The sequence below is a fragment of the Lissotriton helveticus genome, chromosome 10, assembly GCF_964261635.1.
Source record: "Lissotriton helveticus chromosome 10, aLisHel1.1, whole genome shotgun sequence".
NCBI classification, from domain to species: Eukaryota; Metazoa; Chordata; class Amphibia; order Caudata; family Salamandridae; genus Lissotriton; species Lissotriton helveticus.
Genome location: NC_136071.1, coordinates 358,049,246 through 358,121,334, shown reverse-complemented (window position 1 = coordinate 358,121,334; position 72,089 = coordinate 358,049,246). Strand labels below are relative to the sequence as shown.

At 46.4% G+C, this 72,089-nt stretch overlaps 1 protein-coding gene across 1 annotated transcript; it reads left to right on the top strand.

The window, feature by feature from the left end:
* The first annotated feature begins 18,880 nt into the window (after positions 1 to 18,880).
* RARRES2 (retinoic acid receptor responder 2) lies at positions 18,881 to 62,205 on the top strand. Its single transcript, XM_078662584.1, has 5 exons — positions 18,881 to 19,306; positions 35,731 to 35,835; positions 55,477 to 55,575; positions 58,050 to 58,172; positions 61,973 to 62,205. Exons 1-4 carry the CDS (start codon positions 19,121 to 19,123, stop codon positions 58,152 to 58,154), a joined length of 495 nt encoding a protein of 164 aa, XP_078518710.1. The 5' UTR covers positions 18,881 to 19,120; the 3' UTR covers positions 58,155 to 58,172; positions 61,973 to 62,205.
* Positions 62,206 to 72,089: the final 9,884 nt, after the last annotated feature.

Genomic DNA, 72,089 nt, shown 5'->3' with positions numbered 1-72,089 from the left:
CTCGGATCTCGCAGGGGAGGGTGGTGCACCTTTGTGGTAATCAACCAGAAGTGTGGGGGGTCAACAGTGTCGTGCCCTGGACAAGGGCACTAGGACCCTGTGGCACAGGGCAGAGGCCAGGGGACACCGGACACCAGTTACGGTCAAGGGAGGGGACAGGGCATTTCTGGGCAGGACCTCGAGGCAAGAGGTCACAGTATATACTTGCTGTAGAATGGTAAATAAACATGTACCTGAAAAGCCCCCATTGTTTCCTGTGTCTGTTTGGGGACGTGGAACACGACATCTGGCGACGAAGGTTTGACGATCTCGACGCTGTGCTCATCGGAACATCATCGCGATTTTAAAACAGGAGCCCACCCTGGATCGCATTGTGCAGAGAAGAAGAAGCGCAACGACGCGGGAGCCCACCCCAACCGCTGCGGAAAGAAGACTGCGAACTCCGGTAAGCGCCGTGTACAGAGCGCGATTTGAAAAGAAATTGGCGCGAGCTCTCGCGAGAGTCTCGGCGGCCATTTTAAAGTCAGGCACGAGAACCAATAGCTGAGAAGGAAAAGTGGGCGGCCATTTTCAAGTCACGCAGCGCCCCGATTGGATAAGAAGTCTCGCGAGATCAACGGCGGCCATTTTGAGGTCAGGTGAAATTGACCAATAGGAGCGGACAACAGCGTGGCGGCCATTTTGAGGTCAGACGAAGTCGAAATAAGACGAAAAAGAGCGGATTAAAGAGGAAAAAGGATCAAATAAGCAGAAATAAAGGCAATAAAAGAACAAGAAAGTGATATTAAAGGAAGTAAAGTGCAAATTAAAAGGAAAAAGGACATAAAGAACAAATAAAGGGGAAATAGAGTAATAAAACAAAGAAAAGAGACAAAGAAGATAACAGAAGAAAACAAAGGTTGTCAAGGAAAAAGCAAAATTTTAACAAGGATAAATAAAGAAAAGAAGCAAGGACAAGGCAAGAAAGAGAACAAAGAAGAATGCCAGACACAAAACCAAGTGCACAATATAGAAGTCCGCTACCATTTAACCTATCTGAGCCACAAACAGGAACTAGATGGAAAAAAGGGATCAGACGCTTCGAGAGATACGTGGAGGCCACAGATGTGATAGATGCCAAACGGTTAGGTCTATTCCTGAACTTAGTAGGTGATGAAGTTGAAGACCTATTAGTGACACTGCCAAAAGAAGAGACCACCAACTATGACAAACTAATAAAATGCCTAACAAACAAATTTGATCCTCAAAGGAATGTGGATTTTGAACGATACACCTTCATGATTGCATTTCAACAACTGGATGAAACACTAGATGACTTCGCAACAAGACTGCGAAAGCTTGTAACACACTGTGAGTTTAACAAGTTCGATAATGAACAAGCAATCAGGCTGCGTATCATTGAGGGTTGCCATGACACTGAGTTCCGCACAAGGATCCTAAAGGAGCCAACATCACTAGAAAACATCCTGTCGTTGGCAAGAGCAGAGGCGAGAGCGACAGCACACACAAAGGAAATGGAGCGAGGAAAGGAATGACGAGTGGAGCAAGCGCACCGCATAACAAATAACAACCGCTCGGGTGGCTGGAAAAAGGACAGAAATGAATAAACGGCGAAGAAGCAACCGGAGGTAACGTGTTACAGGTGCGGGCTTGTGTGTGTAAAGGGAGTGTAAATGGATATACTCTCTGAACACAGTGAATAAAGGATTAAACGAACAGGAGGAAATTAACAGACAGGTGGCTCTCCTTAAGATCTAGATAAGTGGAATTTTGTCAGTTCTGGGAACTAGCGATCAGTTAAATTGCCCGTATATTGATTCAGTGGAAACTGTCTTGTTATGCATGACATACATGAGTTTTATGTATAACCACTAAATGTCACAATGATGAGGTACATGTTCATTTATGAAGGTTAACTGATCCCATATCCTGCAAATTGGGAATTGTCAGCAGCTAATACCATTTTTGTTAGTCACTGTGTGATCTCATTTTGCAATTTGTGGACTGTTAGAAGTTATTGTGTGGCATTGATAGATGTTTCTCATAAGCCACATGTTACCCTATATAATGCGAGCCTCCTAAGGAACTCATGAATACACAGGTCACTTTTCAATCTTGCACGACATATGAATGTGTTTGAGTTTAAATTTAATATGACTACTTGGACTTAATTTAGGCATGGGAATTGATGGAATACGGTTCATTACATTCCATTGTCTCTTAGTGTTTCAAAATGCATAACATGAATAGTTATTTAAGCAATCTGTATTACTAATGAATATGGTGGTCTGTAACCCCAACATATTTTTGGGCACATGAGAGATGAATTCAGTGGAACCCACGATGTTACTAATACTTCTGAGTTTTTTTTTTTATTTCAAAAAAGATTTTATTGAGAAAGAAGAGATATAAAGTATAAGGAATACTTCTGAGTTTTTTAAATAACATCCGATATGGCTCCTTCAATCAATTCGTAAATACCCAATCCAAAATGGCGGGACTGAAATTTCGAGCATTTATTGTAATTTATAAATAAGCTCGTAAATATGCTATTAATTTCGGCAAATTATTTGAGTGAGCGTAGAATGAATTTTGTGTTTTTGAATCTTCAGCCTCCTTGTTCAGGCACTTCATGGTATGAGATTCAAGCAGTCCGCTCTCTATATCTATGCATGGAGCCACTAACACGGCGTGCGTGCATCGGTTGCTGCAGAACGCTGATCACTTTGGAATAGACACGACTGAGTTCGGTGAGTCTCCCGGGATCTCTTTTGGAGGTTAAGTCATTCCCACAGTCCGTTTTAACTCAGGCTTACTCGCATTTTATCACTCTTTACAGCGGATTTATTCCTGCTTGCGAACCCTTGGGCTGAGCCACTTACGACTTCCCACACCACTAACTAACGGGTAAGAGACATGCCTATGCTCATTTTTTAGATGCTGGGATGAGGTTCTCAGTTTTTTAATATGGAATAGGGGTCATTGTGTAGCCCTTGAATCGCGGAACGACATCATGACGTTCCTTTTATAATTGTAGAAATAATACCAACATTAAAGTGGATTTGGTTCCTTTATTTGATTATAGGACCACCGATCAAACTTTTGGAAATTGAGTATGCAGAGACAGTAAGCCTGCTACATCAAGATAACATAGTTTCACATCCACGCCCTCTGGACAAGGTAATGACACGTCCAGATTCTTTTTGATTGGAGTATTATTTATGAATCAATAGAGAGTGAGTCAAATGACCACCCTATTATGTTCTTAGGTAGTATTCAGAAACCTTTGGATACAGAGTGAAGAATTCCACTTGGTCCTTCATTTCTACTGGGTAAGCAAAAAATGTTTTCCCTTGCCCTAGTTTATTGCGACATTACCTTTGGTCGCAATTTGAGTGCAACAGCCTGATGTATATATTTACTTCATTTCAGGGCTTACACTACTCTTTTGGTTGCCCAATATTTTAGTCCTGATGAAGACTCGCATGGCCACGGTCCAACTCACCTTTAGGCTCTAAGACGAGTCGAAACGTCGACGCTCCTTTCTTTGATTACCTGGACTGTGTAACACATTTTCTGGTGCAATATAATTTTGGAAGCAAGGTCTCCATTTAATGAAAATTGTGTATAGAATTTACATCACAGGCCAGGTCACTAAAAAATGATGTATTGGGTTGATCGATCTATTGTGAATATAAATTTGTAAATATATTTGTATGTCTTTCTTCTTTACTTTCTCTTAAACACTTGACATTTCTTCATCTTATGCATGCTCGCTTTGGGCAACCTCAAACTCTCCTATATAGAGATAGTTATGAATGCAATGAATTAAAATTGCTCCTGAATTTGTAATTATTGCTGTTGCATTTTGTGTTCTTTATTTCGGATGAGTTAAAATATATTGAATGTACAGGGTTGATCTGTGAGACATATCCCGTGACTAAGTGGAAAAATTGAATATGTATTGATCTATTTAATTCTAGTGAAAGTAATGGTTAAAGACCATTGTATTTGAATAGCGTTAAACACCCAGATCTTTGACTTTTTGGGTCATCCCATTTTTTGATAATGGTCACAGGCACAAGACGTTTCTCCAAATTAGATCTGTGTAAGGGATATCATCAACTAGAACTAGATCCTCAGTCCCGATATATCACGACGATCACCACCCACTTAGGTCTCTTTAGATACAAACGTCTGAGCTTTGGGATCTCATCTGCCGCGGAAATATTTCAAGAGACAATACGCCACGTAATAAGGCCAGTAAAAAACAGCTTGAATTACAGCGATGACATTCTGGTGTTTGGAAAGTCAGACGAGGAGCACGACAAAGCTCTGAGAGAAGTATGCTCTCACCTGGAGCAAGCAGGTCTGACACTGAATGAAGACAAATGTGAGCTAGAGCGTGGCGAACTAGTATTCTTTGGCCACATTTTCTCCAAGAAAGGAATGAGACCAGATCGTAGCAAAGTAAAAACACTGGAAAGAGCGAAGCAACCAAGTGATGTAGCAGAAGTGAGGTCATTCCTTGGTCTTGCTAGCTACTGTGCAAGATATATTCAAGACTTTGCCACTGTAAGCGCACCGCTAAGAGAACTGACAAAACAGGGACAAAGTTTCACGTGGACTGACAAATGCAGCAAAGCATTCAAAGAAATAAGACATGCTGTGACAGCAGTGGATCACCTAGCATATTTTGATCCGAGACTGTGCACCGAACTAACTGTGGATACGAGTCCAGTGGGACTAGGGGCAATACTGGCGCAACACCAACCAGGAAAAGACTCCCCAAGACACGAAGTGGCATATGGAAGCAAAAGCCTGTCAGATGTGGAAAAAGGATACTCCTAGCTGGAAAAAGAGAGCTTGGCGGTAGTGTGGGCATGTGAACCCTATCACATGTTCATCTACGGAAAACCATTTACAATCATAACAGATCACCAAGCACTGATAGCAATATACGGAAATCCAAATGCAAAGATACCACCTAGGCTAGAGAGGTGGGGGATAAGGCTCATGGATTACAACTTCAAGATAATCCACAAGCCAGGGAAGGAACACAATCCAGCTGACTACGAATCAAGGCACCCCCTGCCACAAGCTTCACAAGCAACAACGATGGCAGAGGAATACCTGAACTTCGCACTGAAACACAGCACACCGGCAACTATAACAATGGAAGAGCTAGAACAAGAAACAAAGCAAGACCCCACCATGCAAGCAACAATGAAAATAACAAAGCAGCAAAGGTGGAGACACGTGAACAGCAACAGCAATTGGGAACAAGGGGTAGAAAGAGAAGAATTGCTGGCATTCAAAAAGATAAGCGAAGAGCTCTCCGAAAGTGAAACCGGAATAGTGATAAGAGGTACTCGAATAGTAATACCGCGGGCACTAAGAAGAAGGACAGTAGAACTAGCACATGAGTCACATCGAGGGATTGTAGCAACCAAAATAATGCTGCGAGAAAAAGTGTGGTTTCCGGGACTAGACAACATGGTCGAAGAAACTGTAATGCATTGCCACATCTGCCAAATAACAGGGCCCTCATCAAAGCCGGAGCCACTGGAAATGTCCCAACTCCCAAAAGCAGTGTGGACAGAGCTGGCAGCTGACTTCTATGGCCCCCTGGAGACAGGAAATTACCTGCTGGTAATAATAGATGAATTTTCCAGGTTCCCAATCGTGAAACAAGTCGCGACAACATCGGCAAACGCAACACTGCCGGTCCTCGATGATATATTCGCAGCATGGGGCTCGCCACAGACACTGAAGACAGACAATGGTCCACCATTCTCTGACGAGGAGTTCAAAAGATTTATGGAATACCTTGGGATTCATCATCGACGAATAATACCTCTGAAGCCACAAGCAAATGGAATGGGAGAACGGTTCATGGGAACGATCAAAAAGGCGATACAGAGAGCAAAACTCACACAGATCTCGATTGGACAAGCACTCTGTCAGGTGCTGAGGGATTATCTGAACACCCCTCACAGCTCCACAGGCAGATGTCCTGCTGAACTGGTGTTGGGGCGCTCAAGCAGAACAAGATTGCCACAAATGAAAGAGGTGGAAAGAGTGGAGCAAAAGGACATTGCTGCAAGAGACCAAACAGCAAAAGCAAAAATGTAGGCTTATGCTGATCAGAGAAGACACGCGACAAACGCAAAAATAAAAGAAGGAGACACCGTGGTAGTAAAACAAAGACAAGTGAGAAAATCTGACAGTGCATTTTCAAGAGACCCATTGACGGTGACAGAGGTAAAGGGACCAATGATAAAGGAGTCATCAGGTCAATATCACATCACTCGAAATAGCTCGCATTTCAGAGAATTGAAAACTAAAGATGAGGAATCGCCAAAGCAAGGGCCGAAGGAAGATACGAAAAGGGAAGAATTACAAGCTGACATCGGAGAACAGCGACCAAGAAGAGAATGCAAGAAGACAAAAAGACTGATTGAGGAGATATAAAGAGAAGGAGGCCTGTGGAAAATTTCCTATCAGCTATCTCTCTCTCTCTCTCTCTCTCTCTCTCTCTCTCTCTCTCTCTCTCTCTCTCCCTCTCTCACTCTCTCTCTCTCTCTCTCTCTCTCTATCTCTCTCTCTCTCGCTCTCTCTCTCTGACCACAGGCAGCAGTTGGCGAAATGTTTGTTTGCAACAAAGGGGGAGATGTCGTGCCCTGGACAAGGGCCCTGGGACCCTGTGGCACAGGGCAGAGGCCAGGGGACACCGGACACCAGTTCCGGTCAAGGGAGGGGACAGGGCATTCCTGGGCAGGACCTCGAGGCAAGAGGTCACAGTATGTGCTTGCTGTAGAATGGTAAATAAACGTGTACCTGAAAAGCCCCCATCGTTTCCTGTGTCTGTTTGGGGACGTGGAACACGACAAACAGGGGAGAAGAACGAACATAGGTAGGATTGGATGGATGTTTTTTATTGATCTCAGATGTTTATAAGTCAGCAGTAAAGGGGGATAAGAGTGATGTACAGACATGTTGAGGATAAATCCTTTCCTCAAGATGTTACAGAAAGAGGTGATTGTGTTATGTATGGTTACACAGTTGTTATGGTTATAGAAAAAGATAATAGCTCACAATGTTTGATGCTTTATTATATGTACGGACCACACATATGCTGAACAACTTGTTGATGCCCTACTATATAACCAAATGTATGCTGTACGCTAATATTTACTAAAGAGCTATTAAACAAAAAAAAAACAGGCAAAGGAGTTGCAGAGAATCCTTTCCAGAATCCATTGCTTGAGGACAGTCCTTCATATTTGTCATTCCCAGCATCACACTAATTAAGACTAACCGCTTTGGGCAGACAAGTTGAGACTTCTCGGCATTGACGGTCAAGCCCACGTTGTGGAGGAGGGTCACAGTGTATTGAAGATGTTCCATCACCAGTATAGGAGACCCCACCTTTCCCAGCCATTCAAGTTGGGAAATTCATGTACGCCTGACCTCCTGAGACAATCTGCTACTACAGCACACACCTTGGCAAATATTAAGACAGTTTTCAACCAAATGACAGAACCACAACCTGATAGTGCTAAGACTCATGGTGAACTGTAGGTGACACCTATGAGCTGGGGCAACTGGTAGATGAAAGTAATCGCCCTGGTGATCCTGGAAAACCAACCAATGTCTCTCTTCGAAGGCCAAAGGAACTGGCTTGGGGACAGCATTTTGAACTTGTCTTGCCAAATTAATAAGTTCAAGAGGCAGAAGTCCAGGAATCGCCTCAGACCTCATCCTTAGGGGATGAAGAAGTACAGGCACTAAAATGCCAAGCACTTCCCCTCCATGGGCACCATTTCCATGTCCCATTTGTTCAGCAGAGAAGGAACCTCAATCAATCAATCAATCAATCATACCATTTGTATAGTGCGCTACTCACCCGGAAGGGTCTCAAGGCGCTTAGGGGAGGGGTCCACTACTGCTCGAACAACCAGGTCTTGAGTTGTTTCCTGAAGGCGAGATGGCCCTGTGTCAGCCGGAGGTGGATGGGGAGGGAGTTCCATGTCTTGGCTGCCAGGTAGGAGAAGGATCTTCATCCGGCGGTGGCTCTTCGGATGCGTGGAACGACGGCAAGGGCGAGGCTTGTAGAACGTAGCTGACGGGTGGGCGTGTAGAAGGTCAGGCGGCCGTTGAGGTACTTGGGGCCCAGGTCGTGGAGAGCTTTTGTGCGTGGGTAAGGAGCCTGAACGTGATCCTTTTGCTGACGGGGAGCCAGTGCAGGTCCCTCAGGTGGCCGGAGATGTGGCTGCGTCAGGGGATGTCCAGGATGAGTCGGGCGGAGGCGTTTTGTATGCGCTGGAGTCTTTTCTGTAGTTTGGCTGTGGTTCCCGCGTAGAGGGTGTTCCCGTAGTCCAGTCGGCTGGTGACGAGGGCCTGGGTGACCGTCTTCCTGGTTTCGGTCGGGATCCATCGGAAGATCTTCCGGAGCATACGCAGGGTGTTGAAGCACGATGAGGAGACGGCGTTGACTTGTCTGGTCATCGAGAGGGAAGAGTCCAGGATGAAGCCCAGGTTGCGTGCGTGGTCGGTTGGCTTGGGAGCGGTGCCCAGGGCGGGGGGCCACCAGGAGTCGTCCCAGGCGGAGGGCGATGGTCCCAGGATGAGGACTTCCGTCTTGTCTGAGTTCAGTTTCAGGCGGCTGTTCTTCATCCATTCGGCGACGCTTTTCATCCCTTCGTGCAGGCTCGTTCTGGCGGTGGTGGGGTCTCTGGTGAGGGAGAGGATCAGTTGGGTGTCGTCGGCGTAGGAGATGATGTTGAGGTTGTGCTGGCGTGCGATGGTTGCAAGAGGTCTCATGTAGACGTTGAAGAGGGTGGGGCTGAGTGATGATCCTTGTGGTACGCCGCAGATGACATCGGTGGCCTCGGATCGGAACGGGGGGAGGCGGACTCTCTGCGTTCTTCCGGTGAGGAACGAGCTGATCCACTCCAGAGCCTTCTCTTGGATCCCGATGTTGCTGAGGCGTTGGACTAGAGTGCGGTGGCAGACGGTGTCGAATGCTGCAGAGAGGTCCAGGAGGATGAGGGCCGCTGTTTCCCCGTTGTCGAGCAGGGTTCTGATGTCGTCGGTGGCAGCGAAGAGGGCGGTCTCGGTGCTGTGGTTGGCTCGGAAACCGGACTGCGAGGGGTCGAGGGATCCGTTTGTCTCGAGGAAGGCTGCTAGTTGTCTGTTGACGGTCTTCTCGATGACTTTGGCAGGAAAAGGGAGGAGCGAGATGGGACGGAAGTTCTTGAGGTCGGTGGGGTCCGCAGTTGGTTTCTTCAGTAGGGCTCCAAGATAGAGGTGTGAGCCAAAGAACACAAAATGGGAAAAGGAAGGTGGTTCAGAGGTGCAAACATGAAGGGGATGGCATAGCCCATATGAATGAGCTGTAGTGCCAAGCAAACCTATGGATCAACTTCTGATTGGTGGAAAAAATTTCAGACTCTCGGTCCACCACAAGCTGGTGTTATAGAAGGGAGTCAAAGATGTTTTGACGGAGAGGCTGTTGAAAGCTGAGGAACGTTATTGGTGGACCACTGATAAAAGCTCTTCGTTGGCATTGAAGAGGTGCAGAAAAACAGAAAGTGATAGCAGCATGCCAGTCGACGCCTTATATATCACAAGGTCATCGCACCGTGGGCTAGAAAGCAATTACTGGTGAAAATGTTTCCTGATTCAGGGCCTGATTTAGAGTTTGGCAGACGTGCAAGCGCCATTGGATATAATGCGCTTGTTACACAGCTGATGGGATATCCGTCAAGTTTGTGATGGAGAATCCCATCCACTGATCTCCAAATCAGGCCCTCAGTCTGGCACCTGGAGGATATTTTTAAGCTGAGGAATCGTCAGGGAGATACTTTCAGCAAAATGACTGGAAAGCTCAGGGAATCTATAAGAAACATGATAGAAAATTTTCCGAATGCTTGTTGGACTGTGCAAAAATGTGTTATACATTGATAGTGGGGGTGAATCTATCTGTAAATCCTGAACAGATTTGGACTGTGAACTACTTACTCATCAAATATCTTTTAATATGTTAGTGTTTGTTAACTGACCTGGCCTCAGCTCTGCTCACTGACCGTCTGGCCTGGCCTCAGCTCTCCTCACTGACTGTCTGAACTGGCCTCAGCTCTGCTCACTGACTGACCTGGCCTCAGCTCTGCTCACTGACTGGATTGGCCTCAGCTCTGCTCACTGACTGGACTGGCCTCGGCTCTGCTCACTGATTGGACTGGCCTCAGCTCTCCTCATTGACTGTCTGACCTGGCCTCAGCTCTGATCACTGACTGGCCTCAACTCTGCTCACTGACTGACCTGGCCTGAGCTCTGCTCACTGGCTGACCTGGCCTCAGCTCCGCTCACTGGCTGACCTGGCCTCAGCTCTGCTCACTGACTGTCCTGGCCTCGGCTCTGCTCACTGACTGTCTGACCTGGCCTCAGCTCTGCTCACTGGCTGACCTGGCCTCAGCTCTGCTCACTAACTGTCCTGGCCTCGGCTCTGCTCACTGACTGTCTGACCTGGCCTCAGCTCTGCTCACTGACTGTCCTGGCCTCGGCTCTGCTCACTAACTGACTGACCTGGCCTCAGCTCTGCTCACTGACTGCCTGACCTGGCCTCAGCTCTGCTCACTGACTGTCCTGGCCTCGGCTCTGCTCACTGACTGTCTGACCTGGCCTCAGCTCTGCTCACTGACTGTTCTGGCCTTGGCTCTGTTCAATGACTGACTAATTTGGCCTCAGCTCTGCTCACTGACTGCCTGACCTGGCCACAGCTCTGCTCAGTGAAAGGTCTGGCCTCATCTCTGCTCACTCACAGGCCTGGCCTCAGCTCTGCTCACTGACTGCCTGGCCTGGCCTCAGCTCTGCTCACTGACAGGCCTGGCCTCAGCTCTGCTCACTCACAGGCCTGGCCTCCTCTCCGCTCACTCACAGGCCTCAGCTCTGCTGACTGTCTGACCTGGCCTCAGCTCTGCTCACTGACTGACCTGGCCTCAGCTCTGCTCACTGACTGGACTGGCCTCAGCTTTCCTTACTGACTGTCTGACCTGGCCTCAGCTCTGATCACTGACTGGCCTCAGCTCTGCTCACTGACTGACCTGGCCTCAGCTCTGCTCACTGACTGTCCTGGCCTCGGCTCTGCTCACTGACTGTCTGACCTGGCCTCAGCTCTGCTCACTGACTGTCCTGGCCTCGGCTCTGCTCACTGACTGACTGACCTGGCATCAGCTCTGCTCACTGACTGCCTGACCTGGCCTCAGCTCTGCTCACTGACTGTCCTGGCCTCGGCTCTGCTCACTGACTGCCTGGCCTTCGCTCTGTTCACTGACTGACTGACCTGGCCTCAGCTCTGCTCACTGACTGCCTGACCTGGCCCCAGCTTGCTCACTGAAAGGTCTGGCCTCAGCTCTGCTCACTCACAGGCCTGGCCTCAGCTCTGCTCACTGACTGCCTGACCTGGCCTCAGCTCTGCTCACTGACAGGCCTGGCCTCAGCAATGCTCAATCACAGGCCTGGCCTCGGCTCTGCTCACTCACAGGCCTGGCCTCAGCTCTGCTGACTGTCTGACATGGCCTCAGCTCTCCTCACTGACTGTCTGACCTGGCCTTAGCTCTGCTCACTGACTGACCTGGCCTCAGCTCTGCTCACTGACTGGACCGGCCTCAGCTCTCCTCACTGACTGTCTGACCTGGCCTCAGCTCTGATCACTGAATGGCCTCAGCTCTGCTCACTGACTGACCTGGCCTCAGCTCTTCTCACTGATTGTCTGACCTGGCATCAGGTCTGCTCACTGACTGGCCTCAGCACTGCTCACTGGCTGACCTTGCCTCAGCTCTGCTCACTGATAGGCCTTGCCTCAACGCTGCTCACCCACTGTCTGACCAGGCCTCAGCTCTGCTCACTGACAGGCCTGGCCTCACCTCTGCTCACTGACAGGTCTGTCCTCGGTTCTGCTCACTGACAGGCCTGGCCTCAGCTCTGCTCACTCACAGGCCTGGCCTCATCTCTGCTCACTCACAGGCCTGGCCTCAGCTCTGCTCACTCACATGCCTGGCCTCAGATCGGCTGAATTTCTGACCTGGCCTCAGCTCTGCTCACTCACAGGCTTGGCCTCAGCTCTGCTCACTGACTGTCTGACCTCATCTCAGGTCTGTTCACTGAATGGCCTGGCATCAGCTATGCTCACTGACAGACCTGGCCTCCGCTCTGCTTACTCACAGGCCTGGCCTCAGCTCTGCTCACTCACAGGTCTGGCCTCAACTCTGCTGACTGTCTGACCGGGCCTCAGCTCTGCTCACTGACTGTCCTGGCCTCGGCTCTGCTCACTGACTGACTGACCTGGCATCAGCTCTGCTCACTGACTGCCTGACCTGGCCTCAGCTCTGCTCACTGACTGTCCTGGCCTCGGCTCTGCTCACTGACTGCCTGGCCTTCGCTCTGTTCACTGACTGACTGACCTGGCCTCAGCTCTGCTCACTGACTGCCTGACCTGGCCCCAGCTTGCTCACTGAAAGGTCTGGCCTCAGCTCTGCTCACTCACAGGCCTGGCCTCAGCTCTGCTCACTGACTGCCTGACCTGGCCTCAGCTCTGCTCACTGACAGGCCTGGCCTCAGCAATGCTCAATCACAGGCCTGGCCTCGGCTCTGCTCACTCACAGGCCTGGCCTCAGCTCTGCTGACTGTCTGACATGGCCTCAGCTCTCCTCACTGACTGTCTGACCTGGCCTTAGCTCTGCTCACTGACTGACCTGGCCTCAGCTCTGCTCACTGACTGGACCGGCCTCAGCTCTCCTCACTGACTGTCTGACCTGGCCTCAGCTCTGATCACTGAATGGCCTCAGCTCTGCTCACTGACTGACCTGGCCTCAGCTCTTCTCACTGATTGTCTGACCTGGCATCAGGTCTGCTCACTGACTGGCCTCAGCACTGCTCACTGGCTGACCTTGCCTCAGCTCTGCTCACTGACAGGCCTTGCCTCAACGCTGCTCACCCACTGTCTGACCAGGCCTCAGCTCTGCTCACTGACAGGCCTGGCCTCACCTCTGCTCACTGACAGGTCTGTCCTCGGTTCTGCTCACTGACAGGCCTGGCCTCAGCTCTGCTCACTCACAGGCCTGGCCTCATCTCTGCTCACTCACAGGCCTGGCCTCAGCTCTGCTCACTCACATGCCTGGCCTCAGATCGGCTGAATTTCTGACCTGGCCTCAGCTCTGCTCACTCACAGGCTTGGCCTCAGCTCTGCTCACTGACTGTCTGACCTCATCTCAGGTCTGTTCACTGAATGGCCTGGCATCAGCTATGCTCACTGACAGACCTGGCCTCCGCTCTGCTTACTCACAGGCCTGGCCTCAGCTCTGCTCACTCACAGGTCTGGCCTCAACTCTGCTGACTGTCTGACCGGGCCTCAGCTCTGCTCACTCACAGGCCTGACCTCAGCTCTGCTCACTGACTGTCTGACCTGGCCTCAGCTCTGCACACTGACTGTCTGACCTAGCCTCAGCTCTGCTCACTGACAGGCATGGCCTTAGCTCAGCTCTGCTCACTGACAGGCCTGGCCTCAGCTCTACTCACTCACAGGTCTGGCCTCAACTCTTCTCACTCACAGGCCTGGCCTCAGCTCTGCTCACTGACAGGCCTGGCCTCAGCTCTGCTCACTCACAGGTCTGGCCTCAACTCTGGTCACTCACAGGTCAGGCCTCAGCTCTGCTCACTGACTGCCTGACCTGGCCTCAGCTCTGTTGACTGTCTGACCTGGCCTCAGCTCTGCTCACTGACAGGCCTGGCCTCAGCTCTGCTCACTGACAGGCCTGGTCCCAGCTCTGCTGACTGTCTGACCTGGCCTCAGCTCTGCTCACTGAAAGGCCTGGCCTCAGCTCTGCTCACTGACAGGCCTGGTCCCAGCTCTGCTGACTGTCTGACCTGGCCTCAGCTCTGCTCACTGACTGGCCTGGCCTCGGCTCTGTCCACTGGCAGGCCTGGCCTCAGCTCTGCTCACTGACAGGCCTGGCCTCAGCTCTGCTCACTGACAGGCCTGGTACCAGCTCTGCTGACGGTCTGACCTGGCCTCAGCTCTGCTCACTGACTGGCCTGGCCTCAGCTCTGTTCACTGACAGGCCTGGCCTCAGCTCTGCTCACTGACTGGTCTGGTCCCAGCTCTGCTGACTGTCTGACCTGGCCTCAACTCTGCTCACTCACAGGTCAGGCCTCAGCTCTGCTCACTGACTGCCTGACCTGGCCTTAGCTCTGCTGACTGTCTGACCTGGCCTCAGCTCTGCTCACTGACAGGCCTGGCCTCAGCTCTGCTCACTGACAGGCCTGGCCTCAGCTCTGCTCACTGACAGGCCTGGTCCCAGCTCTGCTGACTGTCTGACCTGGCCTCAGCTCTGCTCACTGACTGGCCTGGCCTCAGCTCACTCACAGGCCTGGCCTCAGCTCTGCTCACTGACTGCCTGACCAGGCCTCAGCTCTGCTGACTGTCTGACCTGGCCTGAGCTCCGCCAGTGTTTCAGAGGCTAGCCCGGAGTGCCACGGTCCCTGACACCTCACGCAGCATCACTGTCGCACTTTATTGAGAAACGCCCATCTCTCACCATTAACAATTCAAAGAGTAAGTTCAGAGTGATGTCAGTATCTTAAGTCAGTGATATTTTAAAAGTGACTGCGAAAATCAAGCAATTTCTAAACATACAAACTCTAATTCCTGTCGAATGCCTCCTACCTACGAGCTCTTGACATTTCTGCCCCGTGTTACCCGGAACTGAAGTTTCAGCACGATGAAAGCAGGAGTGAGGCAGTGCATACGCTAACCCCTGTGACATGAAAGAGTTGGCTCACAGCCATGCCCTCAGGCCCTCAAAACTCCCCTATTTACTGCTGAGGGGTTGTATGCAGAGCAAGAAGGGGCCCTTCATCGATGTTAACAACATGCGAAGAAAGAACAGTGCTAGGGTTAACTTTTAATTATGTGCCTCTCAAATATGGGGATAATAAATGCGATCGCCCATTGCAAAATGAAGGACAATCAATAGCTTGTAACCTCAGCAACCTGGGAGGGAAATTGTGGTAAACAGTATTTATTTATTTTATCTATAAAAAAAAAATATATATCTATATATATAGATATATAGGTCCGGCTACGGATTTTCCCGGTACCCGCCCTGGGTGAAAGAGAAAGGAAACAGTTGACGTAATTTACCTCTCTTGGGCAATTTGCACTTCGCATTTTAGTCCCTGCCGTATTGACTCTTGACACTGGGGCTGTGGCAGTAAAGGGGACTCGAGGGGAGACCGGATGTGGGAGGATTCGGCAGATGGTGTCATCGTGCCTGCCAGCTATTGGGGACCGCCACAAACAACTTACCTTCCATCCCCGTTATTTTCACCGACCCACTTTGCTACCACATGGCATTTTGGGAGTTGTAGTTTCAAGATGTGAAAAAAACTGCAACAGGTGAATGCGATCATCAAGGGGGAGGAGCGGACCCGTTTGGAACTATTCTTAACTGCAGCAGGACATTCACGGTGATTCTTGGGTCCGGTGCAGGGCGCTGAAGAATGAATTGTCCGAAATGCATTCGCCACCACTGCAGCAAAGTCCTCGCCATTAAAGTCTCTTCAACCTGTCCCCCTGGGTTCCTGCTTCTTCCTTTCCAGGCAGAATTTACCTTCACATAATTCCTGCGTTGCCAGCGGCGCAGTACAGGATACCCCTGCCACGTCTTCGGGTCTGGGCTTCAACTGGCATGCCTCACGGCCATTCTACTTGTCCGGCTACGGATTTTCCCGGTACCCGCCCTGGGTGAAAGAGAAAGGAAGCAGTTGAGGTAATTTACCTCTCTTGGGCAATTTGCACTATGCATTTTAGTCCCTGCCGTATTGACTCTTGACACTGGGGCTGTGGCAGTAAAGGGGACTCGGGGGGAGACCGGATGTGGGAGGATTCGGCAGATGGTGTCATCGTGCCTGCCAGCTATTGGGGACCGCCACAAACAACTTACCTTCCATCCCCGTTATTTTCAACGACCCACTTTGCTACCACATGGCATTTTGGGAGTTGTAGTTTCAAGATGTGAAAAAAACTGCAACAGGTGAATGCGATCATCAAGGGGGAGGAGCGGACCCGTTTGTAACTATTCTTAACTGCAGCAGGACATTCACGGTGATTCTTGGGTCCGGTGCAGGGCGCTGAAGAAGGAAATGTCCGAAATGCATTCGCCGCCACTGGAGCAAAGTCCTCGCCATTAAAGTCCCTTCAACCTGTCCCTCTAGGTTCCTGCTTCTTCCTTTCCAGGCAGAATTTACCCATATATATATATATATATATATATATTACCTACTGGCGATAGCCAGTAGGTATATATAGTTAGGATTTTTTTCCTATGGGATTTTTGAAAATTCTATGTCGAATAACTTTGGCGTTTGAGGACAGAATTGGCTGACATTTTCAGGAAAATGGAACATTTTGTTTCTGAGCAGCCCCTGAAAATTTGGGGGGGTTTCATCAAGGGGGGGCCGAGAAAAAAGGGGGGTCCCAAAACGTGTTTTTCCCATGCAATTTTCCATAGGGCGGTTGGCCTCACTTTTAGCCTGAACGGCTGAATGGATTTACACCAAACTTGGCAAAATTGTAGGGACTGGTAGCCCGATGTGCCTTTGCTATGTCTCAAGATATAGGCTCCAGTGGTTTTTACGAAATTTAACTTTGAAAAATATATATTGGGCTACATTGGGCTATATATATGTTGGAGCCCAAATGTAGCCCAATGTAGCCCAATGTAGCCCAAAGATGGCCACCAGAGACAAAAAAAACAAATGTAGCCCAAATATCAGTCAGATGTAGCCCAACTATAGCCCAATGACAGAATGTCCCAGAGTGTTCTAAAGAAAAACTAGAGTGCTAACAGTCCTACTTATTACAAAGGTATGGCACACCTGAAGCCATCTTGATTGGAATAAAGTGGTAACTCTTAAAACATTTAATTTAAAAAGGAACAAAATGAGGGGGTTCATTTTGCCATAGAAAGTATGATTAGCGAATATATGACGAAATCCCGCATACCATCAGTCCGCAAAAAAAATCCCGCATGTACTATTAGGCCGCAAAATTAAAATAACGAAAACTTTTAGAACGAATATGCCTTTAGCATACACTAAACAACTAAACTACCCTAAACCCTAAAACACTACCCCCAGCATGACCCTACACTACACAAACAGTACAACACTACCCTAAACCCTAAAACACTACCCCCAGCACGACCCTACACTACGCAAACACTACAACACTACCCTAAACCCTAAAACACTACCCCCAGCATGACCCTACACTACGCAAACACTACAACACTACCCAAAACCCTAAAACACTACACCCCAGCATGACCCTACACTACGCAAACACTACAACACTACCCTAAACCCTAAAACACTACCCCCAGCATGACCCTACACTACGCAAACACTACAACACAACCCTAAACCCTAAAACACTACCCCCAGCATGACCCTACACTACGCAAACACTACAACACTACCCTAAACCCTAAAACACTACCCCCAGCATGACCCTACACTACGCAAACACTACAACACTACCCAAAACCCTAAAACACTACACCCCAGCATGACCCTACACTACGCAAACACTACAACACTACCCTAAACCCTAAAACACTACCCCCAGCATGACCCTACACTACGCAAACACTACAACACTACCCTAAACCCTAAAACACTACCCCCAGCATGACCCTACACTACGCAAACACTACAACACTACCCTAAACCCTAAAACACTACCCCCAGCATGACCCTACACTACGCAAACACTACAACACTACCCTAAACCCTAAAACACTACCCCCAGCATGACCCTACACAACGCAAACACTACAACACTACCCAAAACCCTAAAACACTACCCCCAGCATGACCCTACACTACGCAAACACTACAACACTACCCAAAACCCTAAAACACTACCCCCCAGCATGACCCTACACTACGCAAACACTACAACACTACCCAAAACCCTAAAACACTACCCCCAGCATGACCCTACACTACGCAAACACTACAACACTATCCTAAACCCTAAAACACTACGCCCAGCATGACCCTACACTACGCAAACACTACAACACTACCCTAAACCCTAAAACACTAGCCCCAGCATGACCCTACACTACGCAAACACTACAACACAACCCTAAACCCTAAAACACTACCCCCAGCATGACCCTACACTACGCAAACACTACAACACTACCCTAAACCCTAAAACACTACCCCCAGCATTGGTTTTATGTCAATAAAATGTCCAGCTAACTATATATGGTCTCTAACCTATGGTTTTTTCAGTGAATATATATATATATATATATATATATATATATATATATATATATATATATATATATATATATATATATATATATATATATATATATATATATATGTGTGTATATATGCTTCCCACGATGCTCACCACAGCACCAGTAGCCCCATAAAGATATTACATCCCAGATTCAAAGTACCGTAGTTATGCAAAGTCCCACAATTAGATTCCTCAAGTTCAAGACATAAGAGGGGAAATGTGTTTTCAAGTTAAATGAAGGATCCTCTAAAACCTGAGAGTATATTGCTGAGGACAGTGAGGTGTTTACGTTGTTGCTAAACCAAACGATAGTTATCTTGTACCCTCCTTCATTTTACAGAGCACAACAAATTTTCAGTCACGTCCTCGAAAAATCAAGTGGGACATTCGTCAAGGTTACATGAGGGCCTGTCACAGATTGTTATAGAGGCAGCGACTGGATAAGTTAATGGTTCACCACAATCAATATCAGGCTGGAGTCCGAGTCAAGCCCGTGCTTGAAATGGACAGAAGGAAGGGTCTGTCCTCAAACTGTCAGCGTCTGGGTCACTTTGTACGGTGGTGTCACAGCGGTCCTTCCAAGACTTGCCAATTCTCTGCTGCTAAAAGACTCAAAAAGCCAGCCAATACCAAAGCCTTCTATTTAGGCTGGAGAGCACATTCTTCTTTACAAAGTCTCTTTTCAGGGCAGCACCAGGAAAAGAATCCAACATCTCACACTGAGAAGATAAGCCAATGGGGAGGCCACTGGTGATCCTCTGGCTGAGCGCCATCATTGCCACCACCTCTGGTCAGGTGCGGCTGGAGGAGCTCTCAGAGCTGCAGCAGCGAGCCCTTGACCTCACGCTGGAGCAGTTCCACGAATCCAAGGATGTCATTAAGGGATTCAAGGTTCTCTCGTTGCAGGAGGCGACAGAGGAGGTAAGAGGTTCATGAATGGAATATTGGGGCATTTAATGCAGAGTCGTTGGGGGGATACGTTTGTGCCATGGAAGGGAGTGGCGGAGAGACTTTAGGTCTCATTATATTAACAAATGTACATAATTGTTGATGCCACATGAAAAACATTGCCCCATTTGCTCTTCCAATTTCATGCAGATGCAGCACAGCAGATTCTTGTTGGCTCCCTGCTCTCTGATTTCATATAGATATGATCAGATTACAATATTGCTCAGTCCAGAAATTAAATCAGTCCTGAAGAAGGCTTCTACGTTCTGAGCTCTTGCCACAGGCACACAAGTATGGGCTGAAACCTGCAAGTCAGACTCTCCCCCACCCTGCACACTTTCAGGAAGAGCCTCAAGACCTGGCTCTTAGGCTGACCCGGAGCTGCACCCCCACAGCGCCTTGAAGCCCTCACGGGCGAGGGGCGTGCTTCACAATTCCCTGATTGATTGAAGGATGTACCAGTGGCATGGGGCATACATCTATACACACACATGTATTTTAATTTTACCTACTATAATGCATATCGTTCAAGATTATGTAAGATATAAATATACAGTTCTATTTACTGAGGTGTTGGATATGAGAAGGTGAGAATGTCTACGGAGAAGGATGTGCAGGACAGCAAGAAGTCTGCGTAACTTGGCACGATTCTGTCCACGGCGCCTCAAATTATTCAGCAATGGTTTGTCAGAGCCAGAGTGGTCGTTGTATGTGAGATAAGCTAACCTGGTGTGTGAAGCTCTCTGTCCCAGCCTTTCTGAGACAAAGGCCTTTATGAGACGGTCTGGCTCTTGTCCTGATCCAAGGCTATTAGATGTAGGTCTCCCTTGTAAGGTGGGGCATACCTTTCAAATTTGTGAAGGACTTGCATGGCCGTATTTCCAGTGTTTAATTTGTGCTGGGGGCTGCAGGTGGCCGACACTGGCACTCATTCTTGGGAACATTCTCGTATATTTCATCATCCGCCTTTGGCTCACAGCAAGAGATAAAGACAGAAAAGGGAGAAAGTAGGAGGAAGATAAAAATATGAAAACAGTGACAGGAAGTGTAGGGTGTAGGGTGTAGGGTGGTGGAAGAAAGAAGCACGAGGTGAAATTAAGATTAGTCATCCTGGGTCAGCATGCAGCAGTGAGGAGACGGGCGACTAGGAACATTCTTGGGCCCGGCGGAAAACTAAGCACTGCTTCTAGCATCCCCTCTAAACTGAGGGGCAGATTTACAAGCTGCTTACGCCGCTTTTACGCCGCCGTTGCATCACTTTTGTGACGCAGCGGCGGCGCAAAAGATTCACCATGGTGCGGGGTATTTACAACGTGACGCATCTCCCAGATGCGTCTCGTTGTAAAGCCCTGCGCCAGAAGAGGCGTACCATCGCAGGGGGAGGCGTTCCGGCGCAGGAACGCCCCCCAAAAGTGGCTGAGTGAAATCTACAAGATTTCACTCAGTCACTTTTGGGCCCATGCTGCATCAAAACCCTGCGCCTGCTTGAAGTAGGCGTAAGGATTGACGCAGCATTGTTCACAATGGGGCCCCCTGGTCATTGCTGGAGCTGCGTCGCGCTTGCAACGCACCTCCAGCAATGCGCCGCTTTTACGGCACAGATGCGTAACGCATCTGTGCCGTTTTTGCCCCATGGTGCGCCGCATTGTAAATGCGGCGCATCATGGGTGGCAGAGCTGCGGCGCACAATTACTGGCGCATCCCTGCCGATATGCAGGGGTGCGCCAGTAATTGTAAATCTGCCCCTGACTGTTTTATGTCTTAAATGTAGTCGGTCTCTGCTTTGTATAACCTCTAAGAGTTTTGCAATATTTTGGAAAATGTGTTGACGCTCCCCTGAGCTGGAGCAATACGTCACCATAAATACAGGCTGTGCCTCTTTTTATTAATAAATGAAGTAGTGTATCCATAGGTAATGAGATACTATTTGTAACCAGAATCTGTCAGTCACTGCTATTTTTGATGTATCTTGTTTCTGGGTTATGTAGCATTGTTATGTTACAAGATTTTTACAGCACAGAGGGCGCCGTTAAATCGATTTTTTGGAGCTGGAAAAAGTATGTCCTACGTACAAACCCCACCAATGTAAAAATAAAAAAACTACCTAATCAAGTACACAGAATTTGTGTATAGCTGACAGGTTAAAACACACAGGCCTAGGGGTTGACCCAGTAAAAACACACACTGAGTAATTGCTGTGCTTGGTAAGCTGAATATGGGGTGCCCGTTTCAGGCAGGAAAGTAAAGCAACTCTAATTTATATCCGTGTATGTATGTTTGTATGTATAGGGTTATGTGAAATAGAATCACTGGGTGATCTTTGGGTTACACGGATGCGTTTACATCACAGGTTCCCTTTAGTAATCCGAATGAACTACGGTGGTGTTATCTGTCTTCTTTGATTTGAGTGGTGACCACCGCTCTCTGAGACACAGAGCATGTCCTCTTTCGTGTGATTGGTCTGGTTGTATGCTGCAGTAGTTGTAGAGAAGTTTGATTGAGGCTAACCACTTCCTGTCAGGGGTGATTTGTCCTTGACATTGGATCAGAGGGGTTTAGGAATTTCTGACAGCCTGCTTCTGTTTTCTTGTGTAAAGGGCTGATAGGTACTCTTTCAAGGTCTCGATTCTAGCTGTTTGTTGGAGACCTTTTTTTTCTCCAACATATATAGAGAGAGGGCTTTGGATCAGCTGTTTGCTAGTTCTTGCTACAGACAGCTTTGACTGTGTTTTGGCAAGACTTATTGTCTTCAATACATCACCTATATTTAAAGTGAGCTTTGTGTGAGTGGCTTTGTTGTCTATTTTACTTCCCTGCTCCTGATTCAATGGTTTTATTCCCTGTTAATGTGTTTGCCCAGACCAAGCGGATTTTGGTCTCACAGTGTCTTGAATGGTTAATGTATCTTGCACTGCTGACGTCAGACCTGGCTTTGCCCTGCACACAAGAGAACATTTTGTCACCCCCTTGCTCAACATCAATTTGCTCATCTTTGGCTACTAGCCACACTCTTGGCAGGCAGCAATCTTATTATGTTTTTTGACCATTTCAAGATGTCTGCTCATGAGTGCGCATGTTCAAGCATGCATGGGGGTATCTTTCAGTTTTATTTCTTTTATTTTTGTTGTGTTTTTCTTTGTAGGAAGGCAAAGGGATTTTATTGAGATGAAACTTGTAGCTCCAGAATTGGTTGAGGGTTTGATTTCCTTAGGCCAGAGGTCTTCAAACTTGGGGGCGGGCCCCCCTAGGGGGTCTCGAGTGATCCCAGGGGGGGGGCGCCAGGCTCTGCCCAAAAGAAGCATTATGCTCAAAGCAGTGTTTTGTTTTAAGCATGGAAGAAAACGAGCAGCTGTAGCCTCTCTGCAATGTGCCATCTCTAACAGCTTATTTCATGTATATCAGGCTGGGAGAAATTGTCAGAAGGGAAGGGACTCCAAATATTCTTCTACACCCCCACCCCCATTTCTATTAATCAGACTGTAGGTATTTTTACACGTAGTAGGGCCTGCCTGACCACAATAGTATGTTTGGCAATCATGTATTTGGTTGCATTTTTTAAAACACTAAGAGGATTTAATTGGAATGTTTAACTATGTATCCTGTTTAAATAAATTGAGACATATTTAAACAGTGCCAATTTAATGGAATTATTGTGAATCATTCTGAAGCAGAGGGGCCCGATCAATTCGATTTTTTCACTGGTGGGGCGCTGCGTTAAAAAGTTTGAAGACCACAGCCTTAGGCCAATGCACCTCCCCTTTTGTACTCTCCAATTAGGGTGACCAACTGGCATGGGTGCAAATTCAGGACAGTGAGTGTAAAAATTCAGGACAAAGGGTCAAAATTCAGTACAAAAATTCAGGACAGAAGGTCAAAATTCAGGACAAAAGGTGAGTTTTACAAACTCACCAAAGGAGGTTGCGCAATAGTATATAACTAAGTAAATAGACAACCACTTAAGTACAAGTGAAAATAAGTTAACATTAGGTTGAGACAATTGTGCACTTCATGTTTTTTCAGTATGTGAGCAGCTTTAAGCAAATGTGCAGGTCTTTTTGTGGTAACAAAACCGCCGCCCCCACCCCACCGTTCCTGCACCCAGAGAAAATGCCCAATGCACGGTCCAGCCAGTCTGGCCTTGCTACCACCCTCCAATGGCGCCCCTCATCTTCACACAGACCCTCTTTCATGTGTATTTAATTTCTTTAACAGTGCTACTCATACCAAGTATGTAGGGCAGAGTGTCTGAGTGAGTTACAATACACACATATTATATAGAGACAATCACTCATAAAAATGTGAAAGTCAATGTTTAGGAAGTGTTGCTTAAGATAATGGAGCTTACAATGTGTAATCATACTTTCATTCAGTCTTTCACCATTCATTCTGTCCTTCCATCTGTGTGCCCATCCATGTCAATATTCAACCATTTATAAACCTATCCATCACGTATCCTTCCATCCATCATTTCACTCATCCATCCCTCCATCCACCCTCTTACTCATCCATCCATCCATTATGCATCCATCCACCCTTTCACCCTAGCCATCCGTGCACTCAGTCATCCAGTCATTTATCTATCCAGCCATCCTTTCACTTACGCATTCATCCACCCAGTCACTCATCCTTCCACCCGTTCATTCATGCATTCACCCATCCTCCCTTTCTCTCCCCATTCCTTTTTCACTTAGCGATCCATCCTTCCATCCACCTACCCATCCATCTACTCATCCACTCATGAATCCATCCATTGAACCTATCACTCATCCATCCTTTCACTCATCCATCCATCCTTTTTCTCATCCATCCACCCTTTTACTCCTTCACTCATCTATCCATCCTTTTGTCCATCTACCCGCCCTTTCACTCACTCATCCAGCCTTACATCCACCCTTTCACTCATCTGTCCATCCATTCACCCTTTCACTTATCAATACATCAGTCCACCCTTTCACTTATCCATTCATCAATCCATCCATAATTTCACTCATCCATCTATTCACTCGCCCATCATCCACCCTTTCACTCATCCATCCGTCAATCATTTCACTCATTCATCCAGCCATCCATCCACCCATCCCTTCACTTACTTACTCACTCACCTTTTCACATTAATTGTGAGCTGAGCCTTTGTCTGCAGAGTTGCAGACAGAAGAGACCCATCACGAAGTCCACCCTTGCTGTAGTTCCTAAAGTAAGGGATGGGGTGGAACAGGGTTCACTATGCCCCTGCACATAGGCAATCTGAAAAAGTGGAAGGCATGAGTGATGCATGATGCACAGTGCCTGGACGTGGGGGGCGACTGTGACATGGTGTTGTTTCCAGAGCTTTAAGTGGGATGAAAAAACTAGGGGGGGTCTCTCCAAAAGGGTGTTTGATGTAATTAAGGGCGTGGATTAAAACACCTAAGCTAAAAATCTGTGCTTAGTATAATGTGCCGCCCAATTGGTATTTTTGTTGCTTCTGTCATTGCATCCAGATATATAATACAAGAAGTTACGTTACACCTAGAACAAGTAATGCACCTACAACAAGCCAGAACTATTGATTTTTTTATTTTTTTGATTTTTAGCATTTATAGAGCGCCAGGCTACACATAGAACAGTGAGTCCCCGCGCTAATTACTGATAAATTGGCTTTGTCAATGGTTGTTAGTTGCATAAAATAAAAACGCATCAACCATGGCTTCCTTGAATATACTATTGAAAATGTGTCAGTTCTAAATGATGAGACTCTGAAAGAACTATAATCCTTTCCTCTGAAATTCTTTCACTGCCTACCTTCAATTAACTGGATTCTCACATAGCAGCAGCATGGGCGTTTTTGCACTTCCAGGTAACAGAAAGCCCTGCCCTAGACCGAGGCTGGAGGAGGCCACCACATGCGGTGCCAGCCCAGACCGACCCATTATCATTCTGTATGTGGCAATCAACCACATACAGAATGACAATGGGCGGGGTGGGGCTGCTCTTGTGCTCAGAGGAGTGCGAGGCGCCCCATCAGGGAGCTGAGGCCTTTCACAGGGAAACAGCTCTGTTCCCTGAAAGGCCCAAAATTACGGACAGAAGGCGTCCGTAAAAGGGATCCTCACGGACAAAAGAAGTGAGGTTCAATTTACGGACGGTCCGTGAAATTTACGGGCGGTTGTTCACCCTAGCTCCAATATCAGATTCAAATTGAGCCCCCAGACGATGGCAAGGATACGGGAAAGAAAGCCCTGAAAGCATCAGCACAAGCTGCCATGAAGGCCCAAAGGTGAGAGCTCTGCCAGTTCATTCTGTCAACAGTGGTCTGGCTGAGGTGGATTGACTGCATACCTCTCACGCTCTTCAGGTGGCTGGCAAACCCCCCGCAGTTTTTTATTTTGAGGTGCTGTCCATTATTAGAGTTCATGAGGAAATTATCTGCCCTGAAAGAAAGTGGATCATTTGTAATCCTACTGTTCCTAGGGTCTGCAATATGACTCCCAAAACCCCTTATGATATGTTGCATATTCATCCTAGCATAATACCACCCCACAAAATGTGCTAACTAACATACAGCTAGTAAGTTGGAATATAGCTGGAATCAAAGCTAAATTGGCAGATGTAGATTGATGAGGATTCATTGACAAATGTAACATTTGTTTTTTCCAAGAGTCTTGGGCAGAAAATAAGGTCTATAAGCAGGGTTTTACTACATACAACATCGAAGCTATAGCTTCAACAGCAGGTAGGCCATTGGGAGGACTTACTGTATGGATTAAAACAACCCTCGATTGCTTAATCATGGCTATCAAGATCGATTCCATAGATCTTCTTGACCTTAAATTGATCCCGAAGTCAGGGACCCCATATGTTTTGGTCAACATCTATAACAGGTCATCTTCTTTTAATTAACCCTCCCAAGCCCTGAAATCTTTGGTCACACTTTTAGAAGTTCACAATATAGGACGATACGTGGTTATGGCAGGTGACCTTAATACCACACTTAAGCCTTATCCACCCATGTCACAGCAGACTAGGGTAGAGGACGAATGTTAGAGATGCCTCCACATTCTAACCTTAGCAAAAATGTCAGAATAAGTGTAGCTGCCCTGCAGGTAACAGGCATAGTTGTTGATGGCTTAAGACTGTGTAATGGCCGCTCTTTTTTCAGACTTTAGAGCCAAATCAACCTTTAAGAGAGGGCATTATAAAAGTAACATCCATTATATATTGCTAGATGTCATGGTTTGGCATGAGATGGCCGATATAGAGGTTTTTGAATACCAGGCCAGCGACTATGTTCCTCTGTCACTTAAATTGAAGGGGTCCCAAATTAGGGACGTGTCCTGCCTTTGATAGCAACATCTAATGCAACAGTCCTGAATAATAACAGGTGGAATGGGAAATGGTTGGAGATCTATGAATCTGAGAATATCCAGAAAGAGATTTATAGAATATTCAGTGCAGCACTAACAATATTTAAGGACCAGGACGTACCACCTCCTCAAAACTTGGCCGTTCACGAAGATTTGTTTTCAAGTTTGAAAACATTCTTTGAGAAAGAGGTTAAAACCAATAATAATGTTCCCAAAATGCATGAAGGGTTTGACCATCACTGCAGATTGGCAAAAATTGACTTGGTGAAAGCCCTAAAAAGTAATATAAGGCTGATATCATTAGTTCCAGGCAGAATTATGCCATGGTAATTAAGACAAGCAAGAAGACCCAGTGGGAAGCCGAGATTTGGGAGTACCTGCTGGAAGCAGCGAGAGGAAAGGACATTAGATTGTTTTGGCATCTGGTGACCCATAACGGACGTTGGGATTATTCCAGCCCTGAATATCATATCCCCGCGGGGGAGTGGGTCAAGCAATTTTACAGCTCCCTATGCAGAGCCAGCACCTGAGGAGAGTACCCACGGCCCTGGGACCTTTCTTACCACATTGGGAACAGGAAATGAGCCAGTGGACTTTACATTAGAAGATGCCCTGAATTTGCTTTACGCACAGAAAGAGGGAAAGCTCCTGATCTTGACAGTATTCCCTCTGATATGTTTGGCTCTGAACTTCTCATCTGGGGCAGAAATTATTCCTATTTTTAAAGAGAGAGACAGGCAAGCTCCAGGTAATTATCGCCCTATAAGTCTAATCAATAATATTCAAAAGATTTACAGTAAGCAACTTTAGAGAGAATTATGGGAAAGGATACGGTCTAACAATTTGGGATGTATGACGTTACAACGCATACTTTTACAACGCCTACCTTTACATCGCAAGTTTTACAACGCACACCATTACAACGCATAATGCTTTTGGGCGCTGGGTAGTGATTAGTTTAATTTACTATTCCAACTCCAGTCCCCGTGGATAGTAGGGAAGGTGTTGGATAGTACATTAAACCTATTCCCTATCCTAGAGCGACCCCCAGCACTATGCTTTGTAATAGTTTGCATTGTAAAAGTTGCGTTGTAATGGTAGTTCGTTGTAAAAGTTTCGTTGTAAAGGCTGTATACCAACAATTTGTTGCTGCACTTTCGAGCAGGTTTTAAAGCCAACACAAGTACGGTTGATCAGGTCCTTCGGTTCTTGACCATAAAGTGAAAAACAATCGATATTGATTGATGTTTGTTATTTGTCACATTTGTTAACTTACAAGCTGCTTTCGACCTTGTTCCCAGGGGTAAACCGTGAGGATCCCTGAGAAAACTGGGGTTCCCGCTGGTATATTGTGTTTAATCCAGCAATTATATATAGACAATTTTGCTAGAGTCAGGTGGGATCCGGGTGGTGTAACAACTGGAGATATTCCCATCAGATAAGATGTCCACCAGGGATGTGTCCTGGCACCCACACTATTTTTATTATTTATTAATGGATACGTCACCTATCTTTTGGACTGTGAGAACAACTCCTCTAAAATGGCTGAGTCCAAAGTGCCGGGTCTGCTCTTTGCAGAGAACACTCTTCTTCTCTTTAAAACCTTGCAGTGTCTAAGCACCCATTTGGGGAAATTTAGTTTATTCTGCAAGGACGATGGCCTAGAAATACACAACAGCAAAACTAAATATATGGGGCCTCATTTATGAGAAATGATGCATCGCAGCGTGAAAGCAGCTATGCGTCACTTCTCAGTGCGCACTCCTTGCGACATACCTAATGCGTCATATTTAATGTATGAAGCATCATGTCGCAAGGAGTTACAGATACGTCAGTATTTCTGAAGTATCTGTAAGCGCAAAAGTGACGCATTGCTGGAGTATGTCACAAAAGTGACGCAACTCCAGCAATGCGTTCTTTCACATGAGGCAAGCCCCATGTGAAAGGGCCTGAGTCAGTCTTACGCCTGCTGTGAGGCAGGCGCCACATTTTGACGCAACGGCGTCCTAGAAGTGACGCAGTGAAATCTCATACTCATAATCACAGTACTGGATTGTGTACTGTTTTGTGCTAGATTTACCTTTGTCCTGACAGATTTGGTTTGTTGCATTATTTGTAATTGTTCCTCATCAAATCTTGTTCTTTAACTAATGGGCCTATGCTTATTGCTTGTTGACGATTGGTTGTTAAAAGAAAATAATCAATTTTAAACATTACTGTCTGCAATTTTGTTATTTTTTTATAAGGATAAAATAAGAACAAACCACCTGTTTGATGTTTTGAATCTGCTGGACAACTATATATATATTTTGGATGAAACACCAATAATGTTATAACGAAAGGGGGAAAATTTTGTATTTTGCCTATTCGGTCGCCAACTACATGGGCTCAGTGATTAATTTGTAAAAAAAATAAGTGCTGGGGAGCTCGATAGGAGGCAGCTTGCACCAGCCCATTTTTCCTGTTAACACCACCTAAAACAGAACCAACTAAAAACCATGAAAGTGGGGAGAAGATTTGGCATAATGGCCACAGCTGCCGACTTCAGAGCAGGGGAACCAGGTTCAAGTGTCGGCGTCAGCTCATCATCCTGTGATTCTGGGCAAACCACTTAATCTCCCCGTGTCTACCATAAATGATTGTGTTCTTAGTTGGTGCTCATGAAAAATGCTGGTGTTGTTGATTAAGTGCCAGCGCTGAGCACCGGAAACCACCAGCTCAAATTAAGCACTGCTAAAGCTCAATTTTTATGAACCCGAAACCCGTCCCAGTATGCTTGTTTCCGGTCCAGGGGAGACATGGCTTGGCAGTGCGGGCTGGACTGTTCCCATGAGGCACAGGGTCAGACTGATTTGCCTATGGACATGTCTGAACTGGGGTGGCGGAGTGAGCTAAGGAATGATGATGGATTAAACCCAGATCAGTTGACTGGGGGTGAGTGCTTCCAATATTCAACACTCTGCCCATCATCCCCTTTGGTTTTGCTAAAAGCTCAATTTGGCACATTAGATCAAAGGCTGATGGAAATAAATTCACGTTAAGGGCGTGTTACTAATGTTTTTAAAGTCTCATCTTGTTTTTTAATGCACTGTGCGCTTTAAGCCTATTTAAGATAGACAACCTTTAAGTTGCCTTCAATCTGTTAGCATTTTTAGGGCTTTCTGGATGGCATAGCGGACCCTTTCCGAGCACATTTTAAGACTCTCTTTGAGGTTTTTGTCTCTCTGGTAATTGTTTTAGCATGGAAGTACTCTATAGTGCATTTTCTTCTGTTAATAGATGTAGCACAATCTTACGTTATTTTAATTCATTTGTATTGAAATGAACTATGTATTTTACCCACTATGTATTTTATGTAATATCTGTATGATTTTTACTGTTCATCACTTTTATAATTCTTTGAGCCAAAAAAAAGTTGGTTGTTGATGCCCTGTTGGCATGTGTAGAGAGTGGTGTTGTGGGGTGAGCTACAGTGTTGTGGAAGTGAGTGACGTGGTCCTATCTGTTGTCGTAAGGAGTAATGTTAAGTGAAGGAACCATCCAATGTATTATGGCGGAGTGTCTTTTGTAAAGTGTGTGATATGGTGATGTAATGCAATGTTATGTAGTGTGATTTGGAGTTCCACTGTGCTGTATAGTGTTGTGTGCTTTTTGCTAGAAAGGGTATGTTGATACATATGATGTTGTGTGTGGGATGATGAGTTTGGTAAGGTGTAATATGATGTAATACAGTGCACACGGGTGTGACCTGGTGTTGTGATACCGTGTTGTAAAAAGTGGCATAATGTGGCATGCGGTGAAAAGAATTAATTGATTTTGTGTATATATTATTAGTACTCCACATTATGGGTTCAATTTTCATGACATTCTATAGAAATAACTGGTATTGTTTTGTGGGTGCAGCAGAACAGTGCCCAGACATACTTTGGAGGTGTTGTGCTGTATATCATTCTACAGTGTAGTGAAAAGGCTCAGATTAGATTCATGGTGTTTTATGCATGTTGTGAATGGTGTGAATGTTATGATCTGCTGAGATATGGTGTGATGTGATCTGATGCTTACTTACTTTAAACTTTATTTACTTACTTTAAACTTTATTTCGGCTGTAAGCCATAAAAGCACATTGAATAAAACATACATAAAGCATTTGCCATTTACAGTATAAATTTGCACAATTCTGTACAATAATATAACCAATGAAGCAACCTATGACTCCTTGCTATGAAGCGGGCTCCTACAGCGTAAGGATTTGATGCAATTTGTCTGGGGGTCCCTGGTACCTCCCTAGGCTTAAATTAATTGTTAGAGAAATCAATGGAAGAGCGAGGCTTTTTTGGGGGCGCGTCCTGATCCCCAGAAGCGTACTATAATTGAACAATGTGGACGGGCCCACTATGTGTATGTAATTACTTTAGTCACTGTTTGTGGCATGAGCTTGGACCCATTGGGTGTTGTCAAAAGACCCCTCACCTCCAACATTAAAAATAAAGGCAAGGATTCTCAGAGGTATTTTTAACTGTAGAATATCACATCGCATCACACTTACGCACCAACACCAGCTTCGCTGTAATCAGGCGACGTAGCACAACCGAGGAGCATTCGGCCGCCCAGTTGGGACCCCAATGATGAAGCATGACACCAACTAGGTTGGTGTGTGAGGGGTCTTTTAACAACACCCAATGGGTCCAATCTCATGCCACAGTGATTGAAGTAATTACATAGACATAGTGGGCCTGTCCACCTTGTTTAAGTATATTTAATTAATTGTTGACATAATTGCAAATCCAGCTATCCTGAAGTGAAGCAAATGTGGCTTTCTGGGTAATAAAATACGTTAATCACCTGCTAAAAGGTTGAAAGAATATAAAAGTCTAAAATGTATCCTGTAATACAACTAGTATTAGCCTTCCTATTCTTCAACAATTGTACAGCAGCCATGTTACTGTTCGCCACTATACAAGTTTCTTATGAGGAATACTTGACTTGTACCTTAGTCTCCACACACTCGTCAGAAAGAGAGAGAGAGCAAAGATTGACAACCTACATGTGTTGTATCTCAGAATCCGGAGTGCTCCCTTATGTTCCCTAACTCCCAATTTCTGACACATCTGAATATCCCAACACCTACTTTGCGACATGTAGATTGGGCAGAAGAAGATAATGTGCTCAATGTTTCCTTTTTGCTCCCTGCAGGCCGGGCAATGCAACTCCTTTATCCATAGTACATGCTTCACTTTGCAGTAAAGGCTCAGACAGGTAAAGTTCCATACCGGAACTGCAAGTAGAGAGGTCTGGCTGGAGGAGGTTCTATTTCGTCCAGGAAGTCTTCCAGCTTAAAGGAATCCTTAGCTGTGAGATAGGCATTTGTTAGAGTTCCATGGCTCGACTGGCTATGCATGCGATTATTTCTATATTGCCAGTATGCAGTTTTAATATGTAATTTGGAACTAGCCTCAGCCTGTATTCCATAGACTCTCAAGGCTGGTGGCTATTAATGTACCCTCTACATGCTTTAGACATGGAATTCTGCTACAGCCCACTTGGGATGTATGACGGTACGACGCATACCGTCACAATGCAGTCCTTTACAACGCGTCCCTTACAACGCAAGTCGTTACCACGACTTGCGTTGGGGGCGCGGATTTCGAATAGTATAATTTACTATTCTAACACCAGTCCCCGTGGACACTAGGGAAGGTGTTGGAATAGTAAATATACTATTTTTAATCCTCTAGCGCCCTCCAGCGCAAGTCGTGGTTACGACTTGCGTTGTAACGGACGCGTTGTAAAGGCCACGCAGAGTAAAATCCGCGTGGTAAAGGATGTTTCCCGCCCACTTGGGACAAGATTTCCTCTAACCCCTGTCAATAGGCAGATAGCTACTGGGTGACTCAGATCCTCCTCAAATAAAGTATGGGACGCAGTGCCAATTTATCTGAGATATTTTTTGGCCCCAAGGTCCAGTCTAAGTGGGCGCAGAGGAGTGCTTGCTGGTAAACTGCAGAAAGGAGTGGCAAGCTGGGGTGAGAGTGGAAGAAAGGTGTGGTATGCGCGAGGGCGTGATGAGGTTTTTGTAATTTGCTATGATATTGTGCACTGTTGAAGTGTCCATCGTCTTATGGGGTGATGTAGGTTTTAGATAGTGGGCAATAGTATGGCAGGTGTGATATGGTCTGGCCAGGTGCTGAGTTAAATATTTTGGTGCTGGAGTGTAATGAGGGCAATTTTGTGACATGATCAAGTACATTCTGTGGAGTGGCATTTGGAAGGATGGAGCAATCTAGTGAATATTTTGTGGAGTGGTCAATGGAAGTGTGTTGTGCTGAGGTATAGTAAAATTTATAGTGGTGAAAATAGTTCTGCTTGGGTGTGGCTGGCATGACAGTGATGGCCGTTGTGGTTTTTTGTGTCATGGCGTGTTGTGGCGAGGTGTGGTATGGTTGGATTGGAGCTCAATTTTGGTATTCTATTTAGTTGGTATAAACTGTGTAGGAATTATGCAAGTTGTATTGTCAACTCAATTTATATGAGATGGGTAATGTGTGGTATAGCATGGACTTCAATGAAATGATGTGTTTTTGAATAGTGTGACGTGGTGATCTTAGGAAATAGGGTGTTGTGCGTGGGCTGGCGGTATGTAAATGCTATGAGGTGTTTGGTGCTGGGGTTGGTGCCGGGCGTTGTGGAAGGGAAAGCTGTGTTGTGAAGAGGTTGTGCTGTGCGGTGTGACAGTGTAAAGTACGGTTTACATTATGCTGTTTTAATGCAGCGCAACAGCTGTGCTTTAACTTGTGGTTGGCCAGAGGTTGCTGGTGGTTGTCTGGCGCTGCAAAGTGCGCAGTTCCACAGTAATGCTGTTAGAATGTGTCTGTTTTAATGAGTGACGCCTCACTGCCTGGATGTCAGTGTCTTCCACTTTTAATGTGGGTGCTCTCTTTCCTTGGGTCCCACTTTTGTGAAAGTTTATAACCATCACTATCCTGGAGTCAGTGTATACTTCCTTGCCCCAGTTTCAGTGAATGTGTTTCTCTTTCCACGTGCAGGTAAATCTGCATACTTTTAAAAAACTTTACAGGAATTTTTATATTGACAGCAAAGTACAGTTGCACGTTGTTTTTGAGGTAACCAGAGAAGAAGGCAGTATCACGCTTCTTATCAGGGAAATATCCCCTTTTCACCGCACAAACATGATGCAAGCATCCCTGGCAATTTAACCAAACGAGCCTTCTACAACCAGAGAAGTAGGCAGTCCTCTGCGCTTGAATTGAGAACCATAAACTCACATCGCAAGGACATGACATAGGCGCCTCTGGGTTTTAATAGATCAAGAAAAGACGACTGAACGTTTGATGGGGCCTAAGTATTTCAGAATGCCCATATTCAACGCTTAATGTCCTAGCACCAGGACGATTTTACTCTTAGCCAGACTTTACGATTTTAAATGGATGCATGAAGCTAGCAAATCTCTCTGATATACCACATTCGGATTTGGATAACAATTTATACCCAACAATTCCAAAAAGCAAACCCTAAGGGTGATTTTATTGACCCCTAAACGACGACAGATATTATATGTAGTCTTGACAAAGGTGGAGAATATTGTGGAAAACCACCGAAACGCGTCGACGCACCATTTAGTATAATTCACAACTCGGACATCTTTGTTGATATACTATTTTATAGAATACATAATTTAGGTGTCAAAAATAGAGTACGAATATACACCCAGTATTGCACGAGTCGAATGTCTTACTTTTTTCTGTCTTTTTGTTTCAATTTTGCTGGTCAATATTGAATATGAAGTGTATCTTTTATTGTCATTATCTTGTTTTAATCAGTGTTAAGTGGTCTCTTAACTGTCCACTATTTTAAATGTTTGTATTACCAATAAACTGTAAGAATTCTTTGTATACACATGAATCTTGTTATTGTTTTTGACTTTCTAGCTTTAGTGTTATTTAGTCCAGTTCAAGGGAATCTCTCCTTTTTCTACGCTTAACTTGTGGTTGGCCAGAGGTTGCTGGTGGTTGTCTGGCGCTGCAAAGTGCGCAGTTCCACAGTAATGCTGTTAGAGTGTGTCTGTTTTAATGAGTGACGCCTCACTGCCTGGATGTCAGTGTCCTCCACTTTTAATGTGGGTGCTCTCTTTCCTAGGGTCCCACTTTTGTGAAAGTTCATATCCATCACTATCCTTGAGTCAGTGTATGCTTCCTTGCCCCAGTTTCAGTGAATGTGTTTCTCTTTCCACGTGCAGGTAAATCTGCATACTTTTACAAAACTTTACAGGAATTTTTATATTGACAGCAAAGTACAGTTGCACGTTGTTTTTCCCGCTAGGACAGAGCTATAATGGGCTCGAACAGATACCTACCTATGAGGGAGACCTTGCCTCTTATTATTTATATTAAATACTTCCCACAAGATCTGTTGTGTGAGTGTTCTACTTTCCGCTAACCCAAACATGCCCTACACCCCTGTACACCCCAAACACCACACGTTTTCTCTGGAAGTTTGTTGCATGCTTGCTGCTCCTATGCATGAATGCCCACCGACAACTGAGATTAATGAACACGTACATTGAATTTTTCCTATATGTAACTATTTTTACAACCGTAAAAAAGCCAAAGCGAACAGTGCTAACGGCTGAAACACATATACACTATTTTTAGAATGAAAAAAGGAAGAAACATGCTACATAAGCCATAATCTCCAAGCTATACAATTTCTTGGGCACGGCTTCAACTTGTATTGGTACTACACAACTCCTACACAACTCGTTTTGGTACTACACAATTGATATTTGTACTACACAACTCGTATTTGTACTACAATTCCTGCAACGCTTTACAATCAATCATTATAGCATTGACGCCAACTACAAAAGAGCAGGTAGGTATCTTGTCCTCAACAGCACTATTTTATTTTGGGGCATGTTTTCACTTCAGTGGCCAGTGATGGGACAAGTCTGTGAGTGGATTCACCTAATTGGATTTCTTATGGTTTAATCGACAATATAACATTGATGAAAGCTCATCTTAATTCTTTACTTTTCAGGAATTTTCCGCTGGAACATTCGTTCGTCTCCAATTAAATATCAAGCAAACCGCTTGCAGCAAAAGCAATCGAGAGAGAGCGGACTGCAAACTGCTCCGAAATGGGGTGTGTATCCTTCTGTTTGTGTTCTGCGCCCTCTGCTGGTGCCGCTGTGATATGTCGCGGACTAGCTTTGGCTGTTCCCGTTGCATCTCAACAATCTGTGTCCCTCTTATCCCTTTCCCTTCCCGCCACCTGTCTCTTGCGCGCGCCTGAACACCTCCCCTCTCTTCTCAACAAACCGGAGACACCTTCAGTCTCGAGATAATTGTTAATAATGGCGTTCTGGATGCGGGGAAGTGTTGGCGTCCAGACCTCTGCTTTCCCTGCGGCACAACCGGAACACAAACATCATGCACACACAGAACTCTTACCTTCCCGCTAGCACCCCAAATGTTTTCAATGACCAAGCCACAGGAGTTAATTGAATATGTAGCGACGAGTTATAGTGGGGATATCTCGTGCCATTCGCTCATCACCCTTTGATCACCTCCCCAGTGAAACGCTTACAAGTGACTGGTGTCCACTGCGTAGCTTTATTATTATACCAAAACACCATTTGTGGGTAAAACCTCCCACATTGACCATTTTATTAAATTCACACATAAATGATGCGCTCCATACATATGCGCCACAGGTTAACATGTATTTACAATTCAGCATCTCTAGAGGCGTGTTTTACCAGCAGGACACAACACCACCCCCTTTACCAAGCACCAGCTACTAGGGTAGGGCCAGAGAGTCCAGGACCACCAGCAGGACAGCCCCCTCTCCTGCCAGCCCAGAGCCGCCATAACTGCCTCCCCTGCTGCAGGATCGTCCATTTTCTGCCCAAAAAGAGTCTCCCGGCTTTTTCTCTTATCCGGGACCCCGCCACTCACTATTGAACTTAGGGATGGGTGGGTGGGCAACTGTTGATCCAGCTAGCCTTTCCTGTGCTCGAGGCGAGAGACGAAAGAGGGCTACTCCCTGGGGAGCTGTAATTTTAATAACTTGGGGGGAGGGCTCTCAGACGCCCACCTGGCATCTCACATTACTGAGAGACCCTCCCCATGACAAAAGCCTGGAGAATCGAAACTCTCTTGCCAGGCACGGAATTCCCACTAAAGGCCCCCCTCCCCTAGCCGCGGGGGTGGCCTCTCATTCCGCATACCTACAGAATTACTGCATTTACCACATAATCTACCAACTGCTGCATAATTTTCAGATTTCAACAAGAAATGTGGGAGGTGAAGTGGGCCTCTTCACTTTCTGCTGGGGGGTCTTCATTTGGGCTATGCCACTGGTACCTCATCGCCTCCTACGGCCGAGGTTCTGAATTATATTTCACCAGAAAGGACTGGAACTTAAGCATGGTAGAGAAAATTACCACAGAGGTAAGAAAACTATAATAATGTAAGATACAACATAACCATTGAAAACCCCCAATATGACATAGAATGTCATAAAATTACTAAATAGCAAAATGCTTTTGCCACAGAATATGCTGCATGATGCTACATAATTTCCCTTACTTGCTCTATAATTTATACAACTGACATAAGTGTCTCCTCCATTGTGGTATAATTCTTGTGGCTGTGCTAATATCCCACACCTTGGGCGGGATAATAACCCACACGTGGGCGGGATTGCTAATGCATACATTATTTTACTGTTAAGGCCATGCCACTGGAAACTTGCCGCAGTGGCTGTACTTACCCAGCCACTCCAGGCCTGTATCTGAGGATTACTTTTACACAGCACCTCTCCAGATCATCATTTGTGATAGCAGCTGATAAAGCAAAACCTGGACTGCCCAGTCACCATCCTTTAATATAATAGCAAGTTATCTCTGCGATAATTTCCGGCGATGCTTAGCGTTAGACAATTAGTTGCTAAGCCTCGTTAGCGATAAATATTGCTGATCGTTGGTAATATGCCCCTCTATTCTCCTTGCACTCCAACATGACAAAAGCACCAGCAGTGTCCACAAGTAGCAAATAGCTACAAAAATATATATCGGTAATAATCCATAAGTAAGAAGACAAACAGAGGTATGCTACAAAAAAATAATCAAGATCCATTATGGGTTTTTCTTCTAGCGTCTCTCTTCGAAAAAACTTGTAAATGTGATCCACTTCTGAACTTCACTGGGAATGGGCTCTTTTGCTTCTATGCTCTCAAGTCTGTGTTCGGCTTCTCTGGAAATTTCTCTTCCTTCCTTTTCTCGCATCATTCTCTCCTGCTTCCCTTTTGCTTCCCACCCCATAGCTGCCACACCTGCAATAGAGAATAACGTTTTTTCCACCTTTCGTAACAGAAAGTTTCAATTCTATTAAGGACACGGAGGCGAGGATTAGGATTAGGCATTTCTTTCTTCTTTAATTCAAACAGCAGCCATTGTAAAGAAATAACAATCAACAAAGGACTTCATATCCCATGAAGCCTAAGAAAAAACCATCAAGTTAAAAAAACAATGTCCTTCCAATCTGGAGACTCCCGCCTCATTAACTTGTATTGACCCTCGTCGGATTCCCTCTTTCTTCCTGCGACCAAGTCGACAGTGGAAGATTATGAGTCCAGATTTGAGGTCTCTGCACCTATGAACAGAAAAGGAGCAATGAAACACTGGACATTCGGCATCTGTCAACAGCGAGCCGCCATAGCACGTCAACTTCATCACAGACGAGAAACCAGGAAAAATCTTTACTTACACTTAGACGTAGATCCGATAACCCGGCTGGATCATGATTCCTCTATGGGAGGGCTAATCCGCACCTCTGTATCCTTAATAGAATTGAAACTTCCTTTTACGAAAGCAAGGACAATTTTAATTCTATGTCAGGACACGGAAGCGAATATTAGGCTAGTTCAAAGCGTATCCACCACTAGAGCCACAATGGAGGAGACTGGTTTAAAATAAAACCTTTTAAAGGTTGATACTGACGATCAGTCTACTGCATTCAAGATATCCTTCAAGAGAGCTCCTAACACAAAGCTTTTGATGCCATTACGCCCCTTGTTGTGTATGCTCAAAAAATGTACGTATTGATGCCCTTTTCTATCATCACCCATTAGACCCATTGCGCTATGGTTGGGGAATGAGAATGCCTTAACCCGTTCCATGCTGAGGACGGCCCCCGGCCGTCCCACGTGACGTGGGCATGTGCCAGGGACAGCTGGGGGCCGTCCAAACCCCACCCACTGACTAAAATGCCCGCACCACGGTGGAATTCGCACCGTGGTCAACGGGTTAAAGGACCTTCTCAAAGCAATAATCAATTTCCTCTCTCCATGAGGTCGCAACTCGGCTATCATGGCTTCATAGGCCTTGATACACCTCACTACCCATAGTTTGGGTATCTCTGGAAAGGCTGGGTAAGAGATCACCAGAGACTGGCATTAGGTGCACCGAGTCACATGGAAGCTAATTCCATCCAGAGTGAAAGAGCACCCCGAAACCCATCTGCAGGAAATCAGACACACTAACATGGCCAGTTTGGAAGACAGTTGCTTACGAGAGAGGTATTTATTGCTTGGCTACCCTGACAACAGATTCCAGACTTTGCTGACATTCCATAGGACCGAATACCTTGGCTCCAGTGGGAGAGACAACCGGATACTACATAACAACTTCCTGACCAGCGGATGTTCTCCAACTGGGATATTTCTCACGCAGTTGCATGGCCAGGCAAGATGGCAGACCAAAAGGTATTGACCATATGGTATGCAATTCCCTCTGATGCCAGGGAGGCTAGAAAGTTCAGGATGTGGGCAACGTCTGCCCCACAGGATCCAGACTCCAACGCAGACACCAACCCATCCTGCGAGATCAAGCCGAGTGGTACCGCTTAAACGTACCATTGCCATCAAGACCAGTAATCCTCCACGCCATGAGCGGGAGAGAGTTGCTTATCACTAGAGGGTGAGGATTGCCGACCAGATCGCTCAGGAGATGAGGCAATGGGTGTAGATGGATTGGAGAAGCCCAGGAAAGTTCCATCAGAACTGGAAACCATCCTTGCGATTTCCATACTGGGGCGATCACCCCCAAGGGGTCAATTACGATGTAGTCCGGAAAGAATTCCTACCAATTCGGTTCTGGAATGCTTTCCGAGCAACTCGGATCCGGGTGGTCCAACCAAGCGATTATGATGCATCTGGATGCTTCCGGATACGATTTGGTCGGACTCCCATTGACTTCAATGGGAGCCTATGTTCCGAACAAGAACACATGCTCCCATTGACAAAAGGGGTGGTTGGGGAAAACCTTGCACCCAGTGGCGGGCACCCCATGGTGCCTGCCACACTGTGAATGCATGGGTCTGGCCTTATGATTTGGAACTGGAGGAACTGACTGTGCAATGGAAAAATATCGACCATAAGATACACGTCCTTGAGGTCCAGCTGGGCCATCCAGTCGCTGGGACGAAGGAGGTCGTGGAACAGGTGTATATCCTCCATCTTAAAGTGGCGGTAGACTGGCCAATCATTGAATTCCCAGAGATATATCACCGGCCGCTGACCCCTATCCTGTTTCTGTACCAAGAACAGATTGCTTAAAAATCCCCCTGGGTGAGGGGAGGAGTGACGAATAGCCTGTTTTGCCAAGAGCTCTTGCACCGCCCACCGGATAAGTGTGAAATTCCTGCCGGAAAAGCGAAGTGGAGGCAGCGGGGATACCTGGAAGGGAGAGCAGTAGAACTCCACGTGAAACCCCTGTACCATTTGTAGCACCCTAGCGTTGGCTGTAAGGGCATGCCAGTTGTCCAGGAATTGTGCCTAACTGCCCCCCAAGCAACAGCATGAGATAAGTAAAGCACTTGGGAGCCGTTGCGTTGTCCACTGTGCTGGGGTCGACACCTGGTGGGGTGGAATCCTCCAAAGCGTGATGAATCCTGCCACTGTCCCCTCTGAGATTGTTGGCCTCTGACGCAGGAGGACTGAGAGGAATGGCCAGCTGAGCGCCCCCTACCATGGCTGGCCCCGCTGAAAACCCGCGCATTGAAGATGCGCTTTACTCTCGACTGGGCCTTGTCCAAGGAGTTGAAGGTAGAGCCAAATTTGCTAAGCTCCTTGACGAATGGATCGCCAAAAAGAATGCCCTGAGCTTCCTGGCCTGCCTCTGACGTAGCTAGCTCTCCTAACTTGGGATCCAAATGAATGAGCAATGACCTGCGCCTTTCGGTAGAATTGGCGCAGTTTGCGTTGCCTAGAAATATATTTAGTCTCTGCGCCCAACTCGTGAAGTCATCGGGTGGAATCAGGGCCCGGACTCCTTGGCTTCTTCCACCATGTCAAGGATTTTCACCTAGGGGCCCATAATGTCCAACAACTTGTCTTGGCAAGCCCGCCAAGACTGGCCTGTGCCCTTCTTTGGGTCCTTGATATATTTGTCCAAGAAAGTCCCCATCTGAGCGTCGATCTATTGAGTGACCGCTACCTTACGCTCCAGTGAAGGACAGGGGCACTCCACCATACGCGGGAACAAACCTCCTTGTCCAGCAGTTTACGTAGCCGACTGGCCACATACTTGTCTTCCTTCTCACAGGGGATCCACTCTGAGTAATGGGAATGTAAGAGATCCCTCAGGCTCCAAGAGGTCCGATTGGGCATCCCGTGGGGCCTCAGCTGCCTTGTGGGACTCCGGTCTCAGAGAGGGAGAATGACGCCAGGACCGGTCATGGTCTGAGTCGCCATCGGACAGAGGGCTAAGAAGAGGTAGGTAAACTGGGTTCACCCAGGGGCAGAAAGGCCCACTGAGTCTCCCCCGGTGGGGGAGAGGGCCTGGTCCCCAAGAACGCCTGCTTAAACCTGTTAAGGGCATCCAGGTCCACCAGAAAAAACAGGTGTGTGGAGGGTCTAGGGGAATATTTACTGACCTGTCTGCTCACTCCCCTGTGGTCACGATACAAACAACACAAAAGAGCAGACCAGGTCCACAGATGGTGTGTAGCTACTACAGTCACTGTGTGACAGCAGGGTGCATGCGTGAAACAAGTTGTTGAAGACAGCAACTGTGGATAACAGAAAGCTAAAGCAATTACCATCAGACCACCCTCATGGTGGAGTTTGCATCACGTGGGAATTGCTTGTCATACCAGCCCAAATCCGACCCTGAAGTGCCGGTATGGGAAAGGATGTCAGAAAATGTGATCATAATGTACATCCTGAAGTGGTGTGAATACAAAAAATGCAGTGCTCAAATAATAATGGTGAATGACAAATTGACTGCCTAGACTCTGAAAAACGTTTAAACAGAAGTCTCAGTGTCAAGAATAAAACACCTCCCAGGTAGTAAGACTACCTAAAAGTGCTGTGCAGTACGGTCGACATGTTTCAGCCTAAGGGGCATTTAGCCCAGCTTTCTTCAGGACCTATGATGTAAAATAGCTACTGCAACTCCATATGGTGTATTGAAGTGACAAGTAACACAAATGTACTAGTGAAAAGTTACATCTATACCAAAAACATTTGATACTTAAGTGACCACTGATGGAAAAGATATGCGTCTTCTTCCTATCAAGAGACATAAACAGATAGATATTATGTTAAACAACACTCAAATACACACATGCACCTATAGACACACACAGTGACCGCATAGCCACAACTGCAACAATAATTTGCATTCTGCATGATAAAAAGCATAATAGCTTGATCACCCTGAGGCATTTCCTCACGGTGATACTCACCCAGCTTTGTGTGGGTGATGACCTCACCTCACCCGGCGACCGCTCGGGAGTATGAGGCCCCGCTCTGCAGTGTAGAAAAAAGGGGACGGTAAGCACACAACTTTACAGTGCCCAAGCCAATGACTCTACACATAAAACCCAACCTACGTGTGATAGCAACTCGACTGTCATACCATTCACTCAAAAAATCAATATCATAGACTCCCGGGAGTTACATAGGAATTACGCATATTGCGATATTAATGATGTCACAGGGCTCTCTCCTGGCTATGCTATATATCTCTCAATTGCTTGTTCACAACTTGTCTACAAACAATACAGAAGATAGATATAAACAGAACACTTGTTAAGGACCACAGTAATCTGGCATTAGAGAGGGGTACTCATAAGGGCCAATTGGTAAATGCCTGAGTCACTCAAAATCCTAAGCTCTTTGACTAAAGAGGGGTGTCAAACGACAGAGTGACATCCCAAACACAAGGTTTAATAGACATTGAGGGTCAAACTAACTCCATTGAATTTCACCACCTCTGTAGGTAGTGACTAATCCTGTATCTTGGACAGGACCTAACCTAGTTTGCACACACGGAAGACACCGGGCGACTCACCTGTCCGTCGGTGCCTCCAGTTTGGGACCGAGCGGAAGTGGAGGTGAGCGAAAATGTCGTCCTTCCTCCTTTAATAGACACCGGTACTTGCGCGGTGTGGCCTCCATGATTTGGGAAACTTGTGAAAGGTTAAAAAAAGTTGAAAAAAGTTGCGGAAGATGCCGCTACTCATTTCCTGCGCATGCGCGAAAGAACAGAGTCGCTTATCTCCTGCGCATGCGCGGTCATCAAATAACGCAACTCTAAAGCAATGCATATTGCTATTTCTACAGATAGAAAGACAATTACCTGTTAAATCATTCTGACTCCAATTGGGGTGAGAATACGATAAAGTGAATGGTGTTACTCCGTCAATTACATCAAGTATTAGAGGATTATGAGACCATTCCTAATCCGAGAATGGCTGTACTAGATGGAAAATTCCGTCAAACTAGGCATAAGGATGTCTGCTATCATTGGGGCATGTCAAGGAGTAACTCTTCAACTGCCTCTTACTGTAGAGAGAAAAGGAGGTATCTGAAGCAGATTTACAGCCTTCAATTAAAGGGCGTGTATGCCATTGTAAGTCACTCTGTAATGGAAGAGTGACAAACCCACAAGGAGAATTGTTATGGTTACACAGTGATGTAAGTAGGAAATCTTATCCTTGAGTGTCAATGGAGGCAGACAGACTGGTACATACACAACTAGGTTGAGTGAGCTAAAGGGTGTAAACAAAACCTTATTTGCCACCTAATCAAATTGACCCGCAACTAAAAAGTTGCACTTAATACTAGAAAAAACAGGTGTGTGGAGGGTCTAGGGGAATATTTACTGACCTGTCTGCTCACTCCCCTGTGGTCACGATACAAACAACACAAAAGAGCAGACCAGGTCCACAGATGGTGTGTAGCTACTACAGTCACTGTGTGACAGCAGGGTGCATGCGTGAAACAAGTTGTTGAAGACAGCAACTGTGGATAACAGAAAGCTAAAGCAATTACCATCAGACCACCCTCATGGTGGAGTTTGCATCACGTGGGAATTGCTTGTCATACCAGCCCAAATCCGACCCTGAAGTGCCGGTATGGGAAAGGATGTCAGAAAATGTGATCATAATGTACATCCTGAAGTGGTGTGAATACAAAAAATGCAGTGCTCAAATAATAATGGTGAATGACAAATTGACTACCTAGACTCTGAAAAACGTTTAAACAGAAGTCTCAGTGTCAAGAATAAAACACCTCCCAGGTAGTAAGACTACCTAAAAGTGCTGTGCAGTACGGTCGACATGTTTCAGCCTAAGGGGCATTTAGCCCAGCTTTCTTCAGGACCTATTTATTTATTTTATTTATTATGCATCTTGTACCGCGCAAACTAAAACCCGAAGGTGTCAAGGCGCCTACCAAAAAAAGAATCAAAAAGCAGGATGCAACTACTCATACGCTTGTACAAAGAGGCGTGTTTTGAGGGCAGCTCTAAAGGTCTGGAGGGAGGGAAGGGACCTTAGCTCCAATGGAAGATCATTCCACCATTTTGGAGCCAAATAGGAGAAAGCCCTGCCGCCCCATCTGGTTTTCCGAATACGAGGAATGCGGAGAAGAAGATGGTTGGAGGAGCGGAGGTTCCTGCCAGGATTGTAGTAAGACAGGATGGATCCAATGCCCGTAGGGCTACTTTTCGCCAGAGCCTTATAGACCATGCACATGGACTTAAAGACTACCCGCTCCATTATCGGGAGCCAGTGAAGCTGCTTCCTGGCCAGTGTGGCCGAAGAGCGTCGGGGAAGATCAAGGACAAATCTGGCTGCCGCATTCTGGACTACCTGCAAGCGCTGCAGCTGACTCTTATTCAGTCCAGCGTACAGCGCATTGCAGTAGTCCAGACGAGAACCCAACAGGGCGACAGCAAGTTGTCTTCTTGCCTGCAAGGAAAGGTAGTTCCTAATCTTCCTGAGGATGTGGATTATACCCCAGCAGGTAGATACCGTCCTATTGACCTGTTGACACATACCCAGGATGGGGTCAATCATCACCCCGAGATTTTTAGCCGAGGAGGTAGGCTTAGGGCAGGCGCCCAACGAGTCAGGCCACCACTCCATGGACCAAATGTCTTCCTTACCGCCGAACACCATCACCTCGGTCTTCTCCCCATTCAATTTCAGTGAGTTGTTAATCATCCACTGGCTGACAGCCTCCATACAAGATCTAAACCTGGAGGCTGTCAGGTCAACCGACTGGGAGAGTGACACGAGGATCTGGGTGTCATCAGCGTAGGAAACTACCTCCATCCCAAAAGATCTAATGAGTCTGGCAAGGGGGGTCACGTAGATGTTAAAAAGGGTAGGGCTAAGCGCCGACCCCTGAGGGACCCCACATTGCACAGACAGGGATGGAGATAGAAATTTTCCCAGCATTACCCTCTGCTCTCTGTGATCGAGAAAAGAGGAGAGCAACCCCAGGGCTGCCCCCCGGACCCCTATCTCACCCAGACGGGATGTTAAGACACGGGGAGATAGGGTATCGAAGGCAGCCGTGAGGTCCAGGAGGATCAGGAGGGATGTCCGACCCTCATCCACACTCATACGGATGGAATCGAGCACCAGGGTGAGGGCAGACTCGGTGCTATGTTCCCTCCTGAAACCATGCTGGGAAGGGTCCAGGCAGCCCGAGTTCTCCACAAAGACAGCCAGATGCCCATTTAAATGGGCCTCAAGCATCTTTGCGGGGGCCGGAAGCAGTGAGATGGGGCGGAAGTTTTTTAATACCCCGGGATCTAGGGAGGGTTTCTTAAGTAGAGGTTTTACCACAGCGTTTTTCCACTGCTGTGGAAAGACACTCTCCCTCATTACCCCATTCATGATGTCTAGTAAAGGGGGTAAGAGAGATCTTCTGCACTGCTTCAAAATCTTAAGGGGACAGGCATCTAACGGAGACCCTGACTTCGTTTTATCAAGCAACGTCTCCAGATCTTGTAAAGAGAGCGGAGGAAAGGATTCCAAACAGCCGGCTAAGGGAAGTTCCGCAGGAGAGACATCCGGGACCACAGTAGCCAATGGCTCAGCCGTTGAGAGCCTCAGGGATTCCAAGGAAGAATAAATGTCCGATATTTTGGACTGGAAGAAGAGAGCTATGTCATTGCAGAGCTCCTGAGATGGAATGACAGGATCGGGGACCTATGATGTAAAATAGCTACTGCAACTCCATATGGTGTATTGAAGTGACAAGTAACACAAATGTACTAGTGAAAAGTTACATCTATACCAAAAACTTTTGATACTTAAGTGACCACTGATGGAAAAGATATGCGTCTTCTTCCTATCAAGAGACATAAACAGATAGATATTATGTTAAACAACACTCAAATACACACATGCACCTATAGACACACACAGTGACCGCATAGCCACAACTGCAACAATAATTTGCATTCTGCATGATAAAAAGCATAATAGCTTGATCACCCTGAGGCATTTCCTCACGGTGATACTCACCCAGCTTTGTGTGGGTGATGACCTCACCTCACCCGGCGACCGCTCGGGAGTATGAGGCCCCGCTCTGCAGTGTAGAAAAAAGGGGACGGTAAGCACACAACTTTACAGTGCCCAAGCCAATGACTCTACACATAAAACCCAACCTACGTGTGATAGCAACTCGACTGTCATACCATTCACTCAAAAAATCAATATCATAGACTCCCGGGAGTTACATAGGAATTACGCATATTGCGATATTAATGATGTCACAGGGCTCTCTCCTGGCTATGCTATATATCTCTCAATTGCTTGTTCACAACTTGTCTACAAACAATACAGAAGATAGATATAAACAGAACACTTGTTAAGGACCACAGTAATCTGGCATTAGAGAGGGGTACTCATAAGGGCCAATTGGTAAATGCCTGAGTCACTCAAAATCCTAAGCTCTTTGACTAAAGAGGGGTGTCAAACGACAGAGTGACATCCCAAACACAAGGTTTAATAGACATTGAGGGTCAAACTAACTCCATTGAATTTCACCACCTCTGTAGGTAGTGACTAATCCTGTATCTTGGACAGGACCTAACCTAGTTTGCACACACGGAAGACACCGGGCGACTCACCTGTCCGTCGGTGCCTCCAGTTTGGGACCGAGCGGAAGTGGAGGTGAGCGAAAATGTCGTCCTTCCTCCTTTAATAGACACCGGTACTTGCGCGGTGTGGCCTCCATGATTTGGGAAACTTGTGAAAGGTTGAAAAAAGTTGAAAAAAGTTGCGGAAGATGCCGCTACTCCTTTCCTGCGCATGCGCGAAAGAACAGAGTCGCTTATCTCCTGCGCATGCGCGGTCATCAAATAACGCAACTCTAAAGCAATGCATATTGCTATTTCTACAGATAGAAAGACAATTACCTGTTAAATCATTCTGACTCCAATTGGGGTGAGAATACGATAAAGTGAATGGTGTTACTCCGTCAATTACATCAAGTATTAGAGGATTATGAGACCATTCCTAATCCGAGAATGGCTGTACTAGATGGAAAATTCCGTCAAACTAGGCATAAGGATGTCTGCTATCATTGGGGCATGTCAAGGAGTAACTCTTCAACTGCCTCTTACTGTAGAGAGAAAAGGAGGTATCTGAAGCAGATTTACAGCCTTCAATTAAAGGGCGTGTATGCCATTGTAAGTCACTCTGTAATGGAAGAGTGACAAACCCACAAGGAGAATTGTTATGGTTACACAGTGATGTAAGTAGGAAATCTTATCCTTGAGTGTCAATGGAGGCAGACAGACTGGTACATACACAACTAGGTTGAGTGAGCTAAAGGGTGTAAACAAAACCTTATTTGCCACCTAATCAAATTGACCCGCAACTAAAAAGTTGCACTTAATACTAGAAAAAACAGGTGTGTGGAGGGTCTAGGGGAATATTTACTGACCTGTCTGCTCACTCCCCTGTGGTCACGATACAAACAACACAAAAGAGCAGACCAGGTCCACAGATGGTGTGTAGCTACTACAGTCACTGTGTGACAGCAGGGTGCATGCGTGAAACAAGTTGTTGAAGACAGCAACTGTGGATAACAGAAAGCTAAAGCAATTACCATCAGACCACCCTCATGGTGGAGTTTGCATCACGTGGGAATTGCTTGTCATACCAGCCCAAATCCGACCCTGAAGTGCCGGTATGGGAAAGGATGTCAGAAAATGTGATCATAATGTACATCCTGAAGTGGTGTGAATACAAAAAATGCAGTGCTCAAATAATAATGGTGAATGAGGGTGGTCTGATGGTAATTGCTTTAGCTTTCTGTTATCCACAGTTGCTGTCTTCAACAACTTGTTTCACGCATGCACCCTGCTGTCACACAGTGACTGTAGTAGCTACACACCATCTGTGGACCTGGTCTGCTCTTTTGTGTTGTTTGCATCCAGGTCCACCCACTCGGGTGGGGGGGGGGTTTACACTGGTTCCCGGTAGGGGACCAGCACTGGAGGTTTAGGGGCCGAGGCCCCAGAAAGTTTCTCCCTCTGTGTGAGGGGTTGCAGGCATCATTGTGCCAGATCCATTAATCTCTTCTCCTGAGGGGCTACTGCATCCGAGACCGCCCTGACAATTGAGGCATCTGTGACCGGGGAATATTGCATGTCCTCCTCTTCCTCGTAGTAGTCATCACAACCCTCCATGAGGTACGTATCCCAGGAGGCTTTGAGGGGTAGAGGTAAGTATAAGGGGGTACCCACCAGGGAAGAGGGAATACACCATTTGGGATGGGGCTCAAAGATCAATATCCCCTAGGAGGAGAAAACTGCTCAATGGGGAGAGAGAGCAAACACATACACACAGGCCTTTTGAGAGGCAGCCCAAGAGCCCTGCACAGCACTGCAGGGTAATTGGTCTAACTGACAGGAGCAGAAAGACGCCCTTTACATGGATGGGCAAGAGAAACTGAGAGCCTGCGCTCATCTGCTAAATTAGCGCAGGAACAAGCAGCCTGCAGACCTACCACGAAGGGTGTTCAGCTCCATGCTGGCCAGGGTGAAACCTGAATAACTGACTAATGTGGGTGGAGGCGCTTGGCAATGGCTAAAACTGATGCACTCTCCATTCCGCCTTGCCCAAAGACAAACGTCCCAGCGAGGACGGTGGAGGCGCGCCCTCTGACGGCTAGAAGACAGCCGCGCACTCTGGCTTCAAAGGATTCACAGCTGCGTAGGAGCGATGAAGCGGTCGCCAGAGTGAAGCAGAGACTTTGTTACAAATTTGCATAACACTCGCTTATATCATGAAACCAAAACCAATATGCTGAAGAGAAAAAACAAGAGAACGTTTCTCCACTTAACTGACACTGGCTGCAGTAGTGAAGAAAGAGGGAATCCTTTGAGGGTCAATACCAGTTAATGAGGCAGGAGTCTCCTGATTGGACGGACATTGTTGTTTAAACTTGATGGTTTTTCTTAGGATTCCAGGGATAAGAAGTTCTTTGTTGATTGTTATTTCTTTAAGATGGCTGCTGTTTGAATTTAAGAAGTAATGCCCAATCCTAATCGTCGCCTCCAGGTCAGACAAATAACATCTGTCTGCCAATGTGGTAGCATTGTCTAGCCTAGGCAGCCCTACATCTGTGGCGCCCCCACACGGGGAAATAATCCCACTGGGCTAAAGCCACTCCAAGAATGTCTTCCTTTCCCCAAGTCATTTGTTACTCTTCACTTTTCCATCTTCTTTTCTACTCTCTTCCTCTCCTGTCGTGCCTTTCTTTTCTCTAAGTTATATCGACCACTATATCTTCCTCTTTTCTAAGCCTTACTTACCTTTGTCTTGTCTTCCACTGCTCCTTACTCCTATCAACTCCAATAGCACTTGGATGCCCTTTACAGGCATTTTTGACAGCTGTCAAACGCTTTCTCATAGTCAATGCCATGACATCACGACATTGACAACAAACCGCCCATTTCAGGAATTTCAGAGCTTCCGCTGTGTGCTTTATGTACCTTTTCTCACCCTTTACTTTGCTTGTACATGTGGCAGCTGGGTATTGGGAGAGAGGGGTGCAGCCAAAACACAGACCACTTACTATATGTAAAAAAGGTTGCTTTATTGAAACAGGTGCACATCAAAACAGAATAACCTGGCAACTGCCTTACAAAACTAAAACCTTACTATACATCCGTTAGACTACCACCTGACCCCACCGCCACCCCTACAATCCCCCCAACATGCCCCACCCTGCAATTAACACATTACAAACATTACAAAGTATTGCATTTCAACATTTCCAACTTCTATTAACCCTCCATCCTATGTCTGAAGTATGAAACTGTAAATAGCCAAACGTCCGAAACTGAACCTTGACCTACCTGCCTACCCTTTCCTTCCACATGGTTCACTAACTGCCAACGTCAACCAAACTTCTGTCAACTCCTGGCAAACTTTACATGTACCCACCACCCAGAAAAAGGGGGTTCGACAAATCCTTTTTATGCCCCCCCCCCCCCGACTAGGCTGGTACCTGTTCCTCCCAAAATCTACAAGTGCACATTAAACATTCTGGACAACACTTCCCTAATCTCCAACAGTTAAAGATCCATACCAAATCTGGACAAATGGACCCCATCGCCCGAAAAAACTCAACCTTGTTGATCCATATATATGAATGGCAGATCCTGCCAAAACCAATCCCCCTATAAAAACAAGCCATCTCGCTATTCACCTTTCTCCATGATCTATCTACTGTCCCTGGCTTTAACGCACCTCTCCAAGCCCTCCTGGACACAAACTCTGTCCACAGGACGAAACAACCTGACCACTTCTCCTTTATGAGTGCTAAATCCCTCTGCATCAACACCACCCCTTTCTCTTTACAGAAATCGTTCTTCCCTAAATGCAATAACATTACATCTGGGCACCTACCACCCACCAACATACTATTCAAACAGTGAATCAGTTTTCTCCAGCACATGACTCCTTTACCCTTCAATGTGATCTTATAAAGGCGTTCATTGAAACTTAGATGCTGGACAAAATAACTCTGCAGTGCCTGCACTTGTGTCCATTTAACAAATGAGTGTCCCACCACCCACGTGGCCATTTCCTCTGCTGCTGGGCCGGACACCAAACCTGAAAGAAACAAAAAGGCAGTACATTTCACATAGGACCCTCCACCGTGCTCCAATCCTCGCACTGAGCACCTGTAATATTGTGAAGACCAACGGCCCAGCCACATGATTTCATCCTGCGCCGAACCCCTGCGTGCTGCCTCTGACGCGATACGAAAATAGTGGGTACCATAGTCTGCCTCCGCCACCCTTAAACACCACAGAGACTTCCGGAGAAGCAGTAATAGCTGATATGCTGTAACACGGTTGCCCGCCCTGTGCCGAAAGACCACCCCCACTGCCAATCCGCAATGGCGTGACATTTGTGATGCCCCAAACCGGGTAGGGGCCTGGTGCCTCCACGACCTGTAATATGACCCGTCTACCCTGGCCCTGCTGATTTGTTTTTAATCCACTCAGCCATATCTCCAGCCTACCCTCCAGCGTGACCAGGTCCTCGCAGCACATCCCATATCCCTTCCTCCCCAGCAATTTTGACACCCGAAATGTTCCAAAAAATACCCACACCATCAATATATATCAAAAAGACAATCTTCTACTTCATCCCTGCACACTTCAGGTAAAGCTGCTAGTACTTTGCACAATAGCTGCCACGTTATTCGCTTCCTAGCCTGCCCTGAAGGACCAACCTTCCAGCATCCTACGCCACGGTTCACCAGCCGATGCAGCATCGTCCCACATTAATTTATCCATAAATGCAATCCCCGCCAATTTCCCGGCAATAGTCACCCTCGAAAGACCTCTGTCCATCAGGTCTAGGATATACTGTATGACATCATCCGCCCGCAACCATATTTTGTCCCACCGCTGTGCCCTGGAGCACAAAAACTCTTTCCACGTCAAGACATATGCAGCCTGCGTGGATTTCGCAATACCCTACCACCAACTGTTACACCTGGCGTTGCCTTCGTACCACAGATGCTGAGGGAAGTGCTGCTGCCAGTGGTTTTCCTCTCTGGTGGTATCCACCCCTGTCCCAAAACAGTGGAACAGGGGGTACTGCCCCCCACATTTTAGCACTTGTGGTGGAACTCACAATATTTGGCATGCAAACTCCTTTATTGGAGTCCCAGCAATTTCCTCCGTCAACCTATTGACTCTTCGTCGTGTTACCCACGCCTTCCCAGATGGGGCGCCCTTGAAAGGGATGGTAGACTGTGAGCAATCCAGTGGCAGTGAATATCATTTTACCACCTTTTGCTGCCCCCATCGTCTGTTGCTACAGGTCACTGCCTAGTTCCCCCCATTTTGTCTCAGGGACCCATGCCAATCGTGACTTGAATTCTTCGTTGTACTGGGCCCACACATATTGTCCCCCCGGTATTTGTGCCTGACAGATGACGTCCATGTATTTAAACATAGCGACGCAATGCTCCAGATACTTTTAGCAATATATGCATGCGGAAATAAGGAAGGCTGCTGTCTAATTTTCAATATTAAGGGGAACCTTTGGCCTCTTGGCAGCTCATACTCTTCCTTATTGGACCCTTCTTGGGACTCACCTCTTAATGAAACAATTTGAGCATCTCTACATATTCTCCTCTCTATACGCGCTCCTTCGTGGGCAGAATAATGTGCACCCCCAAAGGTTTGGTCACCCCCATATAAGGTAACTTCTCAAATTTTAACTCCTTGCTCTCAGGACCCTCCTTCTTATCCCCATTATTAGCCTCCTCCCCTGAATTACCTTTTTCTCTACCTACCCCCAGGCCCTCCACCCCCCTGGTGCCTACTCTCAAGTCCGACCACACATATTTCCCCTTCTGTGAGCGCCCCCACAGCTCCCCAGCGTCCACACCAATGGAAACCATCTCAGGCTTCCCCATCATGTACCTGGACTAACCTGATTCCAAGGACGGTGCCAATAGAGATGCAGTCCATCTCGCCAGCGGCCCCGATTCCTCCAGCACTGTTGCTGGTCTCCCTGCAGGCCATGATGCCCTTGCTGGCCTCTCCGCACAGCCCTGCAACACATTAGGCACAACATTGAGGCTCCCCCGTCGCCTTCATCTTCCTCCCTTAGAGTGCCTTCTTCCAGGCAGCACCTCAATGCTATGCAACTCCTCTGCCTGCGGCCATCCTAGGCCTCTGCGAGCACTTGGCGGTGGTGCCTCCTTTGATCAGTACATTCTTAACCCTGCGTCCAGTGTCCAGGGGGCTGACTGAACTCTTCCTTGCCACTCCGGCACTGCTACCCACCAACTGTTCATCAATCTCTCTCTGGAAGTCGTGACAGGACCAGCCAGATACTGGGGACAGCAAGGAAGCTCTGGGCCTATTTGTGCTGGCGAAAACATGCTCCCCCACCGATATCAGGCATGCCATTCTGGGCCAAGCCCTCTCTTCGCCACGGTGACAGTGAGCCGCTCCCAGCTCCGCTGAGTCAGCTTCCGTGCACCGTTCATCGACTTGCAATAAAAGTGGCTTGACTGGTGTGCTGGTTCCCTGCCTCATACCCGATTACTCCACCATCCCCTTCCTACCCCTCCCACCATCTCGTCGCCTTCCTGAACCTGCCTCAACTACCTCCATCACCTGCTCTCCTTCCCCGTCATCCCCCTCCCCGCTCCATTCCAACATTGCTGCGATGACTGCAGACGCAGACCCCTGAACCAACGCTGCCGGCCCACTTACCTGCTTGTCCTGACCTTGACCCAGGAAACCCCCCCTCCCGTCCCCTCAGTTAAAGAGAACCCTTGTACCACTGCAGGGATCCCCGTTTTGCTAAATAGGCACCCAGCTAGGGCATCCCTGCCCCCTCTAACCTCCTCCTCCATGACTTAAAGATATCAAGGCCCTCCAAAGCCATGGGGTCCCAACCCTGATCCTGTTCTTCAGGCACCTCATCCACCTCCCCCTCCCCCTACTCTTGTACTTCTACCTTTCCATAGACAGCTCCCTCCTGCACCCTATACACCTCGGGCCCACATCCTCTTCACCCTCCTGTTCCAGCCCCCAACCGTCCCCTTATCTTGCATCCCCAACCATGCTGCCGTCTGCCTCCCCAGGTAGTCCAAACACCACTGTCCCATTCATATTCTCCTCCACTCCCCATCCCACCTCGTATTCTTCCAAGCGTTCACTAAATGCTGCCCTAGTGAGCTCCTCACATGAGGCAGCCCGCCGGGCCTGACCCCGTACACTACTTGTTTCTGAGCGGGTCAGCGTTATAACTGATGCCACTCTGGATATGCCCTGTCCCTCTCGCGGGGCCCCGTAGACGCAAAGAACGTGTACTGGGGCTGCGCTCTCCTCGCTTCCTGTCTCAAAGCTGCGTGTGGCTTCACCCACGGAGGGCAAGGGCTCGACCACACCCCCACCTCTACACTCAGCCCAGAGCCGCAGAACGGAACCCGGCCCCAGCTCTCCGCATGCCTAAGGTCCCGCTCTCCTCGCAGACGAGCAGTCCCTTGCACTTACGCCAGCATCATTGGCACCAGCCACAGCCCTCCATTTCATCGGCGGGGAGCATACTGCTATCACAGCAGCCACCCCACCCCCGCTGATGCCTGCCGCATTGGGCGCACAGACCCCGTGGCCTCTGCCACCATGAAGTCCATGTGGCCAGGCTCTTTCAAGAGGAGCATTGCTTCCAGAACCCTGGCGTCCTCCATCTGAATGGTAAGCCTCACTATTGTCTGCCTGAACTCATAAAAACTGGAACTCTTGCTTGTGTAATGCTAACCAACTATCATAATTCAAAATAACTACTCCCTGCTACCAGCCACCAGGTCGCCAAACCTACAATGGTGGCAGGGAGCCAAAGCCCACAATCCTAATTAGCCCTCTGGTTGTATTGGTCTACACGGATGCAGTCCAAACTAAACTCAATATGGCAGTCCTCTGGACTGCCCCACCCTCCCAATCTGCCCGGGGGGCACCTCCCTCCAGTCGGCTGCCCCCAATTGGGTTTGAAGGGGATAAGACAAGGTTGTACCACACACAGTTTTATTGTGTAAATACTACAAGAACCTAGGGGGAGACTGAGCATCATAGACAACTCAAGTTTGGATCCGAGATGTCACTGACAGCCCTTCTTTGGTGAGACTTACCCATATACAATTATATATGTCGTTTTCTCCTATATGTCACATCTCCAGTTTTTTCCCCTTTACTCCTTCTAAACCTGCTCCAAATTGTTTTCTTTTGATCTCCAGTAGTGGGTATTTATCTGCAAGCTACTCCTACTTTTAGGTTATCTCTCCGGCTCTCTTTTCTTCAACCCCACTGCCCCCATCTTTCATAGTCTTTCAGCCCCATATTGAACATGCTGCTAATCCTCTCTCCCCTGTGGTTCCTGATGTTAGTTTCAGTGTCCACTCACTGTGTTCATCTTCCTTTTTCAGAGGGAAATAAACTGCACCGCCTGCTTCAAGTTTAAGTCGTACTATGAAATGGTCTCAAAGCCATTTGTGGACTGTTTGCCGGTGCACCAGCTGCGGAAGGTATGTGTGCAACTGCTGATCTGTTGTCCTACCATCATGCATGCCACCCTGGCACACACCAGCAGTAGGTCACCAAAGGGCTAGTTAAGGGCTGCATCCTGTGCCAGGAGAAAGGATCTGTATGTTTGCATCCTGCAGTCACCATTGAGGACAAACCCCCAGATGCATCAACAACCCAATTTGCGATTCCTTAATAGCGAAAATACCGTTCGCTATTAAGGAATAGCAAAATGGAATGCATCAAAAAATCACTTAAAAAATAGCGATTTCTTAGAATTCCTTAATTGCGACTTGCAAATTGCGAGTCGCAATTAAGGAATACCTCCCCATTCATTCCTATGGGCCTAGAGGCCCATAGGAATGAATAGGAAGACAATCTAAATCTGTGAATCGCAATTAGCGATTCGCAAATTGAGATTGCGATTTCAAAGGTGCAGGGGTGTCCAAAGGACACCCTGTTGCACCCCTGAAATAGATATGTGCAATTTGAGATTCCTTAAATGCAAATAATCGCAATTTAGCGATTTCTAAAATTGCGATTTTTGCATTTGGGATGATGCATCCCAAATGCAAAAATACTGCTCGCAAAGGGGCAGATTCTGAGAATCTGCCCCTTTGCGAGCGGATTTTTGTTTGATGAATCTGGGCCAAAATTACAAGTTCCCAGAGGTCTGATGTATAAGTATCGCACTCCAAAATAAAATCCCAATTCTGGGTGTCCCTTATTTATTGGATGCGATAATTCCTACTTATTATGAGTTTTATCATAAAAAGGTGTATAAAATGCAGATTTTGATCCTTTCCACAGCAAAAATCCGTAAACCCTGGCGTGTACCAGGTCATTTTCTTACCGTACGTTTTGGCAGGTTTGACCAGCTGAAATGTATGGCAACTGGTTAATTACTGGGTGTGGTAAACTGCACATCTTGCAATTGTGATCCCTAAGCAAACATGTTTGCACAGGGGTTCGCAAAATTACGAAGCACTCGTAATCAAGACCTAAGGGTAGATCAAGCATTCCACCTGTTGCTGCTCCACGCAGAATTACATTTGGCCCCAGGATTGGGTGCCAGTGCATATGTTTCAAACAATCTTATAATACAGAACAAGCATAAACAGAAATAAAGTGACCTACAGAGGAACCTCTGTGACGGCGATTCTGCTGAAAGTATAGAGATCACCATTGAGGGTATTTCTAAATATGTCCTCTGTCTAAGGGGGTGGAATATCCTCCACCAGCCTGACGGACAGACTAAATACCAGCAAAGTAGAAACCATACCCTAAGTACTTTTTGCACATGGGTTGACTTTTGTAAGTTTATTGGGATATTATATATCGAGAGAAGTACCTTGCTACATAAAATATCCCAAAGCCGCTCAAGGAAACATTCTTTGTCATTTTCTGCAAAATATATTACTTCCTAAATCTTGCCCAGTCTGACACATTTATCCACTCTCTGAAAGATGTACTGTATAGCACATCTGTTGGCAACAGTTGCAGCAATTCAAGTTTCAATAACACACTGAATTTATAGAGATTACATATTTTGTAGCCGACTCCTGAATTTAAGCTGCCTCTCCCACCTCTGATCTTAGTAGGACTCCTTATTGCTGTTCACCTGGACAGTAATATTTATTTTAAAACAAAATAGAATGCCTTAATATTACATCTAAGCCTAATTGGATGTGGATCCTGTTCTATTTTGTGATTTTAAGAAATAAGAACATTATTAATTAGAGGTATTTAATTCTCTTGTTGCTCTCTCTTCTTCATGACTTAAACTCTACCAATGCCAGTATGATTCAATTCATGATATAAATAAAATGGCCTTAATTTACAGTTTGGTGGACAGGGTATTCTGTCTCAAAGGTGATGGAGCGCCCTGTTTACCAAGCCCACAGTCTGCTCGCCTCTGTTCGACAGGCGGACTTCAAGGGTAAACTTCCTTCGAAGGCACGACAGAGTAAGTGCAATCAAAGGACGGACATTACACCACCTGCCATCTATAGGGGAGACAGTGTAATGTGTTACCCCCAATCTGTCACCAACAGGAAAAACCTAATGGTGAGGGACATAAAAAAGATAAAGACCTTCACACCCTATGAGAAAACTCCCAGAGGGGGGTAGTTTTTTGTTACTCACAAGTAAACTTAAGACACTTTGGGAGTTTGTTTCAGGAAAACAAAAACTTTTGAAATGTTTTGTGACCGGCAGTCAAGATAGATGACAGCCATCTATCAAACTTTTTGTACATTGAAAGGAAATACTGTTCTTTTCAATGAGCAGAGATGACCATGGGTCTGGAAATCATCTCTAAATTTGGTAGGCGGCAGTTTATCAGGATGGCAAAATTAATGTCCTACCCTCCCCTTGATGGACCGTACTCGGTCCCCCAAACCATAAATCAGGCATCAAGTTTCCTATGATTTCTCATTCATTGGTCTATGTGTTTTTATTGTGTTTTATTGAACAGGAGAGAGAAGGCATGAGAGAAAAGGCCTGCAACCAGATAGAGCAAAAAGACGAGAGTGGACTGGGTTTTCCAGGAGTCTTCAGCTTCTCAAAGTCCTACGCTTGAGCCTCTTCTGTGACACAGGTACTGCTAACAGCGTCCGAAGCGGCAGAGAGATCACAGGGAAAAAGGGCGGCGTTGTAGGGTAGGGCAACGTGGATGTCAAACCAGAAAGAAAGGTGCTGGGAAAAGATAGCGTTCAAGTAGATCTCGACTAGGCAATGTGCAGTTAAAGGTACCACTCACTAATCTTTATTGTTTGGTTAAAAACCATTACAAATTAAAACTTGATCAGTTCATTGTAAAAAGGACTGCTGAGTAGAAACCCACTAGAGCATTGTCACTCAATGATAGTCAACATATAAAAAAATGTTTATTTTCTAAAATAGAATGCAGAAGTTATAAGTTATTTAAAAGATTTGAATGCATTGTGGGCTGATTGTCTTCGCCTGGAGGACCGGGAACAGTACAGCTGATATTAGCAATTTGAGGTTCTGTTGTTAATCTGACCGGCTGGCCCCCGCACTGCTTCGGAGGAAGAGATTTGACAGCGCTAATTTCTTCCTGCTGCTTTGACGCTTTGTGGACTAATTTAGTGAGCCCAATGTTCAGCTTGGAGTTTTCAGGATTGAGGGCTGCTATTATGGCCTGACGGCAGGTTCGAACTCCTAGCCTGATCCATTCGCCTCACAGTATTAGCCGTCTGTCTGTGAGCATAGGGTGGCATGCACAAACTATGTGTTCCAGTGTCCCAGAGTGATAGCCACACAACATTCGATGTTGTTATCTGGACGACGCCAGTCGGGCAGATTCTTTAAGAATGGCCAGTCACCCATCCTTAGAGCAAAGAACTTTTGTTTCAAGTAAAATGAAAAAGAGCTGGATAAGTGAGGCGACTCAACTCCTGGTTTGAAATTTGTGATTACTGCCCAGGCGTGATTCCTTTTTGACAGAATTGCCCTGTCTGAATGAAATGACAGTTAAAGGTACCATGAAGAAACCTTTCCTGAAAATACAGGCGCTACTAGGGACGGGTTGGAACCCACAGCTCAAGAGAACATTTCGAAAGGTTAAATTGAAAGTCCAAAGATAAAGGAATATGAAATATGGAACATATTAGTGATATGGGTAGAAAGACAAATTATAGCACTTCAGGGAAGATAACTCAAAGAACGAAATAAAGAATATAAGATGTGTTTGTAGACATTACTGAATGTAGAGGAGAAATCAGAGGGAAATAACCTTTACAACGCATGCGTTACAACGCATGCCATTGCCCACATGTCGGTACATAGCGAAGGTCTTGTTGCAGGGGGTAGAAGGTGTTGGATTTAACTCCAACACCATCCCTACTGTTGCACACACAGGAGTTGGAATAGTAAATTATACTATTCCAACTTCCAGGGCACCCCGACAGCAAGTCGGGGTAAAGATTTGCATTGTAGCGGCAGGCAGAGTGATGGCATGCGTTGAAACGTCATACAATCGCAAAACTGGAAGGGCACCTTCCATTAAATAATTTTATTTGCGCTATACATAAAATGTCCTGCAAAGATATGTACTTTACAAATAATGTCAAGTAATAAGTCATAACCGAACAACACTGGTTTGATGAAAGGGAGAGGTTATAGATGCTAAGACCCCACAGTTCAGTGCAAACTGGCTCCATCTTGGGTGACTCCTGGGACCAAAACTTTTTGGTTAAAAGAAGGTTGATCCCAGTGAGGTATTTGTTCTAAGATGTGTGAAGGGAGATAAGAATTCACATGAAAAAAATATTTTAAGGGAAACGAATGAAAGAGGGAATTTGCGACACTTCATTATAATGAAGGGGCAGGTAACAAAATGAAGTAGGAGCTATAAGGAATTCGACCAGTCACGGGAAGGGAAGATGAAAACGTGCAGTGGAAATTGAAGGAGAAAAATTAGAAGTTATAGGAAATCAGGGGACATTGTACAAGGAGAAATAAGGGGTAAACAGGAAAAGAAAAAGAAGATATTGTCAGAGGAGACAAGAGGCTATTACAGAAAGGAATACAGGATCAGTGCCATTGGCAGAGAACCTACCAAATAACGAGGAAGGGGTAAAAGTACACCAGGAAGGGGAGAAGAGAATATAGGAGAAGGTGGAGGAGGAGGGGACTACAAGGGAAGGTAAAGCGTTCTTTGAAAGAGAAAGGGGGAGATTAAGGATGAGAAAGGGAAATGCATGGAAGAAAGAATAAGTGAAAATACAGAAAAGGGAGAAGACAGATCTGGGCGAAAAGAGAATTGCTGCAGGAGTGAGTAGAAGAATGTATACAGTTGAAAAGCATAATGGACAAAATATTGCTATAATAGAGGCGAAAGAGAAGTTACAGGAGGTAAAGGACGCTGTAAGGGAAAAGAAAGTGAGGAGATCATAGAAGAAGGAGGCGGAGGAATAGAGATTGTAGGAGGCGACTTTTGAAATGGAAAGTTGTAAGAGAGGGACGAAGTGGAGAGATTGCATGTTGAACAGGGGGGGGGGCATATGCCATGAACAAAACGGAGAGTAGGAGGAAGAAGGAACAAGATTCTAGAGAAAGAATGAGACTTACTAGATTTGATGTAGAGATGGCAGGACAGGATCGAGGTAAGAGGAGGGAGTTGCAGAATGGCATTTTGATATAGTCAAAGATTTTAGTCTGATCGAAAAGGAAATAAAAACAGATTGTAAAGTAAATAAAACTACTGTGTGAGAAAGAGTGCATGAATATTCGCTTTGCAAGTTCAGAATTTACACGGCATTTAATAAACTGTTCTACTGGGAGAGGAGTTGGCCTAATAGCTAGGGCGGTCGATCTCGAATCTGGGGAACGCTGAACATCCTATGATTCTGGGCAAAACATTTAATCTCCCCGTGCTTAAACAAACAAGCATTTGCAATGCAATCGGTCTCTCCTTTGGGACCATATATGTATTTAGCTATGGAGCACATTAGCCTGGGTGCTGAAATATCTACTGGTCTTTAACATGGAGGGAAAGTAAGCACCAAACTGTGTGACACGCCAGGTATGGGAACACATGGATATAAATATTGCCTTTCAGCGGGAAATGGTATAGTCCAAAGCTCTGTTTTTAATATAAATTGGTGATCATTTCGCTGAAAATACAAGATAAAAAAAATATATTATTGTCTACGGGTGCTTGTGGAAGATAATTTCTATGGGCTGGAATCTAGAGAATGCTAAAGTGATTCTGGTATTTTACTGACCTCTGCTGGTCATTTTCTATCAAGACAGTTAAATAGAGGCAGTTGAACAGAAAAAATGTCCCTAAGCAGAAGCAGACAAGTCCTAGGGCTGACCTCCAGAACCCACAAAGTACATACATATATAAGTATATAATAAGTATATACTAAAGTATATACAAGAGGTCTCGAATGCTCGACCTAAAAATGAATGTGTCCTCATGTAACGCAACTGGTGCTATGTAAAGCGCTCTGATACCTGATACCTTCGGGTCAAGTTTGCGCTATATAAAACTCCATAAAATGAGAAAAAAATGTTTTGATGTGGTAACATTCCCTATGTGTGAGTAAAAGTTAAACATGAATTTGCCTTGTTGTGCCTGTTGGTCAATTTAGCCAGTGAGATAGTTTGGGTGTAATAGAGCCTATTGCATAGATCACTATGTCACATTCAGGCCACAGGTTTCAACATGAAAAAGATAGCACAGTGGATTAATGCACCGGCTCCAAGGGATCGGTGACAACCCCACAGAGTACACATTATAATCTAAACCTGACTTAGTGAACCTTTCAAACTACTGTTGCTAGTAAACTTGGTACTGGGATAGGTACCCCTAACACTTTATAAATAGTCAATACTATAATAACTATTTCTGCATTTTCTTTCCTTTAGGCCATTCCAGCTTGGCAAAGTGGGAACCAGCCCCATGAAGCATGGCTGCTGAAATTCCATTAAGATCAGCAAAGTCTTGGAACGTCTTATGTTTTCCTTGTCTGAAACCCTACTTCCTGCTTCCAAAGCTCTCCTAGTGTTAAATGTATAACTTAAAAAAGAGCTTCCTGTCCAGTGCTCACCATTGCTTTCTTAATTCTGTTTCTCTTGAATAAACCATGAGAATTATTCTGTTTGTGACTCAGAGCGTGTTCCTTCAGTTTTAAGAATGTGTGAGGGGAACATTGCTGGAGAACTGACCGATGCAATGAGCATTTGAGGCCCAGAGTCACAGGACTTGTTTGAGGGCAGTGCTAACCCACAGTCCTAAAGAATGGAGTGTATGGGTGGTATTCCCAAAGCTTTACTCATAGAATTGGGATTTGAACAATTTCTAGCCCTAAATTCCACTGGTGATAGTGGAAAACCTGGGATTATGTTTAGGAAAAGAGGTGATGTGTTGGGTGTTCTGAAGGGAAGGTCAGAGGAGTAGCAAATGGAAATGTTAGGAACCATGTGTAACCACGGGAGTCCAGAGTGTGTCGGGACCGAGGGAACCGAAGGCACGTGGTAACAGGAGCTAGTAGCCTCCACCAATAATGTTATAACACAACAGAGCTGCTCCCAGTGCTAAGGGACTAGGTGCAATTATTTCCAGTTAGTGAGTGCAGACATCTCACAAAATGTGAAGGACTGGTCTCACACACCACCTGGTGTCATGCTTCATCATTAAAAACAAATTCTGCAGCACACTTGTGGGGAAAGTAAAGTTAAGGCGATGTCTCAATGGACATAAGATGCAAAGTTCAAAGGCGAAGAAGTTGTCCACCAAATTAAAGAATCTTCTTTTATTGTTCGCACATGAGCCAGCCGACACGTGTTTCGTCGCAAGAAACCACACTGTTTCTGCGACTCCTCAGGGCTGTAGGGGAGAGGTGTGAGAACAGCAGGTCGCGGTGCCGGTGATAATTCAGACCCGGCTCCGCTCGAGACCGGGTGATGTTGAAAACACGGGTTGCGTACAATGGAAAAATGTTTCTCGCGCAGTGCTGTGGTGGCCCTTAGTAGGAAGACCTGGTTTCTCGAAGTGTGCGTATTAAGGCTGAACAGGACCTCCGTGTCCGCACCCGGAACAGAAACACAGACTCGGAGAAGTCACGCCTGAAGCATCCCCGCACTTCGGGGACTTACTGTCCTATAAGGCCCCTTGCCTTAAACTCTGAAGACACGGAGGTCCTGTTCAGCCTTAATACGCACACTTCGAGAAACCACACCTCTCCCCTACAGCCCTGAGGAGTCGCAGAAACAGTGTGGTTTCTTGCGACGAAACACGTGTCGGCTGGCTCATGTGCGAACAATAAAAGAAGATTCTTTAATTTGGTGGACAACTTCTTCGCCTTTGAACTTTGCATCTTATGTCCATTGAGACATCGCCTTAACTTTACTTTCCCCACAAGTGTGCTGCAGAATTTGTTTTTCATGTACTTGGTGTGTCCCAATAACACATCGTGAGGGGTTACAGGGCTTTTCCTCTCTTCTGCATGCACCTTTTTGCCTTCATACAACCAACTGTGCGCCATCCTAGCAGTGCGCCCTTTTAGTGCCTCACACCTGAAACCCTGCCTTTTTTTTTTTTTTTTTTTTTTTTTCTGTTTAAATCATGCTTCATCATTGACCAGTCCTCGCCCTCTGACGACAGGGATGCACTTCTAAACTAAGTGGGGGCCCAGAATTATTATAATACCAAAAAGGAAATACCTTTAACTAGGCCTCCGTTGCGCCGAACGGCATAGTTCAAACGAGGATCGCCTAGCAACGCTGAGTCCTGCTCGCGGTCATATTGCTAACCTCATTAGTCACGCATCATACGCTGGGAAGAGAAAGAGCGTATTGTGTAATCGCACAAAAGCGCAAAAGGAACGTAGCGCGTCATCATGTTTACACGCAGCGGCCATTTTAAAGTGGGAAGGTCGCTTTACAAAATCCACTCGAAGCTACTGCTAAATGGTCATTTGATACTTTTGATAAGAGAGTTTCTTCTCCTCTCATGAATCACCACCCAACAAGAAGGATTTTATAAACTTCTGATAATTTATCAACACGCACAACAGGATTCTTCTTTCTACTCGAGGTGAAATTTTGTTTTATTCATTTATTCAACATTTCTACCACAAGTGTGTGCCATTTATCAACATTTCTACTACAAGTGGTGAAGCATGGACAGCAGGGGCGCAACTTGGTCTTAATTTCGGGGGGGGCTAACATGGCAAATGAAGGGGCGTGGCTAATGTTAATCAATGGGGCGGGGCTAAAATGTCAGATAAACGGGATCGATTAATGCTCAGGTCAAGTGGAGAAAACATGCAACCCTAAAATTACCCCCTCGCACCCCAAAACCCATTACCACCCTGAACCCTGAAATCATCCACCTAGAACCCCAAACCCACGCCGATCCCTAAAATTACACCCTTACCCCCCAAAACCCATACCCACCCTGAACCCTAAAATTACCTCTGGCACCCCAAAACCCATACCCGCACTGATCCCTAAAATTACACCCTTGCCCCCCCAAATCCATTACCACCCTGAACCCCAAAATTACCCCCGGCACCCCAAAACCCATACCCACCCTGAACCCTAAAATTACCCCCTGGCACCCCAAAACCCATTACCACTCTGGACCCTAAAATCACCCCCTTGGAGCCCCAAAACTCATACCCGCGCTGATCCCTAAAATTACACCCTTGCCCCCCCAAACCCATACCCACACTGAACCTTAAAATTACCCCTGGCACCCTAAAACCCATACTGAACATTAAATTCTCCCCTGGCACCCCAAAACCCTGTGGCGTCACTGGGGTTGGTGTCACCCGGTGCGGGTAACTCATGGTGTCACCCCCTCACGACTTACCGCATGGACGACCTCTGTCAGAAATGTACGGCGCTAGGTACTGTCTTACTCCCTCTAGCTCCTTCTCTCTGTCTAGCTACCGCTAGCTCCCTCTCTCTGTCTTACTCCCTCTAGCTCCCTCTGGTTCCCTCTCTCTCTGCCTTACTCCCTCTAGCTCCCTCTCTCTCTCTCTTACTCCCTCTAGCCCCCTCTCTCTTACTCCCTCTAGCTCCCCCTCTCTCTCTCTTACTCCCTCTAGCTCCCTCTCCCTGTCTAGCGCCCTCTAGCTCTCTCTCACTCTGTCTTACTCCCTCTAGATCTCTCTCTCTCTCTGTCTTACACCCTCTAGCTCCCTCTCACTCTGTCTTGCTCCCTCTAGCTCCCTCTCTCTGCCTAGCTCCATCTCTCTCTGTCTTACTCCCTCTAGCTCCCTCTGTCTCCCTCTCCCTCTGTCTTACTCTCTCTAGCTCCCTCTCACTCTGTCTTGCTCCCTCTAGCTCCCTCTCTCTGTCTAGCTCCATCTCTCTCTGTCTTACTCCCTCTAGCTCCCCCTCTCTGTCTAGCTCCCTGTAGCTCCCTCTCTCTCTGTGTCTTACTCCCTCTAGCTCCCTCTCTCCCTCTCTCTGTCTAGCTCCCTCTCTCTCTGTCTTACTCCCTCTAGCTCCCTCTCTCTCTGTCTAGCTCCCTCTCTCTCTCTGTCTTACTCCTTCTAGCTCCCTCTAGCTCCCTCTCTCTGTCTAGCTCTCTCTAGCTTCCTCTCTCTCTGTCGTACTCCCTCTAGCTCCCTCTCTCTGTCTAGCTCCCTCTAGCTCCCTCTCTCTCTGTCTTACTCCCTCTAGCTCCCTCTCTCTCTGTCTTGCTCCCTCTCTCTCTGTCTTACTCCTTCTAGCTCCCTCTGTCTCCCTCTCTCACTGTCTTACTCCCTCTAGCTCCCTCTCTCTGTCTAGCTCCCTCTAGCTCCCTCTCTCTCTGTCTTACTCCCTCTAGCTCCCTCTCTCTGTCTAGCTCCCTCTAGCTCCCTCTCTCTCTGTATTACTCCCTCTAGCTCCCTCTCTCTCTGTCTTACTCCCTCTAGCTCCCTCTCTCTGTCTACCTCCCTCTAGCTCCCACTCTCTGTCTTACTCCCTCTAGCTCCCTCTCTCTCTGTCTAGCTCCCTCTCTCTCTGTCTTGCTCCCTCTAGCTCCCTCTGTCTCTCTCTCTCACTGTCTTACTCCCTCTAGCTCCCTCTCTCTGTCTAGCTCCCTCTAGCTCCCTATCTCTCTGTCTTACTCCCTCTAGCTCCCTCTCTCTGTCTAGCTCCCTCTAGCTCCCTCTCTCTCTGTCTTACTCCCTCTAGCCCCCTCTCTCTGTCTAGCTCCCTCTCTCTGTCTTACTCCCTCTAGCGCCCTCTCTCTCTGTCTAGCTCCCTCTCCCTCTCTGTCTTGCTCCCTCTAGCTCCCTCTGTCTCCCTCTCTCTCTGTCTTAGTCCCTCTAGCTCCCTATCTTCCTGTCTTTCTCACTCTAGCTCTCTCGCTCTCTGTCTTACTCCCTCTAGCTCCCTCTCTCTTTCTGTCTTACTCCTTTATCTCCCTCTCTCTCTGTCATGCTCTCTCTAGCGCCCTCTCTCTGTATTACTCCCTCTAGCTCCCTCTCCCTCCCTCTCTCTCTTACTCCATCTGTCTTCCCTGGATTTGTATAAACAAGAGTGCGAGCAATAGGTTTCACTGTAGTGAAAAGCAAGCTGAAATTTGGAACTGGTTCACTGGAAAACTGAAGACTGTGCAAGATACTGAAAAATAGGAAACCATGCACCCTCCGGTGAGCTAGGCTGCTATAGAGTTTCCTTGTGAGCAAAGAAAATTGCAGTCAAGAATTGCAGATCTCCTGCGAGACGCTGGCGAGTGTGAACAGCATGAGGAACAAGCTTGCACAGGGAGCGACAGTAAAGGTGAGAGCAGATGTGAGGCTGCAGTGCAGATTGGTGTCACCCCATGTGTTGGTGTCACCCGGTGCGGTCCTGAACCCTAAAACTGCCCCCCTGCTCCCCTGACACTCGAAAACCCACACCCACCCTGAAACCTAAAATGTCCCCCCCTCACAAACCCCAAACCCATACCCGCACTGAACCCTAAAATGAACCCCATGGCACCCCAAAACCCATACCCACCCTGAATCCTAAAATTGCCCCCCTGACACCCGAAAACCCATACCCACCCTGAACCCTAAAATTAACTCCATAGCACCCCAAAACCCTTAACCACCCTAAACCTTAAAATTACACCCTGGCACCCCAAAACCCATACCCACCGTGAACCCTAAAATTGCCCCCTGACACCCGAAAACCACACCCACCCTAAACTCTAAAATGTCCACCCCCTCACACCCTAAAACTCATACCTGCCCTGAACCCTAACAACCCCATGGACCCCTAAAACCCATTACCACCCTAAACCATAAAATTACCCCCTGGCACCCCAATTCCCATACCCACCCTGAACCCTAAAATTACCCCTGGAACCCCAAAACCCATGCCCTCCCTGAATACTAAAATTACACCTGGCACCCCAAAACCCATTACCACTCTGACCCCCAAAATTACCCCCGGAACCCTAAAATTACACCCTTGCCCAACAAAATCCATACCCACCCTGAACCCTAAAATTACCCCTGGCACCCCAAAACCCATACCCACGCTGAACCCCAATATTACCCCTGGTTCCCCAAAACCCATACCCACCCTGAAGCCTAAAATTACCCCTGGCACCCCAAAACCCACACCCACCCTGAACCCCTAAATTACCCCCCTGGCCCCCCATACCAGTCCTGAACCCTAAAATTGCCCCCTGGCACACCAAAACCCATTACTACCCTGAACCCTAAAATGATCCCTGGCACCCTAAAACCCATACCCACTCAGAATCCTACAATTACCCCCTGGCACCCCAATTCGAAACCCACCCTGAACCCTAAAATTACCCACTAGCACCCCAAAAAATGAACACTACAAACTTACACTACATATTCATATTCGGAGGGGACTCTCCTCTTTAGAGAAAGATCCATGGCCCTGTTCACCATTTATCTGGTGAGGTGCGCTGTGGATGTGAATTCCCTACAAGTGCATGGACAGCAGGGGGAATGGGATGTCCAGTGCAAGTGAAGCTTTTCCTTTGTAAATTAATTCCTTCTGGCGTCATAGCCCAGGGTTTGCTGTCTGTGCACTTGTATGGAATACACATCCATACAAGTGCACAGACAGCAAACCCTGGGATATGACACCAGCAGAAATGCCTTTACAAAGGAAAAGCGTCACCTGCACTGGCCAGCCCTTTCCCCCTGCTGTGTGCATCTTCCCACTCCCACCCCATGCTGAACACATCAAGTGCTTAGGTGAAATCCCTGCCTTCAGGCAAGGATATCACCTCGGCGCTAGTAAAGGAAAACAAGAGGGGGGGGGCTGGGGGTTTACTTGATACTGTTCAGAGGCTGGCTGGCTCGGGCTGCCGGGCCTCTCAGAATGCATCAATAACAATGACATTCTCAGCTCCGATGCGCAGTCATCTCAGTGCGTGTCAATTAGCCCGGGCTGAAGAAGACGACGGGGGGGGGGGGGGCTGAAGCCCGGTGAGCCCAATGGGTGTTGCGCGCCTGATGGACAGTGTTATTTGACCTCAGGCTGAACAATTCCACTTTTGTGACATTTCTCTTGTTCTATTTTTTTGTGTTAATATTTTAAGTACAGTGTGTCATCTGGTGCGCAGCCATCAGTCAACAAACCTTTTCATTCAGCCATCCTCAGGCTTTTTGGTCTTCTGGATCCGAACCTTCACTCAAGTGGATAGAATGGAAAGAGTACTTTTTAAATTACATTGAAACTGCTCAGCACCCAAAAAAGGATTTTGTTACACTCTTTAGGTCCGCATGGTCTAAAAACGTATAACCAAATGAACAAACCAGTAGTAGGTGATGGTGATAGTAATGTTTTTACGGTAGCTCTTGCAAATTTAGATAAGTATTTTGCACCTAAAGTGTGTTTTGGAATAACTCGCTACAAATTCTTTCAGAGGAAACAACAAAAGAATTAATCTGTTGATGATTATGTGGGTGAGTTAAACAAATTAGCGGTTGATTGTGCATTTGGGGGATTGTTGGAAGATTTAGTACGTGACCAAGTAGTTATGCATGCGTCTAATACAGCAATTCAAGAGCGTTTATAGATTAATGACGATGAGTGTTTAAATGACATTCTCCCTATTGTCCATAAAGCTGAAACATCTAGTAGATGTGCCAATGCTTTAAAAACGGAAGTTGTGGTAAATGAAACAGTGGCTAAAATCAAATCCAGTTCTTAAAAAAAATGTCTATGTCAAAACAAAATCTGAAGGTTGGAGTAAGTATAAACCTAATAACGAACGTCCCAAATGTTACAGATGTGGAAGTTTAGAACATTTAGCTTTTGCAAAATCGTGTCCTGCCAGGAAAGTTAAGTGTAGTGCATGTGGTATTTATGGGCATTACACAAAATCCTGCAGGAGAAAAACTAAATTGGTTAAATGTATTCAGGATGATCTAGATTCTGGTAGTGATTTGAGCTGCACTGATGAACAAGTTTCTGAATGTTCGGTTGCAGTCAAAAAGAAATTACTGCTAAACATAAGAGATGGCTGTCTTCTAATAGAAAACACACCTGAGTGTTGGATTCACATAGGTGGTGTGCGTGTAAAAGGTTATGCTGACTCTGGTTCACCATGTTCAATTGTGAATGAAGAGGTATGGCAGAAACTGTTTATTGGTAAGGTTGGTCCAAAATTATTTGCTTCTCATATTGATCCAGAGGGTTATGGTGGAGAAAAAAATTAACATATTGGGTTATGGTTGTTTTAAATTTGAATTAAAAAATCGCAATGCTTATGGCAAGTTGTATATTTCAAAAAAAGGTCCATCTTTGCTCGAATGGAAAGATCAGAAAAATCTACACATAATATTAGACCCAAACTCTGTAGACCAAGTTTTGGTTATGGATGAGGGCACCAAAGTGGGTGAAAAACTTTTAAAGAAATTTCCCTCTGTTTTTCAAAAGAACATCGGCAAACTCAAGGGTTTCGAACATAACATTTTACTTAAGGAAAATGCAGAAACAAAAATTCACAAAGTTAGGAGTGTTCCTACAGCCTTAAGGGATGATGCACTTGATAGACTGGTTTCTGCAGATATAATTGAACCCGTTGAGGCCTCTGAATGGGTTTCTCCATTAGTCGTAGTCAAACGCAGCAATGGGAAATTGAGACTGTGGATTTGCGCCATTTGAATGACAACATAGTAATTGATCAATTTCCCTTGCCTAAAATAAATGAAATGTTAGCTTTATTTGATGGTGCAAATTGGTTTTCCACAATTAATTTATCTGCTGCCTATCACCAGATTCCACTATATAAAGACAGCAAGAAATTCACTACTTTTGTCACACCCCAGGGTTGTTTTCAATTTAAAAGGGTGCCTTTTGGCCTTGCATCTGCTGCCGCTGTCTTTCAGCGATTGATGCATCACTTATTTTCTAATATTAAAAACACCACATTTTTCCAAGATGACATCCTAATTTTTGGAAAAGACACAGTAGATCATGATAAAACATTACACGAGGTGCTGTCCATTTTGGATTCCAAGGGCTTGACTGTTGACTATTCCAAATGCACATTTTCTAGTGATAATGTCACGTATTTAGGATACGTTATAGATTGTAAAGGAATTAGACCTAAACCAAATCTCATTGACTCTATTAGATGCGCACCTGCTCCAAACTGTAAAGATGACTTCAGGTATTTTATAGGTCTTGCCCAATTCTGCTCCAAATACATTCAAAATTTTTCGTTATGGACATACAATATCAGGCAATTGTTAAAGAACAGAAACAAATACGAATGGTCTTCGGAGTGTCAAAAAGATTTTGATGATATTAAGAATTGCATATTCAAAGTTGCTTCTTTGAAAAGTTTCAACCCTGATGCTCACAGTATAATAACCACAGACGCTAGCATTAAAGGTTTAGGTGCTGTTCTTTCTCAGAATAATACTACTGGTGAGGAACACATTATAGCGTATGCCTCTAGATCTTTGTCACCAACTGAGGAAAAATACTCAGTAATTGAAAAAGAAACACTAGCTTGCGTTTGGGCTGTTGATAATTTTAGAGCATTTGTTTGGGGAAAACAATTTATTTTGCGTTGTTATCATAAGCCTCTGCTTAAAGTTCTTACAACTGAACCGGGTAGGCCCCCTGATAGGCACGACTCATATCGCCCCATCTCGTTACTTAACATAGAAGCCAAAATACTGGCCAAGGCCCTGGCGAATCGGTTGCTTCCGTACATAACGGAACTAGTACACCCCGATCAATCGGGCTTTATGCCTGGCAGGGCTACACGCCACTATATTCGGCGTGCTTGGGCCGCGATAGAGGCTATGGGGGCCACGGGCGAGCGGGCTGCTTTGTTGCTTGCTGATATTAATAAGGCGTTCGACTCGGTGAGCTGGACATATCTGTTTGCGCTCCTGCCCCGTCTCAACCTAGGCCCTGTTTTTCTATCCTATGTTAGGCTGCTTTATACAGATATCACGGCCGCTGTGCGTGTTGCCGGGGCGGTGTCAGAGACCTTCCACATTGGCCGGGGAACCTGACAGGGATGCCCTCTGTCCCCGTATCTCTTTGCCCTTGCTATGGAGCCGTTGGCCGCCTGGGTACGTATAGATGCGCAGATGCGAGGGTTTGTGTGGCCCCAGGGCCTCTCTGATAGAATTGCGTTGTACGCCGATGACGTCCTTTTCTTCCTTACGGACCTGCGTCGCTCCGGGCCGCGAGTATTGGAAATAATGCGGGTCTTTGGCGAAGTCTCGGGCTTATACCTGAACCTAGGTAAATCCACCCTGTGGGTCCTGGGAGGTGGTGTAGTATCGGACCCCTGGACGCTAGACCTACGGGTGGCGACCGATGGCATGCAATACCTGGGGGAGTTCCTGTCCGAGTCAGCGACCCTCACGTGGGAACGTTCTGTGCTGCCGGTTTGGGAGCGGGTGCAGGCCGACGTGAAAACTTGGTCCCGGATGCCTCTTAATATCTTTGGCCGGTCCGCCATCTTCAAGATGGTGGCGCTTCCGCGCCTTCTGTACCAGCTGCAAAACTATCCCCATTCGGTCCCAACCTCGTGGTTTCG

What these genes read in the sequence shown, in the direction of transcription:
- RARRES2 (XM_078662584.1), top strand. Translation starts at nt 19,121, where the DNA reads ATGGGGAGGCCACTGGTGATCCTCTGGCTGAGCGCCATCATTGCCACC. An exon ending in GCAAACTGCTCCGAAATGGG is followed by an intron (nt 35,836 to 55,476) that starts GTGTGTATCCTT and finishes TTCCTTTTTCAG; the next exon opens with AGGGAAATAAACTGCACCGC. An exon ending in CGGTGCACCAGCTGCGGAAG is followed by an intron (nt 55,576 to 58,049) that starts GTATGTGTGCAA and finishes TTTATTGAACAG; the next exon opens with GAGAGAGAAGGCATGAGAGA.